At 37.1% G+C, this 60,833-nt stretch overlaps 4 protein-coding genes across 4 annotated transcripts; 1 reads left to right on the top strand and 3 right to left on the bottom strand.

Moving 5' to 3' along the window:
• Window positions 1-9,730: 9,730 nt before the first annotated feature.
• LOC145765480 (uncharacterized) lies at window positions 9,731-34,099 on the top strand. The gene is made up of 2 exons (XM_082577306.1): window positions 9,731-11,151; window positions 32,445-34,099. The coding sequence occupies exons 1-2, from the start codon at window positions 9,790-9,792 to the stop codon at window positions 32,613-32,615; spliced, it is 1,533 nt and encodes a 510-aa protein (XP_082433432.1). The 5' UTR covers window positions 9,731-9,789; the 3' UTR covers window positions 32,616-34,099.
• A 326-nt stretch (window positions 34,100-34,425) lies between these two features.
• LOC145765385 (uncharacterized) lies at window positions 34,426-46,073 on the bottom strand. The gene is made up of 16 exons (XM_082577201.1): window positions 45,967-46,073; window positions 44,336-44,443; window positions 43,991-44,100; window positions 43,455-43,601; window positions 43,069-43,108; window positions 42,076-42,559; window positions 41,715-41,769; window positions 41,133-41,260; window positions 40,163-40,281; window positions 37,611-37,647; window positions 37,186-37,349; window positions 36,838-36,921; window positions 36,258-36,335; window positions 36,049-36,182; window positions 35,170-35,300; window positions 34,426-34,805 (listed from the first exon to the last, which is right to left on the bottom strand). The coding sequence occupies exons 1-16, from the start codon at window positions 46,034-46,036 to the stop codon at window positions 34,721-34,723; spliced, it is 1,974 nt and encodes a 657-aa protein (XP_082433327.1). The 5' UTR covers window positions 46,037-46,073; the 3' UTR covers window positions 34,426-34,720.
• A 6,411-nt stretch (window positions 46,074-52,484) lies between these two features.
• Window positions 52,485-55,510, bottom strand: LOC145765087 (dual specificity protein phosphatase 23-like). Its single transcript, XM_082576832.1, has 4 exons — window positions 55,324-55,510; window positions 54,562-54,654; window positions 53,676-53,875; window positions 52,485-53,053 (listed from the first exon to the last, which is right to left on the bottom strand). The coding sequence occupies exons 1-4, from the start codon at window positions 55,508-55,510 to the stop codon at window positions 52,856-52,858; spliced, it is 678 nt and encodes a 225-aa protein (XP_082432958.1). The 3' UTR covers window positions 52,485-52,855.
• A 9-nt stretch (window positions 55,511-55,519) lies between these two features.
• LOC145765086 (COP9 signalosome complex subunit 4-like) lies at window positions 55,520-58,500 on the bottom strand. The gene has a single exon (XM_082576831.1). The coding sequence runs from the start codon at window positions 58,458-58,460 to the stop codon at window positions 57,231-57,233; it is 1,230 nt and encodes a 409-aa protein (XP_082432957.1). The 5' UTR covers window positions 58,461-58,500; the 3' UTR covers window positions 55,520-57,230.
• Between the last annotated feature and the right edge of the window lie 2,333 nt (window positions 58,501-60,833).

The following is a 60,833-nucleotide window of genomic DNA, read 5'->3' as shown; positions in this document are numbered from 1 at the left end:
CCCCGCTCGACAAATGAAATCGTGCACCCCAATATACAAATAAAACTTTAACATTGATACGATTGTTCGTAGCTCTACAAAATAAACGGGTTTGTGAACAATTTTTGCTTGGAAATTGTAGGTCAAGTAGTTCCACTAAAAATTAAAAACAAATTATGGTGGTGTAACGACCAAGTGTTCGTTTTGGACTTTCAGCTGAATGCTCTGGAATAGAATTCAATGAGTTGACAAATACCTATGATTGCGAGGTGTCGCTCAAGTTCTTTATGTATCGCAGAACGTCACAATAAAGCAAACTGGCAACCAAAATCTAAGCTTGTGAAACAAACAAAATGTTTTAAGCAACTAAGCAAGCAATGACTGAAGAGTGCCAATAGATAGCCTACATTTTTTATCCATATGCAAATTCTATATGTGAGCGAAATGTTTTAACAAAGGGTCTATTGCAGTGGTTCCCAACCTTTTTGTTATCATGGACCCCTTTAGACAAATTATTAAGTCTGCGGACCCCTACCTAAATTTTGCCTGAAACTCAAATAACATACTATTGTACTGTGTCATATTGCATTGCCGCTATGACTCCTGCGGCAAATATCAGCTTAAACAATTGCTCAAATAAGAAAATGAATGAATTGTTCAAGAAATGTCAGCAGTATTTGAATATTAAGGTGACCCAAAGTGCCATGCCGAAACTTTTTCAGCGTAAGCAAATTTAATGAGAATGCTATTGTTGCAGTTTATTCTCGCGTTCTTGAGCTTGACACATTTGCATTTAAAGAGAGAAATGGAAGTAAAAAGATCGCTTTTCGTTTTTTTCCAAAATTCATCAAGATAATCACGGACCCCCAAATGCTTTTTCACGAACCCCCAAGGGGTCCGTGGACCCCAGGTTGGGAACCACTGGTCTATTGGATTGCTTCTTCGGTCGGTCTTCTACAGCCCACTGGTGTACCGGTCTTCTACTGGTGTACCACTGGTGTACCGGTCCACTGGTCTTCTACGGTCCACTGGTGTATTGAATTGCTAAAACGGATTAACTTAATCCTTTGCTTTGCCAGTAAGACCTCTGCACACTAAGAGATTTAAAACATCTTGGATTAGTTTTTGCGATATGGTCAAATTTTTACTTTTCTATTATTTTCATGTATGTTTGTATTCAAATCCGGACTTATTCTATCAAGTAGAATGGCCGAATAGAAAGAAAGCCAACTTAAATATCTACTCTCAAACGTCCTTAACCTACTCTCGGTGGGTGTCGAACCGACATCCTTTGTGTTCAAATCAGATGTTTCCATCACTTGACCAGGCAATGTTTCTAGGTCTGAAGAAACCAAGTTCCTCAACAGGTTACACCAGGCCTGCACAACATAGCCTACGGCCCGAGGGCCACATACGGCCAGCAAAATCTTTTCATGCGGCATGCGAGATGGTTCAAATATAGTTTACACTTTACAGTTAGGCTACATTATGTGAATTCTAACCCTAACAATTTTTGGGTTATTAATTCAATTTAAATAAGTAAGGGATTAACTTTTTAAATACAACAATGAGATAGTGTGGTACGCTCCATTGGCGGTTAGGCTTCTTTATGAGCCATTGGTTTCATTTTTTCCTGTCAAAATAATATCTTTTATCCAACAACAATGTTGGTTTGCGGCACATGAAATATAGTTCTTCTTGTTGTGGCTATTGTGGTATGTTGTGGTAGTTGTGGTATGTGGCTGTTGTGGTATTCCACTGTCCCTAGTTGTGGCCCTTGTACCATTTTGAGTTGTGCAGGCCTGGATTACACCATAGTTCTGACGCCTTTGGCTATTTCAGAAAACAACAATCACGGAGTCCATTTCATAAAAAGAAGCATTGCCTAGTTGTATTTCGAGCAGATCACAGCTGAAGATAACCGGTAATTGCTAAAAAGAAGGCAGTGTTTTGATTAATTACAAATCACATTTTTGTTTCTCTTTCATTTCATACAAGATCAAACTTTCAATCAAATGCTGCGGTAACAAATTCATTAATAGGCAATAGCCTATTTATAAAAATCGATGTCAGTGCAATTTTCTATGTACTCTACGCGGAGATTTACACCTAACCTCTTTGGTAAGCAGTTTAGTTGACATGATGTAAATTTTCATTGCGCCATTCCGAAGGAGTAAACAAATATATTCAATTTTATTTCACTTTATTAAAATCTTTCCTGGTATCTATTTCTGGCGCCATTGCTAAATAAACACAATTTATTGGTGACATAAGCAGATTTAATGTGCTACTGCAGCATAATATAGCACTGTCACATTGAACTATCTCTTGCAAGGTCATTGTTACAACCCAGTGTTCTTTGTCAAAGAGAGCAGCTTAAAATCAATAAAATATAGCTAGATTTTACTTCGTCGTAAAACATTCAGTTCTTGTTTTAGAAACCCCTTGTTTATGGTGCAATATTCTCCAATATAGTTACACAACAACTGTAAAAGCAATTCATTTTAATTTCTTTAGTTTAAACCATCTAAATATATTAACGACTTAACTTGCTTTTCCTCTTAATGAAAGGAGTTTAATGAAGGTTTTGTTTTTACCATTATTGCGTGCTAAAAATAAAAATATTCAGACTATAGGGGTTTGTGCTTTTACTACAATTAAAAGAGCATGGCATACTATGTTTGTAAAAAATGTAATTAAATTGTAGTGATTTTTTTGTTTTCAATTTGTTTTGCTTGTAATGATAGAAACTCATTAAAACAGCAACAACTTTGCAAGAGGTAGGCCTAATGTTTAAGTGACTTGTTGTGACAACTTTGTTGGCGGTAGCGTTGACAGGGTGGGCCAGGGGTTACCTTTTGACCAGTGTTGTACGTTGACGCCGTCAAATTGACGCCGTCAAATTGACGGCGTCATTTGACGGCGTCAAGTTTTTGTTGACGCTGAGGCTAGCGCCGTCAGTTTATTTTTTAGTTGACGGAAGTGATAGCGCCGTCAATTATTTTGCCGATTTTAAGCGTCACGCGCTATGCGTCATTTTTTGTTTTCATGGAAAATCTCGTTTCACAATGTATTCTGGCCAGCGCGACTCATCCGAATTACCGGTTTTCGCGTTGGTTATAATCAGTGGCGTAGCCAAGGGGGGGGGGGGGGGGGGTTTGGGGGTTACAACCCCCCCCTTTGGCACGCGTGTGACGTCACGATATTGAGAATGATGGTTTCAGTCTAAAAAAAATTGCCTAATTTTAAACAAAATTGCATTAAAAGAGCGAGTTTTGCCAATACCAAACATTCAAACATCTCAGCCAGGAATTAGCAACAAGAAAACACAGAGACTTAGCTTTTTTTCCGAAAAATGCCGAAGAAAACATGATCTTATTCTTTTGCTATGCTACCGGACAGCACCATTTTACAGGAATATTTGTACCCACATTTTTGTTGAAAATGTTCTCAGAATGCACCAAATTCAAAGTAATTTTTCAAAATTTTCTGGGGGAGGCCCCCCAGACCCCCCGCCGTTGGGTGGTCAAAACCCCCCCCCCCCCCTTTCAAAATTCCTGGCTACGCTACTGGTTATAATGACTACCTGGAATACAAGTGGAAGAAGTTTGTCAAATGGTGATCACTTATATCGTGAGCAGTATCGAGAACCAGAGATCAGAGAAAGAAAGCGAAAAATCAATGAATGTCATCGCGGAGGTTGAAGATACTTTATTTCAAGAGCTCTATGCTCCTGAAAAGAGCGATGTTGGTGCAGTGGACCTCGCTAAAAGATTTGTATATGCTAAACCATCACAGCACGCTTATAACAGTGATACCTGTCCGAGTAAACGTTTCTAAAGCTTGTTTTTGAAATACAGCACACCAATACCATCCAGCGCTGCTGTGGAATGCATGGTTTCACTTGGAAAGGACATTATGCGTCCCAAACGCAGCAAATTGTCAGACAAACATTTTAAAATGCTTGTGTTTCGACAAGGAAATAACTAATAGGCTAAGCAGCTACTTACAATACAGTCTCAAAACATAATACCTGCTCTTTATTTATAGCTATTGTTAGCCTAAACTTGGTTGAAATACTTCCGTTTTGTGAGACCCTGGCTAAAATAGCGCTAGAAATTAGCGCTGACGGCGTCAATTTCTTTAAGAGCTTACGCAGTACTATACGCCGTGAACTTTTTAGACAATTTGCGCTGACGCTGACGCCGTCAATTTATTTCATTGACGCGTACAACACTGCTTTTGATCTGGACTAGGGATGACTTTAGGGGCCTGTAACCTTTCCAAGGGGCCCAGAGTTTGACGAAAATATCGCGTATTCTTTGGATATATACCGTAATGCCTTCGTTGCACTGTGTATCCAGGTTAAAGAGTGCGAGTCTGGATTAGAATTGTCCAAACTTTTTTAAAGCACCGACTATTTAAAACTGAACCCAGGGATATCTAGAGAAGGGGATATGAAGGCACGCAGCGGTTGCCTTGTCCTCATGAAACTACCAGAGCGGTAGTTTGTAGTGCTTTAAACATGTGGTTCTTTTTAAGATCGTAGAAAGTTTTGTAGTGCAGCTGGTACTATGAGCTACAGAAGACAGTTAGCAAATGTTACGTAGAGCATATTTAAAGAATACTTGTTTACAAAAACAGTTAAAAAGTTACCAGTAAGCTGTTTTTTTTTAACAAAGCCTTTGCAGTAGGCTAGATTTAAAGCAAGTATATGGGTAGTTGCAGTGGTGTACGCAGGATTTTATCAAGGGGGGGGCCATTGAGAGTAGCGTAGCCAGGAATTTTGAAAGGGGGGTTTTGACGACCGGCGGGCGAAGCCCGACGGCGTTTTCGCTTAAGACGACATCCAGCGGCGGGAGTCTGGGGGGCCTCCCACAGAAAATTTTGAAAAATTACTTTGAATTTGGTGCATTCTGAGAGCATTTTCAACAAAAATGCGGGTATGAATATTCCTGTAAAATGGTGCTGTCAGGTGGCATAGCAAAAGGATAAGATCATGTTTTCTTCGGCATTTTTCGGAAATAAAGCTAAGTCTCTATGTTTTCTTGTTGTTAATTCCTGGCTGAGATGTTTGAATGTTTGTTATTGGCAAAACTCGCTCTTTAATGCAGTTTTGTTTAAAATTAGGCAAGTTTTTTTTAGACTGAAACCATCATTCCCAAGCATAAAGAGACTGAAAGCATCTTTCTCAATATCGTGACGTCACACGCGTGCCAAAGTGGGGTTGTTTGCCAAAGTTGTTTGCCAAAGTTGCCAAGGTTGTTTGCCAAAGTGGCATAGCCAAAGTTTGGCTATGCCACTGGCCATTGATATCCCAGACGTCTTCATGATATCCCAGTATGGTTTTAGTTTAGACTTTATCCATTTCTCTCTCACTAATCACTATAATAGGCTTACAGAACACTATGCTACATTGGCATACCTGGGGTGGGGTAGGTGGATTGGGCCATGTATTTCGTATTGGCTTAGTCTATAAAACAACATTGTTACAGTAATTGCTTTGACAGAGCAATGCAAAACATATTAAATGCCTTAATCTACGTCGTTAACTACTAAAAAATTTTTAAGGGGGGGGGGGCATGGCCCAATGGCCCCCCCCCCTGCGTACGCCACTGGGTAGTTGAATTAACAAGCAACCATGAGCATGCGGTGAATATCCAGGCCTGATGCTAATAAAGCAATGCAAGTTATCATAACAAGATTTATTAAACTACTATCGGTGCCAATTGTCATTTTACGATAAACAGAGATTATTCACGATAAACAAAAGCCCTTCTATTGTCAGACGTAATAAAAGCCTTCGTATCCCCTTCTTTAGATATCCCTGACTGAACCTCTTTGATGTGTTGATGTGAACCTGTTTTTTCGGACCCCAATCACATTTTATGCTATTTTTCCACGTTTGCCATTTCAATGCAATAGTTACGGCCATCAAAAAGTACTTCCTGAACTGGAATTTTGTAACCACATTTGAACCACATTTGAAACACTTATGCTGGATAGTAAACAGTTGATGGGCTTGTGGATAGCAAAAGTTTCGATCAAGAAAAGTTGTATCAGTGATGGATATAGGACAAAAATAATGGACAAAAAATTAAGGACAAAAAAAAATTTTTTTTTTTTTGGACGCGTGAAGATGCAAATCTCCAAATCGAATTTACAAGGGAAAATAACGGAAACGTTTGGATGGGCCTTTAAAATGAAATTTTGAGAGTTCTAGTTTTTTTTAACAGTTTGGACACCGTTCTCCCATAAGTTTCTGTTGGTAAATAACAAGAAAAATTTGACAACAAAGGGTACTACCAGCATTGAGAGAGGAAGTTTAGCTGAATAGCCTACAGAAGGATTGCTGTGCGTAGAGTGGCGTCGAGGCCTTCCTTAAAAAGCGTTACGTCCCATTAGTTAAAAAGCGCTGAAATGTATGACATGTGCGATTGTGCGTATATTCTATGTCATGCGAAGTTGCAAAAGAAAATTGAAAATGGCCTAAAAGTAAGCTCGACACACTTTTCGTGTCTTGTTGGCATGAAGCAATACATTAGTTGGTAGCATAGGCGTAGCCAGGGGGGGGCGAACGGGCCATGGCCCCCCCCAAATTTTCAAAGTTTGTATTCCGAAGTTGAGCCCTTTGTTGAAAATATAATATAATTTGTATAAATTTATATTGTTTTCTAAGACATCTGGCTATTAACACACCCCAGGACTTGTTTTAGACACACAGAAAGACACCAATAAATTTTGTAAATCGTAAATCGCGCAAAGTTTACGCGATTTACGCTTCTTTTAACTAATCTGTGGAAGCAATTTCAGAATCGCTTACTCTGTAGGGTTTTTGTGTAGCTGAGTTTTTTGTGTTCTCTAATTTTAGCCGCAGTTTTTGCCTGTTTGTGTGTAGATAAGAGCTATATACCTTTAATAAGTTAATAGCTGGTTATCTGCTAATAAGTTTCATCAAATATTACCCTGAAAGTGTTTTCAGAAAGCGTTATAATCCATTATTTAAGTGTAATTTTGCAAAAATTTTCCGGGGGAGCATGCCCCCGTACCCCCCTAGAATACGCGTGCCTTTGGCACGATCTAACCCCCACCAGCTTTATTGCTTCCCTTGCTTAACCCACCAAGATGCGCCACTGCACATCAGGTGGCGATGTCTTAAATCAAACATTTTGTCGTTCTCTTCAATTCATCAAATATTTGGCCCCCCCCCAAAAAAATTTTCTGGCTACGCCACTGGTTGGTAGGCTACACACTCTAATCACGTGACTGGCACGTTATCTTTAGTCAAAAACTATTTTCTATATGAGCGAAGCTTACAAAGTAATAATGCTCTTTAGCTCAGGACAGAGAGAAGCAATGTTTTGAATAAGCAGGCAAAAGGCTCTCAAAAAATTCTCAAACATTTGTGAGGCCTGGAGAATCCTAGACAGATAAAAATGGGGAACCAGAGTACCAGACAAACATGGCTTTAAAAGACCTAGAAACAATTGTTCAATTTTCTATTTTCATAGAAGTCAATTTTCACCTTGAATGGAGAAAAGAAGAATCACATTAAAAAGCAAAAGACCGGTAACTGTGAAATCAAGTCTTTTGTGAAAGGAAGTAGGCTCTGCTGGAATAGCGTCTTACTTTGTAATCAAACAAACAGCACTACCAAGCAACGTTGGGGTGTGCCTGCGCTCTGCGCAGCTAGCGACAGTCAGGAAATTGAAGACAACAACTAGCAGAGCCGTTACTTTATCGATCTCTTTTGCGCAAACCCGCATCAGTATTGGAGGTTCAAAGCCTCTGCAGTCTGCATGCAAGTATGCAAAACTGCCAGGATTAAGTTGTCAAAGAGGTGTTCTCAGTCCGAAGAAGATTCTTAAATTAATCACTAAGTTTATTCAAAAATAGAAGCGAAATGGAGATTGCCAAATAAACAACATGTCGAAATAAACACCGTGGAAAAGCAAAACGTTTTCGTGTACAAAAATGAGTTTATTGAATGCGTCAAATGAATTAATACCCCTTTGCAAAATTCATGATTAGGAAACAAACAAACTGAGACTATCCCACACATCAAAGGTCCTGTGTTAATAGAACGAGCAGCGCTATCTGCACCAGGTACAGGCAGCACAACAGTTAGTTTCTTTACCAAACCACTCAACCAGATAGGTAGCCTACAGATTTTACTACAAAACCAGTTCAGTTAGTTTTCCCACCAAAGCAAATTGTGACAAATAGTGGTATTTTTATCAGGTCAGAGTTTTCGCTTCATCGTCGAAGTTCGTAGTAAATTTCCTTTTATGCTAACGTGTGGTTTGTGAAGTCGATCTAAGGAAACAGTGGCCCACACAAAGCGATAAGCCGTGAAGCACTGATGCAACATCATTGCAATCATTGTGCCACATAGACAGAACCAGGTTTTTTTTTAAGGTTTGGTTTGGGTGACCGCTAAGTAGTTTTAAGAGACCGCAAGTGTTTCATTTAAATACCAAAAAATAGCCATATTTGCTTAAGACATAGCGAGAAACAACCATTACTTTTCTACTGTAGTTGCAAGTCCAAATTTTGGGAAACCGCTAGAGAAATTTGGGGGACCGTTTCGGTCCCCCAAAACACCTTAAAAAAAACACTGGACAGAACTAAAATCATGTCTTGAAAAGGCCAAAGTAATGGCTTACTGACTGAAGGGGGTGTGAGCACATGCACAAATTCATGAAAGTTTGTTGACATGCGTAACATTTCATTCCCATCTCCAACTTTAGAGTGTTATGCCTTATGCCCCGACGAACTAACGCAAGGTGACGTCAGTTTATTTTTCATGAATTATATCACTGTTCCGTTGAAGTGATAGTTTTTCTAATTTCTCACACTGTAATCTACTAAGGCGATAGGTTCAAACTTAAAATCATACTGAAAGCTGTTGAGAATGAACTCTCTTTTAAAACGTTTTAAAAAAGTAACTGAGAGACAAAGATGTGAGTGCTCTGCTCTCATTCAAAACAAGGTCTTGTAACTATTGGTGACAGGCGTTTATTGGCTTTGGTCACTCCGTTGACGTTCGACCTAGCAAAGGAAATACGATAAGAAAATGAGCTTTTTCGTGTGGCTGACGTGGAGTAGGAAAGATTCTGTTGAGTAATAAACAAAGTAAAGCAAATATAAAGCAATTCTTCAAATGGCCAGATCCTAAACGAAAGGGCTTTTAAATTGACAATATGCCCTGGAGCGCTGTGTAAACGATACTGACTATCAGCTGGTTGATGGGAAGGTCGCTGGCCAGCTGATTTCTGCCCTCAATAACAGCGAGAGAGGAAGGCTTCACAACCAGAAAGAAAAAAAGGCTTTTAGCTTCAATGAGTTTCCTTCTTAACACAATGTTGTAAGATGCCATAGGGCAGATGATAATAAAGCTGTTGTGTAACGATCGGGTGACAGTGAGGTTAGTTTTTAAGCCAATGGAAATTAATGAATTGCTTCTGATAGCACAATAATGCATTTCCCTCTAATCACAGCTTGAATAGAGCTAGACACAACAGAGAATGTAGAAAAAGCTTTGAATACCAGTAACTTACTTAACAATCAAACTGTTAGTTCCCAGGTGTCGAACAGTCTCACTTCATAACGGACACAAAAATCTATCCTTGGGCAAAGGAAAGGGTAGAAACGCAAAAGAGCAGCAGTTAGCAAGGGCTTTTTGAACAAGGATCTTATCATAATCTATCACGTTTTAACCATTGATTTTCTTGCTTCTGTGTTCAGCGAATCGATTGTTATAGAAAGTGCTGTTATTTTTACATAAATCGACACAAATAGACGGTAGGTATGTTGCCACATCCGACCTCATCAAAGCAAAGCAATATGTCGACTTACCTTCATCGTCAGGTATTACATAAGCAGCCTGGGTCCCCTGATTCAGCAGTATCAGGAATGGGCTCAGATAGTGACTTAGATGAAGAATGTGTAAACGCATGCACAAATACACGAAAGTTTGTTGACATGCGTCACATTTCATCCCCGTCTCCAACTTTGGAGTGTTATGACTTATGCCCCGACGAAATGCCGAACAGTGACGTGTTTGAGCAAATCGCTAAACCAAAGCATGCCAAACAAGACGACAAAGATGTCTTTAAACGTCCAAAACCGCGCACGATATCCGAATCGAGTCGGGAGAGTATTGAGAGCATCCTTGCCGAAGTAAAATGTGAATCAGACATAAAAATAGAGCTTCCACCGCCTTCTGTAAGCAGCCAGAAGAAGCTTGCAGCTCGGCCAAACTACATCAGACGACCAATGAATGCATTTATGATTTGGTCGCAAATACAACGGCGAAAAATTATGGAAAAGACCCCCGAGTTACATAACGCTGAAATAAGCAGAAATTTGGGGCGAATATGGAGGGGCTTGCCTGCTGACATAAAAGAGCCCTACATGAAAGAAGCCGACAGACTGAGGCTCAAACACATGCAAGACTACCCTGATTATAAATATAAACCGAAAAAGAAACCTAAACTCGTCAAAAAGAATCTTTTGACAAAGGACCTAGTCGTCAAAACAGACAACGAAGATCAAAAGGCAAGCGTTGAAAAAGAAATGGTGATGCCAGTATCATCTCCTACGTGTAGTATTGACAGCAACAAACGCGAAGCAGAACCGATCAATCATAAACTAGCAAAGAAGCGAAAACTGACAAGTGATCAAACCGTCAACGCGCGATTTCCGTCATCCGAACCACGCATAATTACCGCCTTCAATCCAATCCAAGTGGCTGTGAGTTCAACATTACCTCAATCGTTAAACGGTGCTTTCGCGAACCTCAATACCATCTCGTCTCAATCTACCACCACTGCGGCGTCTAATCCTGTAATCAAACAGGAGAATGGTAGCTTTAATGACTACTCAGATCAGCAACGTATTGGTGTTGTAAAAGGCACCATGATTGAGACGAAGACAGAAGGAACCACACAGTATATTTTATTTGCTGAGAACACAAATTGCCATTCTACTCCTCGTGCTGTAATCACCCCAGTTTCAACCCAACAACCACAAAGTTCCACCATTCTTTCTCAGACCAAAACAAGCACAACAGTGAATATCGTCAATGGCCATGCCAGAAACGCCCATCAACCGAAACATAACATTGTACCATCAATTCACCAAGGGGAGCTATTGCAGATGCAAATGAAGGTAATTTCTTTACAAATTCTGTGATGTTGTTTCCTACTTTTTTCTCCTTGTCATGGTTTTGTAATTTTGTTGAATCAGCAATTTAGGAGGACATTGCGTGCTAGCATACATGTGAAGTACAACAACAAGCTATTTTAAGCCTATGTTTGACAACAGTAAGATGGTCGGAAAACACGGTTGTGTAATACATTACTTAGTTCATGTGACGTTGTACCTGGTTGCACAACTTTGTTCGTAACCAGTGAGAGGTTTAGAGGCGTGGTGTAAAAATATAACTTACACAGTTACTCATAATGGTTGAGTGATGGAAAAGTTTGTTTTTGATGGAAGTTTTAAGATCACAATAAATTAAACTCTATTGAAGCGTCATAAAAATACACGGTATTAATGTAAAGAAATTTTGATCTATTAACGGACCCTTCCGCTATCTTTAGTAACTTCCACGGTTGTACATAATACATCACAAGTATGTTCGTGCTCCCGAGCCAATGTGTAATTTGTTTTGAAGGTTTGTTCGCTTATCGGTCATGGCGTTTGGGTTGTGTTTTTATTTATAAAAAGGCTTACTGTGTTTGCAAGCGGTAAACGAAAGCCCGTTTGAAACGAAAGTAAATCGTTTTTCGTTCGAAACAAACTGCTTAAAAATTTCAATATACTGTACTTTGTAACTGTTGTTTCAAACAATCCTGGTTGAAGATTGAAAAAAATGTAAAAATGCGAGGAAGGAAATGTGGCTGATAGATTTTCTGTAATCTTGTTTGTTTTCAAAGCATGGTACACGGCTGACTTTCGTGTTTGTAGACCCGCAGTTGAACTTTACTTTGCACATTGCAGTGCCGCGGGCAAACGTTACTACTGGTTATAAATCGCTATTGACGCAGCAGTGACAAACCCAGACCTTCGCGGTTTCACCTCAATATTATTGACGTAATGACGTTCACTAATTGACGTAACGCGTTTCTTTACGTTCAAGTGAACGTATGAAAGATGTTCTGAAGATGCAACTTTTTCAACGTCAAATTTGAAGTGGCAAATATTTTGTTTGTTAAATGCTGGGGAAACTTTTAATTCTTTCAGTACTTTTGTACTGTTTTAGTTTGAATGGGTGCAAAGAGCACAACCTGACTCAGGTATGCGATTCTTTTCACCAGTGTCACCTAAGTAGTCTTTTACATTGTAGCTCCAAGTATGCTTGGAGGTGGGCATTGCCGAAACGTTTCCACCAGTTTTGATATTCTTATGCTTTCACAACGTTAAAAGACGTTGATGTGACGCTTGTGACTGGTTTGCATTTTTTCTGAAAGTCAGTTTGATGTAATTTTGGTGCTGTGGCTTCGATGTCGCCTTTCATGAGGCTAGGTTTTAGCTTCACCATCGAATATGTTTCACATATTCTCATTTAAACTGATATTTGTTTGTAATTTGACTCAAGTTTCATTTTCTCTTTTCCTTGTGCGTTACTTTCTTAGTCTAGCCTTCCTGCTATATATAACCACATCGTGTTTTATGCACATGTTTTTTCACGTCACATCATTTGAAACGCCAGACTCAAACTAAATTGTGAATTGAGAGCTTCGCTTTTTCAAAGGGCAATATAGCAAAGCCTTTCAATGATAGCTGATGTCCATGTCATATTGGGAAATTGCCCAAGTATTATGTGGAAGCTGTTTTTCATATCAAATAATCTGCCACCTGTTTCCATAAAATTCTGTGGAAGTAAGGATGGTGCACTTCAGCCATTCGGCGAACGGCGGCGCGCAGTAAGTTGACATCCCCTTCCTGAATAAAAAGAATGTTCACTTTACTTCGATTAAACGTTAGTTGATGTGATGTGTAGCTTACAGTTATAAAACTGGATGCCTTTAACAGAAAGGCTTCTTGCTGCATGCTCACAGTGTTGAATGGGCAGTAGCCTATTGTTGATGGTTAAAACAGGAATGGATACATTGAAAATCTTCTTGTTTTTCTCCTAAATTGACAAGCAGCTTTATCTGAAAACGATACAGCACTTTGGGCTGCTATTTCGTAGTTAACGCCGTGATAATATTGTTCAGATCAAATTACCAAATGTTGCCCTCTGCTAGAGTTAGGTCGTTGTGTCAGCAGATGTCAATGTGCTTTTGAGTGATGGTCTAATAATGAAAGCTTGCGATTGTTGCAAAACTGGTTGGAAAAAGATGTTTCTTGCAATGTATGTCTGTTTTTCTACGAAGACGGTAATTAAAGCTGTTTGAAAGCAAGCGCTGGTCAAATTACTCGAACAAATCACTTTTTACTTCTAGTGATTCTCATTTTACCACACTGACAACAACATGTACGGCAATCCTTCTAATCAGAAAGGAAAACTGACTAAAAGGGTTTTAGAGTCACTGTTTAAGTGCAGATCCCATAAAACTAAAGTGTTCCTTGGATAGAGGAAAACTGTCGTGTCAAGGACCGTTCAAGTAGCGTCTGTAGCACATTGTGTTTCGCGTAGGCCAACTGTATTAAAAGTGGTATCTCAATTGCCAAGACTATGATATAAAAGACGCCACTTTAACAATTTATGAAAGCAGGCTACTCAAACCATCTTTAGTCTTAATTCAAGTTTGGGTTGCTGTACAATTGTAACATTCATATGATAACTTAAAAATGTGTTAGCTGTCAAACACATTATTGTGTAACCACTGGTAAAGTGACTTACGACCAAATTTTGCATAAAAAGCCTCAAACGGTATGAATATGGGATTTTTTGGCTAAGCTACGATATGTTTCAATTGTTACCTTGGTCCTAGGAACTGGAAGCAGTAGTATTGTAATAATAAGTACAGCTATAACACGTTCTTTTTAAATTTGAATGGCAATATTTACATTTTCGCGTTAATAAAGAGCATGTCGACCTAGCAATAAATACATGACAATTCTCTCTTCACCTTACTTAATTTAGAAAATTTGTCACCACGAATTGGAAAGCTTGTTTTCAAAGATTTACGTTTCGTCTGAAACATGATATCAACCGTGTGAATGGAATTATTTTGTTTAAAAATTAACTTTTGTTATATCAATATTAACCACCATCAGTAAAATTGGGATGTTTATTACATCTGCCCAACAATGTACGACGTATCTGCAACATTACGTTTCCGTGATTGCCAATTTCTAGTATAAGAAAGGAGAAGCGCCAAAACGAGGTTAATCCTTGTCACCGTTGCATTCAACTTTTTAATTAAAAGAACGGTATTTTTATGTGTTTGTGTGCTCTTCTCGATCTAGTTTGCACAGTGATGCAAAGAAATTTTCTCATGGTTAACTCATGTCATGTCTGTGATTTCCATGGTGATTTCTCACACGAAGTCTCGCCTAACAATTTCAACTCCATTTATTCACCAAATGCAATTAATAAGACTCTGGTTCTTTTTTTGGTCATAAACTATGTTGTAAGCTGTAATGATAGAGTTAGTCAAAATCACAAGTTTTAAATGAGGGCGTAGCCTTAATGTAAAGTCTTCGATATTTAGTTCTGTGCCAGGGCAGTGTTTAAGGCTTGTTTTTTGTAGATATTGTATTCTTGCTGGCATAAGCATGTTCAACATATATCAACAATTGACATGTCTGTTGAGGTTGAAAGGACTTTATATCTTTCGCACAGTCTATCCTACTCTGCAATATCACTTTTGCAATCATCACTGCTCGAGCAGTTACATCAAATCGTGTACAACGCATAGCATTCGTAAAACTACAAGCTGTATAAGAAGGTTGCTTCAACTTGCCTGCTTTAAACAGAAATAAAATACCAGATTGGTTTTTAAAAACCCGTTTTTCAATTTTATGAGTTTTTTAATCTCTTCTGTTATTGTTTGAAATGTTAGTGCCTAATGTGTCTGCGATAAAACCTGTTGTAAAAGAGACGTGTTGGCGACACTTTGTAAAGGCTTTGAATAACCTTTACTGGTGACATTTCCACTAACTTTTCAGGTTCATAGTTCGCTCAAACTTTCGAAAATCTTACAAGTCGAAAGTTGTGAAGTATAAAAATGTCAATCATTTATTTGTAAAAAGTTCTTTTCTCTGTTTTCAGTTGTCAATTTTAGATGAACACCATATTGCATTTTCTCCAGTTCTCCTAACATTCAATTAATAACCAGTAGTTAACAAAATCAATAAAATAGTGCAAAATAACTCGTTGTTATTTTATTCTACATCAATGTTGTGCTTTGTAATTAAAGTATCAGTGGCACCGAGACATCAAAAAAACATCAAAAGGAAAATAGGTTTCCTACCAAAATTCTCATATCTGCTCGTTTCTGACGTCACTACACAAACTGCTGCTGTGACAAATTTTAATCGTTCCCTCAGTCTTAACCAGACAACAAAATTCGTCATTTTTACATTGATTAAACGTCTGCAGACGATTTTTGGTATCTGTCTTCTTTCCCAGATTATCACCAATCTGCTTGACTTGACTTGCCTATTAACAGTCACTACACTTTTATTAGATGCAATTTCAACGTTGCTAATCTCAATCGTAACCAAACTTGTCTTGGTGATGATTTCAAACTTGAGATTACCTTAACCTGAATCACCAGTCAAACTCAAGTGACCCGTACATCTTATAAACTCAGAATTGCTGCATACTACGAAAAATTTAATTGTAGTGCAGTGTGATGCTGACTACTGACGACATATTAAAAGGTCAACTTTTCGCACAGTCTTAAAACGGTTTTCTTGACGTAACCCTGTAGTGAATGCACGAGTGCAAGGCAAAAAATATCGAAAATGAGGTTTCGTAAGCAACGTCATAAATGTGTGCAAAACCACGATTGATCTCAGTAGCTAAATAAGAAATTTTGAATTGTATCTAAAAATTCCATGCGGTTGACTTCGATGTCAAAGGTGGTATTGTGTATGTATGTCTATAAAAAACATGTAAGAGATAATGACCTGGTTTACATTACCAGGAGGTACAGTATTAATTATAACCTCTCTGGGAATTTATATTCCAGAGGAGTTTTTCCTGTATTTCCATATACAGTACCGTTTATTGCAGGTCTCCTACATTTCTGAACTCCGAAGATGCTTATGCACAGCATGCAAGAGTTAAGAAATCTAGCATTTCGTTGTAATTTGCTGACTGGGTTGTCTTCACCAATTTCACTTCTAGCTCTGTTGTTGACTCATTCTTTATGTAAGCAGTCACGTGACCACGTGGTTCGTGACGTAAGCATGCATGTTGAACTTGTTATGAAACACAATCAAGTGGGTAAGTGTGGCGGGTTTTCAGTACTTCTGATTCAGCTATGGTTTTCTTAATATAAGGTTAATTTGGAAATTTTGTATGACAAAGTCTATAAGAGATTCGTGGATTCATGTATTAACCACAGCCAAAAACATTTTACGCTCAATTCACCTTTGTATTTTGGGCGAATATCCACTTAGCGAATTTTGTCTATTTTACGTCGTTACAACGTTCAGCAACTATAAAACAATCTTCACAAATGAAGCATTTACTTTCTAGATATCTACTTGTTTTTCAATACGCCGCTTCTCATCTAAAATAGTAGCTTCAAAGGCTTTTGTTTTATACTAATCGTTAATGCATGACGTGTATGCTGCTTGCTATTGTGGAAATTTATGCTTCTTCTTCAAGATGCCAGCATGATGAAAATTTAGCTGCTGCTTCTCGCTCAAGACACTGTTGTTCCCGTGTCACGTGGTTGCAATTACATCGAGTTCACTGACCTAGTATAATATATTGCGTTGCTCGTTTTAGAAGAGCGAATTCAGCTTGGAACAAGCAAACATACTAATGGAGTGAGTCAGAGCAGCTAACCTAGATATTTCGTTTTCCTGCAACATTCTGTGTTGCGCTTGTAGAAAACCTTTTTTTGGATCGTAGCTCAAGTTAAATTTAGAACATTTGTCATCTTCTTGTATCTGTCTTGATCTTTGAACATAGCCTTCTGTAGTTATTGCAGTATCTGCATTTTTTTATTATCTATCACCTACTGCATATCATTTGTCACTCACTTTTAATCTTTAGTATTTTCCGATCAATCTTCTGAGTGCTTGCAAACCATTTCTAAGTTTCTTGCGTTAGAATTGTAACTAGGCTAGAGAAGTTCCAGTTTAAACTAAAACAAGCCACTTCCAAGCTGGTGTGCTAAATCTCGTTCGGAGATTGGCAACCATTGCAAGTACACAATTCGTGCTTTCTGTTTTTAAGCTACGTTTTTACTGCATTGCTTGTTATAAGCAATAGTCTTATTCTTTTAAATTGCGCTGTCATTGATTTAATTTTACGCTTTTGATACACAAATTCAGTCATTGAGATGTGAAGGCTGTATTGCCCAGGAGTAGCATCACACAGGAACAGTAGACCAATATTGTAAAGATAAGACTGACTTTTTCATCAACATCAGATAACAAACAGCGGATTTCATAGTTTAAGAAACAGGTTGGAACACGTCTGTTATGGACCACACTTGAATATCATCTTTGCAAATACAGAAGGCTTGTTACAACACAAGTCAACATTTGTTTCACGAACAAGTTGCGACAATTTTGAAATGCAGGGTGCTTTCTCAGAAATTGCTTTGACCCTGGACTGGACTGCATTCTCAGCTAGTAAAATTAGTATTTTTTGCATTGATTCAATGTCTGTAAACAATTTAAAAGGTCCTGGTTTTGCTTTTTTGGTTGTATAAGTTTTTTCATCACAATTGTGGTCAATTACTGAAGATCAATTTGGTTAAAAAATGAAGTCGGGTAAAATAGATTTAAAAATGACTTATTTGCTGGCTGGGTTGAAGAAATCTCTTTTCGCAAAATTGAAGCCTGGTCGGTCTATGACCCGTGCATGATTTTTGAGTTGTTGCTCGGCTGGTCTTCCTGCTCAGTGATACTTAACACTAAACATTGTTTTCTTTATACGTCGCTTCAACATCCCATGACGTGGTTCAACAAGAGGACAGCTTTTTCAGTTGGGCGAAGACATAATTTTTTTTTGTCTGCAGCAGATATTGCTGTTGTGGATCATTAAAGCGTGCATTAACTGATTTAACCACAAGTTCATATGACATAGAGATAGTCACTTTAGCTTGTAGACGTAGATCGACGGATGAAAAACTGGACATGTCCAAGCAAGAAAAAGCTTCGTTTTGGCATTGCATGCAGACGTCAAATCAATGTCAAAAATAGACGAGTTAAGGTCAACATGGCTTTATTCCACGAAAAACAGACGCTTGCCAATTGGTATCAAGCTTGCTCCTGGTTTTAAAAAGTTTACTATGAAGAAAACTTTATATTTAGCGAATGCACTGGCGTCTGGTATATGAATATTTTATTAAACAAGCCGTTAAACAAGACAAGCTGTCAACCTAAGAGCAAAATCGATTATTTTTACATTGATTTAACGTTTGCAGACATGTGAAAACGACGGTTTTTCTTTCTTAAAAAATGATTGGCTTTTCATCGGTCTTTTTTGCACAAGCTGAAACCGACTTCTTTGGCATAGAGTCACACACTTCAATCGTTTTATTCAAGCAGTTCAGTTTTAAGGGCTACGAGGGGGGCTTCTTTAACACTTAAGTTTTCTTGAAAAAAAAATCAATTTTTTGAGGGCTCACAGCCCTCTTGTTACTTTTTGTCTATTTTCTTTGTTAGAAAAGGATTGTCCACTGTTGGCCTGTGTAGACTTAAAAATCTGGTGCAACAGATGGCTAAGTCTCAGCTTATGAAATCCATTTTTTTGCATTGTTGCAACGTCTATTCATGTAAAAGGGACGGATTTTGCCGGCTGTGACTTCCAGTTGGCTTTTCAGTTTGGCGTTGTTTTTTTTATACTGCTTCTTATCTAAATTCAACAAAGATAAACTTATCCTCAAAGCATTTCTTCAACTGGAAAAATGAGTCACGATCAAATAGGGCCAATGTTGATTAGCGTGTGTAACCAGCATACAACAGGAGGGATGATTCATCAACAATGATTAACCTGATCAATCGTAGGTCGTACAACTTTCAAGACCGGATGAAATTGCACCACGAAGTTGTTTTTTCTGCTAATTTGTCATTGTAAGATGTAAATATAGTAATTTCTTTGCTTGTGCGCTTAGCAAGCCTAACCATAAATACCTCATCAAAAATCTAAAGCGCACACACGATATTTTTAAAGTACTGGAAATCCAACTTTGAAAAATAAGCACTAGGTTGTTGTGTAGGCCGGGTTATTAGTTTGACAATGGAAACAGTTCTGGCTCAATACCTTTGCAGGTGCTAGCCAGACTCCAGTCTATGTATTGACAAAGTTAATTCAGAAACGACCAAATACCACCTGCGCGATTTCGTTACTGTAAAAATTGATTTCGTACTTCAACAGCTGTCTCGTTGTGAAATTATTTTAACGATTCAATGAAAGCAAATTTGCTCTCTTTACAATAAATTGACAGACCTTTTTGGGATTCTAGCCAATCTAGTTCACTGAAATGTCATTATAATTGAACGTAGTCTTTACCAGAAATACAGTAAGGCTTTGGTAGAGAGTTCACTTTGTCGTACAACAGACATGTGACACTGAGTATCGTCGATGGCTTTAACATAGTTTTTTGTTTACTCGAAAAAATAAATGACCATAACATAAATAAAAAAACATTGCGGCTACAAATACAGTAAATTTTGGTTTTAGAAATCAATTAACATGATGAACACAGGTACAGTATCACACGCTGTAATCTTTTGTCTTGCTACTAGGTTGAGTTGTATTTTTTCATGTTGAGTTCAAGGCAACGGTTTAAGACATGAAATGGCTGAACTGCTTTGCCGTTGTGTATGTTCCAGTATTGGCTTCACTTGTAATAAACGTCATCTTCTAAAACTGTTAAATCAATATAGAAAACGCTTATTTGCTGCCTGGAAGCACACGTGTTTTGGGTTTCCGTTTAAATGTCTTCCTCAAATCGATCGGGCAAACATTTGTGCTTGTTTAATAATAATATGTGGTATACTTTTTTTTTAATATTGAAAGCAGAAAGATTTGTCTTCCAAAAATTAATTTTGCAAGAAGTCGACAGGATTTTATAGAAAAGATGATTTTTCTCTAAATCGAACCAACTTAAGCCCAAAATTGCAGTTTTACAGCCAACAAACGTCGTATTTTTTTCATTATAATAATAAAACCGATTTCCTTATAATGTTTGCCTTTGTTGATCTTCCAGATAGGTGTGTTTGTTTTAGGAAATTCTTAAGCGTTCCCGGTACACTTCGAATCTGTTTGATTGTTTTGATAAAAAGTGTGTCATTCTATTTTGTGGTTTGTCTTCACAGAAAGCCTGAGGAGGTTGAAATTAACCAGATGTCCATGCTACTATATAAGGCGCTGTTACTAGCTAAGTGATTTTAAGGTTATGGGCACTTGCTATTGACTCCCAAGATCTTTAAAGATATGACATGGATGGGCTGGTGGTACTAAACTGAACCATTTTTTTGAAACAGAACACGCACTTAAACATTGAATGAAACTGTTCACCAGTGACTTAATTTAATAATAATATACGTTCTTTTGGTGTAAAATAAGCTAAATCACAACACCTACAGTACAACAAGGTGTCTTAAACACTTACTCTATCATGCAGGCCGCAATTTAAATGTGAATTTGAAGTCCCGTAGAAAAGGAAGTTTAATTATCATCAGGGTTGAGAAAAACCCGGGTTTTTTTAAAAAAGCCCAACCCGCCCGGGTTTTTTTAAAAAAACCCGGGTTTTTTTTGGTTTTATTGGGTTTTTTTAAAAAAGATGCAAAAAAGGGAAGATTCATGCTTATTTTACCTCAAAACTACTTTTTACGAATGAAGTGCCTTTCACTCACAGTACATGCTTGCATAACTCAATAAAATAATGCACTAGGGCTGTTGTTGCTTGAATGTTGCATCATCCATTAATTTCAAGATCAAGTTGGATGTTGCATCATCCAATGATTTCTATACCAAGTTGATGCTACCGTGGTAGAAAATAGAAATCACATTATTGCATCATTTGCTTTAGATTTGAAGGCAAGGAGCATTTATGCCATCATGTTTAAATATTTTTTATCATTTATATATATATATATTTTATATAGTAATGACTAATGGATGAGCAATTGCGTGGCCAATGGCCATTTAGGCAAATGCTCTGAAACAGTCATGCGTTAGGATCCAGAATCTGTAATTGGTAAATAACCTCCTAAATTGCATTTCACATCATATATACAGACTACAATATAGAGTAGTACTTTCACCAGTTTACCTATAAGGCCTTCTTGCATAAATGAGTTTTAGCGTAGTATACACAAAGTGGCATTACTTGATTTTTGTGCACTGTACAATATCCACTGCGTTTTCAGTTTATTCTTGGAAATTTACTGCACAATCACATCCTTAAGTCCTAATTTAAAGTTTGTTTTAAGTGCCTTGTAGTGTTTTTGTTCATTTTTTTAATTTACTATTAAAAACTGGACAAATATGATGCTCTGGGTTTTTTTATGGGTTTTTTTGGGTTTTTTTAAGTGGGTTTTTTTAAAAAAACCCACTCTATCATTTTAAAAAAACCCACCCGGGTTTTTTTGGGTCGGGTAAAATACCGACAACCCTGATTATCATAGATGAAATGTCTTTCATTCGCACGAGTTTGGTAGAAAGAAAGTTAATAAAATTATGGTTTCTCAGCAGTGGCGTGTAGCAAGAATTGACAGTGATGGACACGTGTTTTGCCCACGAGGCTGGGCTCATCAGTATAATTCATGACACACACTTCTCAACTGCTGCTGGCAAGTATGTGGCATAAATTAGTGGTGCGATACTAATGAGCCCAGCCTCATGGGCGAAACACGTGTCTATCGCTGTCAATTTTTACTACACTCAACTGCCGAGAAACACGTGTTTTTGGGAAAAGGCTTGATGGCTAGTATGGAGGCTACACCGGTATGGTTAGTGAAACACAATGCTCGCTGTTATATAGTGAGTAGTCAGCTAGTGCTGACGCCAGGAAGATCGCTTCTTCTCATAAGTATGGTTGCCTGGTAATAGGGTTTTCACAATTTTGCGTGCGGTAACAATTGAAAAAAACTTGTCATAATTTCTATGTCTGATAATGTCAACCCAATGAAATGGGCGTTATGTTTGATCCAAGGTTGACTCAATAAGTAACGCTAATTCTTAAGTAACCAAGCAACACACTCCGAACAGCGTGCGATCTCGGTGAATTCACAGCACGTGCTTGACATTCGACGGCTGGTTTCATTGTGAGTCATTGCTTGACTTTTAAACAGAATCAAGACATTCAAGTTGTATAGAAGCAAAGCCAATTTCCCACAACTTAAACAAATAATACATCTTTTAAATTGGGCATCTCGGAGATTATGTCTTTTCCTTTCAGTGGTCGCCAGCAGAAAAAAAATATCGTTTTAGTTAAGGTAACGTCATTAAACATCAACACGACAATCAAATCATCTTCCAACAGTCAGGACCTTTAACAGAAGCGTTCACACCAACCTAGTTTTTCTTCAAATTGGAAAATAGAAGCTGTCAGAAAAAGTTGACATTTTTCCTTGTTCAAAGTGAAGCAAAGCTGGCAATTTATTTGGCTTTGAAGAGGAAAACTGTGTAACGGAAATCGCGTGGGTTTTATTGTGACCTGTATAATCATCGCGTGTTTGTTAAAGTGGATTTCTTTTTGGGTCAGCTCAAGCGTAATGTAACCGTTTTTTTAGCGGAAAAAATAACCTTTGTGTTAATTGTGCCACTTTGAAGGAAATTGCTTCAAAAGTATATATTCTTTTAATGTGAAATCTGATATTACTAAATGTTCAATGGCGAAAAAGGCTATTTCAATACTTTAGCAATCTTTTCCGAAGGCAAGTTATTACTGAGACTTGTAGACATCATTATTCGTCGTTTTGGTTTCATTACCAAAAGCACTTTATTGTAGCCCGATAAATTTTCCTTGATTGTAGTGGGATGTTAGAAAAAAGACAGTCGGATATGTAAACTTAATACCTGGATTTAAGGAAAATAGTTATTCCGTCACTTTCGATTAGTTCATGATTCACTTTCCAAACTTAACAAGTTGGTAAAAAATTATACTGTATCACGCATTAGAAATAGGAGAAATATTTTCAGATTCACAGGTGGTGTGTTGTAATGGACAATCAGTTATAATCGTAAATCGTACCTGCTTCCTATTTTACCCTAACTTTTCAAAATGTCTCATTATGAGTTCCACTATCATATTATCATCAACAACAACAACCGGTTATGTCAGCAACTATCAGCGGATTTTCAGCAATTAAATTTGTGAACAAAAAAGGTAAACAAAATACAGCTACTAAAACAAAATTTAAAATTTTACCCTGATAAGTAGACTAGGCTTACTAGAAGGGAAATTGATTTCCGAAAAGATCGGAGTGGGAATTTCTCTAACGCACGAATCTCTTTAAAATAAAAATCAACCCTATGAAACTGCATTCTCGCCAGAGTCGCCACGCTGCAGCCTCGTGCCATAAACCCCAAGTTGTCAGTTGTGTTTATATGAAAATTCCAATGTTAATTTTGGATTTGTTAAGAACTTAATGTAAAACCATATTAAAATAACTACTGTATGTAGGCTACTTATAACACAGCTATTTATAGACCAATGAAATCAGCTGTTTATGAATCGGTTTAGTGCTTAGGCTTTAAACATGTGTTTTCAGTCACGTTTGAACATACAAAATTTGGTGAAATTGAAACTTGGATATCACTGCCAATGACAAAAAACGGTTTAGTATACAACCAACAGGCTGCTGCGAAATTCTAATACTTCAAAGTTGCTTGTAATTTCAGTTTGAAAAATGAAAACGCACGAAGCGTTTTCATTAAAAAGTCGGGTTGACAAGCTGTCTTTCACCGTTCTCTATATATCACAGGTGTGCGCTGAAAGGCGTCAGACAAGTTAAAAATTTCTCATATGGACTTCTTTTGTCGGACACAGCAATTGTGTTGGTTTTCATTTGCACATGACCAAATCGAATACCTTTGTCATGACAACTCTCTCCACGTGCTCTGAATGATGCAACCCTAAATCAGCGTCAAACTTTTTAAGTCAGGGAAGACATCAATAGTCGTGTCAGTTGCTGTGACGTGTGCTTGGAGAGTATTTTTATTTCCCAAGCGTTTTGTGTGTGACCATTCCATAAATTTGCTTCTTTCAAAACTAAATAGAGCAAAGCGTACTCAGTTTCTGTCATCTGCAATGGTTATTAACGATTTGAAAGTGCAATAATTGCTTTTTAGGTGGTGTTTTTATTCCGCTATCTTCTCAAATTGAAATGGAGTTCGAATTACTAAGAGATTACTTTGAAACTAGAGTTTTAACGCGATTTCACAGGGATTGTCTGCGCAGTGTGGCTTTTCTTTTTGTCTCCAATTCATTAATGGAAGAAACTATTTAGCGTTATCCAACAGAAAAATAGCTGAGAATAGACAATTATGTCTGGTGGCGTGACGTTTTTCTATGGGTTTCAATTCTGCGGTTAGAAGTATGGTGTAGGATTCGTACGGAAGAAAGCAATCAACTGAATAAAAGCAACCAGAATGTCATTGTGTACGGTTTATATAGCGTTTTTATAAGTGTTAAAACCGGGTACGATTATTCTTCACGAAAATCTTGAATAATTTATGGCTAGCCAACAGAAGATCATTGATAAGAAAACAAACCCACATGCCAATTTCACTGACCAGCTATTTTGCTATCTTGCCTTGAGCAAAAAAAAAGAACAAGGTTTCTGTACGGATGGGAGTTGAGGATTGGCAGCTTTGAGACAGAGCAAGCGCCGCTTGCCATATGGTTACCGCCGGTATTTTTTTTTTCTGAATTTTTTCTCTGTCATTCGGTCGCATCGGCCATCTGCCGTGCCAAGTTTCGACTTCATTCTTTTTTTCAACATATTGAAACCCGAGCTGTGGCTTACATGCCGGTAGCAGTGTCCTATTACCAAAGAATGCTTATCATCAAACTTTCGATGTTGTAAAAGACCTAACAATATCAAATGCTGAACCAAAGACTCCATTGCTTTTTCGCGTTCCCAACGGAAGTTACTTAACAGCAAACCAGTCGTTTTTTACAAGGTAAAAACGACTGATTTGCTGCCTGGGCAGTGGGCAATGTATTGTTGGACGGTGTTTTACAATCTGCAATAACCTACGGACATACTCCCCAGTCCCCACTCTAATAACAAAGCAAAGCCATGGTGATTGTAAGGACATAATTTATCAATACAAATGTCCACACAGTACAAGAGTTGACATTGACGCATGTTTCCTTTCTGCAGCAACATTTTAATTAGGCTACTCAGTTCAAAATGAGCGATAAAGGAAACCAACATGAGCTGTCCACGCCCATTCTCATACCCATGACTCAGAGTTTGCGTACTTTGAAACCACTGTCCAACCATGATAGCAACGTTTTGAGGACATTTCTGTATTTCCAATCTTATGTAACGCTGCAAAACGCAGTTGTGTAACACCCCGAATGGAGCTGTTCCAATTGTACTGAAAGTTGTAGAAGTCAAATTGATAATGTTCAAATGGCAACGATGTAGCAATCAAAACAGAATATTCTGTTTTGATTGCTGCACTGTTTCCATTTGGACATTATAGATAAAGAAAAACGCCTTTCATGAGAGTTCGCTCCAGGAGGGCTGGAATCAATGTGAAAATATAGTTTGAAAAGTTTGGAAAAAGTTATAAAGTTTGAAAATAAAACAAAAAGCAACAAAGTGATCAACATTTAATTGCATCAAGATTTCGCTTGAAATGTAAATGGTTTCTTAAAAACTTGGTTATTTTTTGCCGTGGGCAAAATTCGTCGTGGTAAGATAACTGCGCTTGTTTAAAACAATAACCAATTCTGCACATCAGTAATTTTCTACGTTGATTCCACATCTTCGCAAATATAAAAAGATGTTGACAAATGCAAAAAAAAAGGATTAGTTTGCTTGATAGGAACTTGTATATGTTCGCAGAATACTCACATTAATTTTCAGACAATATTTCTTTGAATGTCCACTACATAACACAACAACAAAGTGTCCATTATAATCAGAAGAGATAATCACCTTATTACGAAACGATTTTGTAGTATGCAAAACAACGATATCAAGCTTTTGTGTTATTTATGACAAGCATTTTATGGTTGGTGATAAAGCTTCAAGCAATGTTTGCTGACTGTAATTCTGTGACGTATACCTTGCAAGGTTGCACCATATCTTTTCCTACTCCACTACTGTAATTATCATAGAACATCCTTTTGTGTTTTGATTTGCGCAGTTTAAATTGAAGTGGTTTCCCTTTTTAGTCCAACTGACGCCATGGTTTAGAAAGGTCATAGCACCACACAAGCTTGACTGGTTTGCTGCGGTTTTCGAAATTGTCGGGCTGTGCACACTTGTTGAAGTAAAAGCGATGCAATTACAATGTATCACTTACTCCCTTTAACACTGGCAGAGCAGCTGCGAAAAGCAACATCAGCCATAGGACTTCACAAACGACTGCATTTCTATTATTGAAACGTCATTTACGGTAAATTGGCATGAATAACTTCCACTTTTTCGCTTTCCGAACTGCTAGATCTTGGCGTGCCTAGACTTGTCTTTCGACAATGACGTGCGAAAAACCACATATGGGGTAATGATGGTGCAACCATTGAAGGTGTGGGTCACGCAAATGATTCAGTTACTTTTGTATATTTTATGGGTGGAGTTACTAAAAGTTTGCTTTGTGTCACGATGGTGTTTGGGCGAAATATTAGGGATGCATTGACAGGTTATTCCCAGACAGCAAAACTCTGCAGACGTTGAATGCATGTAAAAATGACAGATTTTACTATCTGGGTTATTAGCTAAAGTTTTACCAATCTCCTTTAATGATCGGTTCCCCCTTAGGAGGAAAGGATGGCCACTTTATCATGTAGGGATTTTTGCAAAGGGTTAACAAATCTTTAACTAACTGACCAAGGAAGCCTTTTCTAGAGGGGGGCCTGAGGCGCCTGCTCATTTACTTCTACCATTCACTACTGTACAGTAGGCCTATTCCCATCATTACCAACTTTGCGTAGAGTTGGAAATAAGCTGTAAAAGTTTGCAATTGGTAATTCGACATTAACCAAAAGGAATGATTGGAAACTAAAAGTGAAGAGCGGGTGATATAAATTCTTCAATCAGATCTAGAATTGTGATTGCGGACAGACATTTTATGTTCGAGTCGATTTCGGTTTCCCTTGGGGTATTAATGTAGCGTGAAATTATTAGTTGGTGTGATCACATGAAATTTAACCTTTTCGAGTACTCATTGAATACAATCACTTATGAAAATATTTTCTTCAAAGATTTCATAAGATTGTAAACGTTAAATGCGGTTTTGTAATGAATTTCTGGTTTTGGTAAGACCACGAAGCTGGGGCGTGCGTTAGCAGATAAGGTTGTCAAGTGTCCATGAGTCACAATGAAAGAGAGAACGTGATCGCGGAAAAGAGTAAAAAGAAATAAAAAAGAGCACTCAAGGATCATTGTAAATTGGAGAAAAAAACTCCATATCGTCGATGAGCAAAAAACAGCTGATCGTGTCATTGCTGCTGCAAACCTCGTCTGCAAAAAGTCGGCAATTAATGTTTTGTTTCTGCTTCAGCGTTTGGCACTTAAGATTGTTTTACTTAAATACTAATGAAGATGAATGTTGTTGTACCATTTATAGCTTTCAAAATGTATCTTTCTAAATAAAAGTTGCACTTAAATGCAAAGGTTTTTTTGTTAAATACAGCCTATGAGATGACATGATCAATAACATCAATCCATTACTTTTACTTGGATTTTCAATTCGTCACTTCTTTTATTTATAAAAGAAACTGCGTTGATTTTCCCTCAACAAAAAAATGTTTTCTCACATCAACATTGAATATTTACGAGTGCTCCTTTCTGTATGTTGTACTACAGCTTATGGCAGTAATTAAACTCGGTTTGAAAGGGAACGCTGCCGTAAAGCAGAGCTGGTATTTTTTAGCTATGTATATTAAATTACAGTCACCTTATTTTATATGTGTACGGTGCAGCATGGCTAACTGGACAAGCAGCCAAAAAGTATAAGAATTAAAATTAAACATGTGTTGACGCAATTACAATAGAATCCGGATTGATTTTGAGAAGTCAAAATAGCTTTCACTCAAAGGTCAAGTGTAATGTTTTTGCAAATTCAGCACATTTGAATGTTGCTCATTTTGTGAAGAAAGCTGCTTGGTGTTTCAGGCTTCAAGAACGTGTTTTTATAGTTTTCGTTCTGGGGTGTTGTTACAGTTCGTTGTGACGTTAAAATTTCCGTTTCCTGAATTGCCCTTAAACCATTCACCAGCTGGTATAGAAGCATAAACAAACGTTGGTGCGATGGTGTCTATTCTATTGATTGATTAACACGGCCTTTGGCTGTGTAGTTCTCCACAAGGTCTTTGTTTGTGTGGTAACCTAGTCTTAGGCTACAATTAAGCCAAGCCATTAACACCTTGTAGTGATGAACTAGCTGAATGATAAAGTTTTTCTTAAGATTTCGAGCTTGAGGGACTTTGGAACAAATTATGTCTTGATCGGCTTTATCTAAATGCCCTAAAATGTCTATGATGGTTTAAAGCAGGGTTCTTAACCTTTTGCCTTGTCGGCACCACCTTGAAATTACCAACCACTTCTCGCACCCCCCCCCTCCTAGGATTAGCTGAAAAGTAATAGTCGCCTCAGGTTTGAAATTTTTATTGAAACCTGGTAAAACAACTTTGCTTCTTACGTCATATTATAACAAACGTTGATAATTCAGCATCCCTGTACCGCCTCGACACTGGTCTCGCACCCCTTACTTAGTGGTACGTGCACCCCTGGTTTAAAGTGTTTGATTCAGTTTCAGTTGATAATAATGCAGCCTACGCAATCACAAAAATTCCGAATTCAATATCACCACTGCATTTGAGCTGCGAAAATTACACTTTGGTGCTTAGGTTTAAAGAGCGTGAGAATCGCGAACAGAAGGAAGTTTTAACATAAAAGTGTAACAATTGTGCTTTTTAATTTAATGAAAAAAAGGCTTATTGTGAACTCAACCTCTGCTTGTTCGCGATATGCTGCAGTGAGGAAGCTTTCTACGGCTTTTCTAAGCAGGACAGGGGCAAGGCACCAGGTCGGGCTTCCAAGAGAAGGTTTCCAAATCGACATTGGGTCTTGCAACATTTGTTTTGAAATTGAGAAAACAAGTGAAAAATTTAACAGAAAATTAAATAACTTCTTCTAAATCTAAACTTCCCTGAGTATTGGGCGGGTTTGTATCACACAAGCCCAGATGCTATGCACTGCAAAGTATGCAGTTTGTATGGCTTTATGTGAGTCATTGCCCAAAAAAGCCCTGGCAAACTTTGCGAGTCATTGCCGCCGAGAAAGCATTAATGCTTCTATTTAAATCACTCACAAACGTTGATTTTGTTTTGGGACGATAGCTCAGCAGCTTAGTTATTCACATGTAAATGCATCCATGTTTGAATTTTATACTGTACAGTGTACAGTCACCAATCAGCCGTTCACAAAAACAACTTTATTGTGATGTTGCTTCCAGCCTCCAGATCGATCGTTTTGTTATCATTCTTTGTATTCTTGGTAATATTCGACAAAAACAAAAGTTGCATTTTTCATTTTTATTGTAAGTTGTAGAATTGAGTTATTCTGTGGATTTATTTTTAACTTTGTGAGTCTTACCGTTGTTTTTGTTTACTGTCTTATGCCATACAGGGTATATGCCAACTGTTACATACAATGCCAGTGAATGTGTTTAATTGTCATTTCATGGTATTTGCATTGGTTTGCTGAAGATAATGAAATAACCCTGAAACTTGCTATGGTTGATGGGGTTATGTACAGTATTGGCACGATAGTGCGTTCTTCATTTAATTTTAACTGGATTTGCATAAAACCTACTGTTGATGTTGACGTTTCAAACTAGGGTTGCCAAACAATAACGGCAAGCCAACGTTTAGTGCCCTTTTGGTATTATGCCAAGAGATGATGACGTAAGTAGTTTTATTTAGTCGTTTTTCTTTAAAGTGTGTTTAACTGTAAGGTTAAAGATTTATGCAGTACAAATGGCTCTATGTCATACATCAAAAGATCCAATTGTCCGACATTAAAAGCGGCGTACGTCGGTTTCTGGCAAGCACAGAGCATCCGTCCCATCCGGGGGCGCCGGAACGACTTTTGACTGGGAGGCAGGATTATGAAAAAAGGGCACTTTTGTTTACTGAAAGGCCTACTTTTTTAAATGTTTTAAGATAAGATTTAGCGATAATGCTCATCTATCAGCTCACTATTGAGTAATGAGAGCCTACAAGTGTCCGGTATACAAAGAAGGGCATCATGCTATATGTTATAATGATGTAACCTACTGTGTTGCAGAATTTTGTGCCGTGAATATTATTTTGAGGCAAAAATGAAAGATTATAATTAGTCTAAAAGCGAATGGCAGAAATTGCTAGATTGCAAAATGTGCAGTAGCTTACCTAACCTTAAAAGGGCACCATCGCCCCCCCTACCCCTCCATCTACAGAAAAATTGAGGGCAGGGGGGGCATCTGCCCCCCTCCGCTTCCGGCACCCCTGGTCCCATCCAGGATAAGACTTAAATTTCTAAAAACCACACAAAATATAAATCGTAAGCATGTTGATTGAACTGGTAGTGGAGTTTGAAACATAAGGCCTCATTTTGAAGAAGTACAATAATGAATATTGAACAGTGTCTTTCTGTTGAACGTAATTTCAAATGACACAAAAGTGCACTAAAAATAAATACTTTCATTTGAACCAATGCCATAGGCTATAGATTATATCAGCAATGTACGATTGCACACTAAAAATTACAAAGTGACAATAAATATTTTACGACTTGTCTGTATTTCGTGCATAGCACAAAATAGCATTTTCTCATAAAGATCGTTCTAAATGCCAATTTCTATCTTTTTGTTGGACTCAGGTGCAAATGAGTCTGAGAAAACATTTACATAAAAGCTAGGCAATTATTAACAATGGGACGTATGGTAGCCTATAGATAGGACTTGCTCAAGTAAGCTTCATACTTCAGGGATGTCTGTACAAGCTGTGAGTGGGCTACCTAAGGTTGAATAAAAGGTTAAATATTACGTTTGCTTATTGAAGTATTAAGTTTAAAAAGACGCTTTCTAACGTTGTTTCAATCCTTGCTTTTAACTACATTGGAAATCCATTTTTTTTAACAAGCCAAATATGTTTTGTCCAATATCTTAAACTCAAATCCGAGCAGGTCAATTGCTCAACTATGATTTGTTTGTAATTTGCATTTGTGATGAGTTGTCGTGTTTCTGCGGTCCGTCGAAGGCGAAAAACCTACTGCATAGCCGAAAAATCGATGGCCAGTTATGAGAAAATGATTGCAATTCATCGATTTGAGTTTTATAAAAACAAGCTGCTGTGAGCTGATCAAACTGCACGTAGTTTGAAAGTTCCCAAAGCTTTGTAAACGTCATACGAAAAAATGAACTTTTGTGTAATGCATGTTTTACGAATACTGCATTGCGAATCTTGTTTTGTCGATTTGGACATCATAGGCACTGTTTGCAACGATTTGGACATCATTACCACACATGATATATGTAGTAAGGAAAAATTAGCATTTATAGTGTGCCCGTTAGTTGGATTATTAGGTAATAGTACTTTTAGTGAGGTTTGTTCCTATTCGATTTCAGCAATTGATTTGGACTTTCAACCAACTGACAGTTGAATTTCGTTTCAATTTTTTTTGATAAGATGAAATGTTTTCAAAATTTTGTTAAATGGAAAAAAGGCTAATCCATGAATTCATGTTCTTGGTAACTTTTTTTGGAGGCTTCAATGGATTTTACGACATTTGTCATCTCAGAAACAATTTATGTAACCACTTTGTTGAACTATTGACCTCTAATGATGGCGAAATGAAGTCTTTTCTCTTTAAAGTGAATATATTCTCTTTAAAGTTTAAACCATTACTAGATGTGGCGATTGCTTTTTCTGATGAAATTATGTTCGTCTTATGAAGGAACCTCACATTACAAATGAGCTGCATTTCTTTCTTGGTAATTAAACCTTTGATGCTAATGTGTGTTTTTCTTGACGAATGTCGTGTTTTCGTTGCGGTTGCCAGAAAATTATAGTTCTTTTGTCTAGACGCTTGTCTGGTTTTAATGTGATAATCACTTTCTCAACACTTCCTGTTTATTTCAGAACGACTTCAGTATCGACCTTAGTCAAATCACGTTGGGAGGCGGCATAGGTCTGGCTGACCCTGACATACGAAAGTCCCACTTCGAGTTACCGGATTCGAACATGGACGAAATTTTTCAGTTGATTGAAGAATCTGGGCGATCGTGGCTCGACAGCGATATTTTGCGGTGAAGATATTCACAAACCGTCTGCCACTAGCGCGGAAGTTTAAGTGATCGTAAAAATCAAGCCGTCGACGTTGCTGTTTCTCGAAGCGGAGAGATATCCAAGAGATGTTTACTATCAGGCGGGCAGTGCCACGCTGTTCAAGAGACGTTGTACAGTTGTGTTGTTTTGCTGTTCGAGTGTACTGTACATGAATACCTCAGTTAAAAAGACTGTTGTCGAGTGTCTTTTGCAAAGCGTACCTACATCAGCATGACCAAACATAAACATCGTGAAGCAGTTTTACATTTTCCAAGAAATCAACACGACAAAACTGAGGTCCAAAATTGTTGAGAGTGCTTGGACTGTCAAACGTGGTACAAAAACTTACAACAACGATTCTTACACGTCTTAAACATAAAGCTATCATTCCAGAACCTTGATTTAAAGATCATGAAACTGATTTTGAAACGTTCATCTCATATCAACGTGACATTTGTGCTTTACCAGTGATCCTGTTCCGCTTGCTCTATATGCAATAAATCGAAGTAATCAAAGAATTTATTGGAGTAGAACCTATTTTTGAACGACACATCATCATTGAACAACAGTAGATTGTGGTGTTTGCTGTGGACTTTATTATTTTGTCGATTCCAAAAGAAAAATCGAGTGCCGTGTATAATTACCTATGACAAATTCAATTGCCTTTTGATGTGAAGTATATAAACCACTTATCGCATTATATCAAAATGTCGCCTTACTAGATAAATTATCTATACTTAAAACCAGTCGTAATCGATAAGCCTATTATGACATTGCTGATATATCTGCGGAATGAGTAATGGCAAGATGTTGTTTTGTGTGTATGTGCTTGTCTTCGTAACCCAAATGAATAATAGGCGAGATTTTGTACATAACTTTGCTGTGAACTGCTGTATCATGTAGTTGCTATATTTGTAGGTCGATGTGCTTTTGCCACTCTTGGTCAAGCTTGAAATGTTGTAAAACTGTGTCTTATCTTTCGTTGTTCTTTACTTCCGGTAAGCGCAACACCCATGCCAGCAAATTATTCGCTTTTTTACATTGATTCAACGCTTGCAGAAACAGTAATCAATGTAAAAAATGACTGATTTGTTAGGAGGGTAATTCTTTTCAAGTTGATTTCAGTCACGAAAGTTAACCTCCTGTGCTTGCTGGAACTTTTCATTTTTTTTTTTATTTCAGCTTTATTTAATTTATTGAAAGGGCAAATACTGTACCAAAATTTTTCTTTTAAATGTTAACGTCTTTCTAATTAATTGCAACGCTGGAATGGTAAAGTTATAAAAAAAATCATAACACGTGCCGCGTGAGAATTTCACAAGCGATATGTGCCATTCTTTGATGTCGTGATGTTCCTTTTTGTTTTGTAAATATCATTCGTGTTTTGATCTCTGCTGGTTAGAGACTAGTCAGTGTCGTCGTTTTTTGCAAGGTCGCTGAAAATAAACGTTTGTAAAAATTCTGATAAATTTCTATCTTCTCTCAAGTGATGACTAGCTGCAACTTATGACGGATAAAACCGATTGAGACTAACCTAGAGAAACCCCATGTTTTGATCAATTTTAAGGACAAGTGTCAAGTAGTAGACTTGTTTCTGTAAGGTCAGGGATTCGTACTTTTCGAGTTTTGGAACCCCATGATTAACTTTTTTTTTAATCGTGATCGACATCTGCAGAACGGACACCAGGTAGAACTGACATTAAAAGCAGTCTGTGCTGTGGACACGAAGATTGGTTTCCTTGCCCCCCTGAGAATGCTACACAAGTTGCTTTGTCAACACTTTTACGAATTGCAGTCAACTGTGTATATTTCACAATAAATAACTTTCAAAATTTAACAAAGGGCGTGAATAATAATCAAATAACACGTGTGCAGTACAGCACGACACAACAGCGCTCGGAACTATCCCAATCATTAGCCTATCTTTCTGACACAACCACTGAACGAGCACAAAAAGTGCAAATCACGTGATAAAATAAGGGTAAGAGAATATGTTTAGTACGATTGGAAAATGTTTGTCACCGAGGGCCAATTTGTGAAAAAAAACGTACATTCCGGAAGCAGTCTTATTCTCTTTCTGAATTCTGCATTTATTTTGCACTGAGTTCGAGAGAGGCCTTTAATCCGGCCATGAGTGAAAGGTCTCGAGGTAGCTCTTTGTTCTTTAACATATTTCTAGAAATGTAAGAAGTCTTGTCATTTTCTAAAAACTATTATTCGACAGCTTTCCGTTTGTTTGTTCGCTGCTTTGTCACTAACAGACTTAGAAATGCAGAGTTTTCAATGATCCGTTTTCTAGAAAGCTCCAATGCCGACAGCTTTTCATTTTCGTTTCAACATACCCTTTGCCAAAACACACAGAGAGAATGGTGCTATCGAGCTGACAAAGCAAAGTCGTCTTTCGACGGGACACGCTGCCAAACAGCGAGACATCCGTAATAAACATCACGTTTTCCACGCAACTCGCACCAACTACGCGTACAGAGCAAGATTTTTTATCTTAACAAAACCCATGATGAAGATATTTGTCAAAGATTACCTGTATTTGTCCTTGAGCATTATTGAATCACGATTCGAAAACCGGTATTGGTCAAGGATCATAGACCACTGCCCTACCCCGTAGCGTCGTAGCCCTTTTATTAAGCTGGATACTTCCCAATCACGCCAGGGCTGCAAAAACAAGGAGTGAGCTTTGCAGTAAATGCAGTAATCGCAGGAGTTGTCTCATTACAGCAGTACCTTTTGGGAGTCTATGCAAAGTTTTAAGAGCTCCGTAATTATAGATTTTACGCCACAAATGTATACATTTATGCACATAGTATAAGCAAATGCAAATAGATACCTTATGCATACCTCTCTAACCCAATTGTATATATATATAAAAATGCTTCAATGTTTATTAATAAGCAACAATATTCATATATAAATATTTATTTCACAAGTTTTACTCAGGGACACTCTTAGACGTTAGAGGGGTCTGCAGATGTGACAGTCACTTGAAAGTGCTTAAAACAACAAAAAAAGGAACCACTATCCCTTAGAAGGATCATGTGCTGTGATACTCCAGTATGCAAGACATATAAGGGTCTACCACTGTGCCAGGCCGTCTGCGTTGACACAGAACTTGGATTTCATGTCGTCTCGGCTATAAAACCGAAATACTTAAAGTGGAGTTTTAGAGCAAAACGAGTTGAAAGATTGAACATAAATTATTATTTTTTGATACTGTGTAAGCTATAAAAGTGATTGTATGCACAACAAAAAATATTTTGATATGACTACAACAGGTCTGAGCAACATAACACACTACATATTGATGATTACAAGAAAATGAAAACCTATTTCCAAGTTGACCATCAACCGCAAGCAAGCCAACCAAGGCATTTAAAAATAAAACAACTAAAGGCAGTGTGGCCACCTTCTTTTTATGCTTTCGTTCTGTTGTCTTCTTGTTAAGCATTGGTTTCTTTGCAGAAGAGGTGTTTTGCAAGGTGGCCGATGTGTCCCAAGTCAACATCTGGCCGTCTGCCTCCCACAACCTCCTTTTTCTTCCTGAAGAAAAATTAACAAAGTTGTAAAAGATTGTGGGTATCTGTGCTTTTGAAAAGTAATTACAGCACTGCTCACTTTTCCTCAAGCGTTGAGACAGGCTGGACGACAGGGTTGAAGGAGATTCTTTTTTGTTTGATCTTGTCCCATTGGCCCCTGTTCAAAATAGAAAAAGCGTTTGCAATGACTGAACAACAACAAACGAGTTGCACAAATGAGACTATTGTCGTGCTTTTGATCTCATGCCTAGTTTTGCACCACAACATCATCCCATTGCAGCTTAGATTAAACAAGAAATGACCAAATCAGCCTCATACTCTAAAAACTACTATGTAAACTTACTTTTGAGTAAAGAAAATAACTAAACTAAGGATTCAATCGACTGACAAAAGCAGCGGTTGAGAACTATGTGGCATGAATTAGTGGTGCGATACTGATGAGCCCAGCCTCATGGGCGAAACACGTGTCTATCGCTGTCAATTCTCGCTACACTCGACTGCCGAAAAACACAAGGCAGCATATTCGACTTTCAGCGTTTTATAATGAGAAGGAAAGTTTCAGTGCAGCTCAGTACATTCTGTTTCTCCAAACGTATTCTTTCAATCACAATCTAAGATTCTAAGTAGGAATGAGATTCAGAGGCATTTGGCATGCTTACTAGGAAATGTAGAAGGAAGAGCTGATTCATCAGTATTTTGAGTGTCTCTTTTTCCACTAACGACAGACTGTTCCTCTTCGCTATCTGATGAAAAGAACAAGAAGAAGGAAACTTAATGATCACAAAGGACACGGAAATCGACAATGGCGTTAACATACTTTTAAATCCAAAAATACAATTGCAATGTCAACCAGTTGAGAAAATACTGGAAGTGCGGTGAATTTATCAAAGACAAATGTAACTGTTTTGTGCTTTTTTTTTAGTTAAATTCTCTCTAGTTTGATAAAATTTGAGTCTATCCACCTACAATTTACAAATTCGCCATTTGTACAACCAACAGCACAGTACCTCTGTGATCACTGATTGGAGATGGTTCAGAAGTCTGACGAGAAATGAGCTGATGAAACGAAGGCAAAGTGTTTCTCGTTTTACTTCTCGTCATTGGGGAAGAGGTTTTTAAGGGCTGTGGCACCGGGGCCTCTCTTTCGGCATCATCAGTCCCCACAGAGTCGCTATAAATCATGAAAATGAATTAATTTCAAACTGGCATTAGGTTATAAGTAAGTTGTATATCGACTTGAGCTGTGAGATTGTACTTTTAGGGCAGCGAATCAGGCAACACTGCCCAACTACTACAACCAGTGTACTGTCCCAGTGTTAGGGTGTAATTTTTAATGTGTAACGCTTAATGTAACTATAAGAACGCAAATGGCCAGCTTGGTGAACTTTAAACCTTCTTCAACCAAGCAAATACAAGAAAAGTTTATACTTACTTAGTTCGTTCCAACCTTGAGTTGTCATGAGAGGGTTCTGAAAATAAGATCTGGTTAAAATAACCAACAAGAAACTATGTTGAATAAAGATAGGAAGAGCAATAGATTGAGTTTCGCTTTTGAAAGCATGATCGTTGCGTACTTCACATATGTAGATACTAACGACCTGTTGTAAACTCAAACAGGTCGTTAGATCTACATTGTCAATGAAGATAGAAAGGTATTCGCTGGTGCCTACAATATGCACACTTCAGTAGACCATTGTTTTAAGGACCGTGGGCATTTTGTCCTTAAAGCAACTTTTCTCGCCCGGTTGAATCCACCTCTCCAATCGAGAACATTGTCAGTCCACTCTATTCTTTTTCACATAAATCTCCTTTGATGGTAGCCAAAATGAAGCTTATTGAAGTTCGCCAGCATACCATTTCCGGATCCCGATCTTATTTCTCACCCATTTATTTGTGCGTCTACCATTCGCACCATGTTCAGTGTTCACAGTAGATAACACAATTTTGTGTCAGCATAGTAAATGTCATTCTAGGGTATATTTTGGGTGCTGAATTCAAAAATCACATCAGATTTTTTGTATCACATCAGGATTTTATGATATCTGAATGTTATTTTGGTAAAAATTGGTAAAATCGACTCCTGGTCTATATTGGTAGACTATGGCGTTTCATGGAATTTGAACCCTTTTTTGTCTGCGATATAGTCTAAATTCATCACGATAAAGTCTAAAGTCTACACAAGAGATACAAACATAATATTAATGAAAACATTGAGGTATTTCAAGACCTGTTTTATTTTTAATTTTATTGAAGTCTGATAACTTGAACCCAATTCTTCAAAGCTTATCTGCTAACACTAAACGTTCAACGTCCTTTTTTGTTACAAGAGTATGCTACCGTACATTGTTATTTTTTTTTCGTGTTAAAAAGGAGGTTTGGTAGCTGTGCAAATCCCCAATGCATATTTTAAACCTTTTGGTTTTGACATCTTTTCGTTTTGTTGGTGCTACAGTTGTGTGTTTGTAATGTCATTCGCTATATGTTTGCGCCAGCAAAGAAAAATAAAATTGAAGAAATTAAATAAAATAGACACTTAAAAATAGGTTCAATTCTACAGAAAAAAGGAAATTCACATGCACATTTGGGAAACGTTACTCTGGGACAAACTTTCGCTTGCATGATTTTCGTGAATGTTGTGAGTGGATTTAGGATTTCCATTTATCTATCGTCTTAGGTTTTCCACACAAGCTTTACATGCAGCATGTGTGGAGCCCATGATTTGTCCTGATCACCCAGGCGAATTTTAAAGTATGCAAGATATGCTTGTTTCACAAAACTTGTTATGGTTTGCCTTTGGTTAGGAACAGTATAACTGCCACATATGTAACAAAAATCATCAGGGTCATTTTCACACTTTCTCCTTGAAGATGCCATCCTGCTACTTATTCACACCACAAACAGAATTAACACCTTGCTAATATGAAAAAATCTGAATACATGAAAATTTAAATAAGAATGAGTTATAGACAAGTTTCACATTTAAATCTCCACGTTCAGCGAAAAAGATTAACCCGATGTTACTTATATCAAAAAGTGGAGTGGTACTAAACATTCAGGCGAAAGTGAATGTAACCCTACCTGTAAGGGGTAGTTTATGGACAGTTCTCAGAAGGTACATAAGTTGGATGGTCTACCATAGACAGATAGTCCACTAGCCAGATGGCCTAGGTGACTTTTTTGACCAGTGGACCATATAGCTAGGGGGCCTTCTGACTAGTGTACCTTCTGAAGATAGGTCGGTCATTCCAATGGTCATGGTGTCATCATACATCTCCAAATGTTACAAAATAAAATCATTTCCATGATTATGACAAATTTTCCAACACTATTGGCTAATAAGGTCTTTATAAAACGGTAACAGTAAGAGAAAATTCGGCCAAAAAGCCAATATTATGAGAAAAAATATCATGCAAAAATCTCAAAAACCTGATGTGATTGGTAAAATCTGATGTGATTTTTGAAATCAGCAGCCTCAATATACCCCAAATCACATCTTACATTGCAGACACAAATTTTTTTTACCTTTTTTGTTGGCCTGTGTAATCTATTTACAAATCTATCGCAAATCTATTTACAACTTTTTATGTAGATGTCAATCTTCCAAAAATTGTTACATAAATGTTATCTGCAATTCTGACGCTCTAGTCAAATCGTCGTATTTCAAATGTGCAATTCGCAGCTTACTCGTTAACAATTCTCCGCAACAGCATTACCTGTTAACCGAGTTATTGTGATTATTCTTGTATTTTTGTTTTTGTCTTTTTGCATGTATGGTAATTAAAATGGACTTATTGGTCTGATGCTAATAAAATGATAATAAAAAAAAAAAAAGTGTGAAAATCGATTGTGCTTTTCAGTCAGCAACCGTTGCCGTTTTTGGTGACGTTGAAACAACTTTAAAATGGCGAGATTTACCGCCTGGGTAGTTTATATTATTACTTGTGTTAAATGAATAATTTTATGTAACAGACCATGCAATGTCACCTGCATCAAAAGGATTCTTCTCCAAGTAATTCTTGAATGCGGTGACTTGTTTCTCAGCAATGACAGAAATCTTGTCCTGATCAACGCTGATGAGCTTGTTTTCACGCAACGTACGCCACCTAACGGATGTAAATAAAAATGTTTTTGCGATTAAGAAACGGGATTTGTAAAGCCGGCTATCGGAATATGAATTTGTTAGAATTGCAAAACAAAATCCTTATTTTATCCAAAATATATTACTACAATAGTCCACGCTTATGAAGCCCACCTCGTGACCGGAGCCAAATAAATCTTCTTCAGTACAGTCGTTATAATTACAAACATACTACTTGCATTACTCAAGTTTAATTTAGCCTATGGGAACGTTCAAATATTACGTAACGCTTTTTTCCGAATTTTTGACCTCCCCCTCCCCCATGTAACGCCAACGTAACGCTTTTTTCAATCCCCCCCTCCCCCATGTAACGCTTTTTCACTACGAATTCAGCACAAAAAACTACCATTCCGTACTCGAAAGCGTTACGTAACGTTTTGCTTGAACCCCTTCCCCCCCGATGTGACGCTAACGTAACGCTTTGTATAACCTCCCCTCCCCCTCGAAGGCGTTACGTAATATTTGAACGTTCCCTATGTGGTCATTCGTGTGTATTTCGAACAAAAAAACATACAAATGTCTTGAGCGAATTGTTAAAAAAAAAAAAAAAAAAAAAAATTCCTATGATGAATTGAAGACAGTGTACTAGCTTTTTACGGATACTCAGCTCTAGTTGGTGCTCTTAAATAATTTAGTGCAAATTTTTTGTAAAAAACGGAAAAGGAAAGTTTAAAGTTTTGATTATTTATCAAAAAAATAAATAAACTGCTCATAAACTTAGCAATAAGCGAGACAGAGAAATCCGTCATTTTTACATTAATTTAACGTCTGCAGACGCTGTCTGCAAACAAACCATTTTGCTGTCTGGAAACAAACCTGTCTTTCAAATGCATTGGTTTGCGATAAGCAGGAAAATCGTAACTCTCATGAATTTTTTTCCATTCAGAGAGTCCATATTTTTTGACTCCATGAATTAGCATTGCGTCAGATTCAGCACGAAAGGGCTGTAAAAAAATAAGTATATAGCTGCTGATTTAGAGTATAGCTTATTTGTCGCACAAAATTTATCATTCTATTTCGGTTTGACACAGCTTCATGCTTTTCCTTGGCATCTAGGCAACTCAGCATTCGCAAACGGACGCGGAACAGCCAACGTCAATAAAATGAAAAAAAAATTGTCCATACAGAGAACAACTTTGAAAAGGAACATAACGCTAACAGCTGCTTCAGTGTTGGGGATCTCGCCAGCATTGCAAACGTTAAGAACCATAACGATGCACAAGTGTTTCAGTGGTAGGCTATCTCGTCACTACTGTGAACTATACAGAATGCAGGGAGTGTCGTGTGCTTATCCTGGCACTGATATTCAGGCAGAAGTTCACTTTTATACTTAATATCTACCGTGGTACGTAAAATTCATTAACCACAAGTTTGTTAGTTGATCGTAGGAGTACTTACCCGTCTTTTCCGCACCTTGGTGCTATTTAGTTCAACTTCGACAGCATCAAAAGGTCTGCAAAACAATGATGTACGAGTTTTATTACTTGAGAAAGGGACTCATAAAGTTTTGAATAACAAACTGTGGTTACTGAGGTGTAAGATGGAGATTGTAAAAATGATAACGTTATATCCCATGCACTCGATATAGTGATAATATTTCACCCAATTCACTGCAGTTCAAAGCCAGCAAAAAATCTGTAAATTTCTGTTTTTTTTTTTAGTTTTAGCTGTCGCTTCTTTCCAGTGTTCATTGCAGCACGGGGGACAGAGAATTCAAACAAACTAAACTGAATAAAAAATTGTCGATAATAATACTTACTTGGTGTTGTGTTGCTCATTGTTTCTGATATTTGACTTTGGAGAAGGAGATAAATTTATCGTTGGCTCATTTTCATAACAATCACGCGTAGATTCGTTGTTAATCGCGGCTTGTGGCGCGGAAGCACTATTTGTCACATTCGTAGTAGATAGCTCAGTATTTTTGCCAGCAGCTGATAATGAAGAGACACCTTGTATTTCTATACTGTCTGCTTCTTTCTCAGCCAATGAGTAAGGTGTATCAATCTGTTGAAAAGACTTAGGATCTTCACCAGTGACATGTTCTTCACAATTGTTTATGTTTACTTCAACAGCTGCGTTATCAGATTCTGAAGCAGTTTCTGAAACCACCGAAGACTGTTCATAAATAACAGAGGCTGAGTCTTGACTTTCGATTTCCACGTCAATGGAATCTACACTGGCAACATCTCCGTCATCATCTTCCTTGTGAGCTTCAGCGTCAGAAGTATCGTCTGAAGAAGTGTCTTAACAAATGCAAAAAAGTAGTTGTTGGTTGATTAATTAAAAAACGAACTTGTTTTACAAATAGTTAAGTGGCCTACACGTCGTTAAAGTTTCATAGCATTAATAAATTTTCAATCAGAAACTGTGCAACTGCCACGTATTTTTTATGGAAAGATTAGCTACAAGTTACAAACAAAATGATTTATAGATGAGTTATGTTTTCTATGAGTAAATCGAACTCTGATAATGTTATGAAACATTACAATGAAAAGATTGAATAAAAACATTAACCGCAGACAGAAGTGTCTTGTTTCAGTAGATTCATCATTCAAGATTCATCAGTGCAATGACAACTAGAAATGTTCAATCTTTAATCTCTCTCCATCACTCCAGTACTCCACTGAGGAATCTTGAAAGGTCGAAGTCAAAAACAGTTCCCACAAATGTCACACTAACACGATGTTCTTAAAAATGTTTCACAGAAACTACGTGAGTTATTGTATTCATCATTCTTAGATTAATTTCTTACCCAAACGCTCATTTAATTTTTTTTCATATTCTTTGAAAACCTGAAAGAGAGTACGAGATAAAAAAAATTGAACAGTTAAACAATGACAACCAAATACCATGAAAATTTATTACAGTACATATGATAAAATTCAAGTTTAATTTAAAAAAATTGTAGAAGTGAAAACACACAAACTGAAGTCACGGTTCAGCAAACATCTTAAAAGTTATGCTATTCTCCTTTTTGATGATCAGATGCAATTGCATTGAACTACTGAAGATGGAAATAGTATTGTTGTGGAAGCATGAGTTTAATTTCCTGGCTTTTGGATTCCACTCATTTTAGTTTTAAGAAAACGGCTACTTTCGCAGTATGGTGCGTTTTAAGGTCAAAACTGTTAAACTCACAGTAACAACAAAAGGAGGTTTGAGCTGTTCACGAAACTTTGCAATTAAAACTGCAGTACTTGACTTCAAGTTTTGAAGAGACTCAGTTGCGACAGAATCATTCTGTTGTTCATCCAAAGCAACCAACTGAAATAACTCCACTACGTCCTAAAAAATACATTCAATGTCAATGAGCTTATGCTATTCTCAAGCTAGACTACTATGGCATAAAATCACACTAATATTGCAGCAGAACTCGTCTATAGTGACATTTGAAGGGATCTGCGAAAATGTGTCACCATAGTGAAATGTCACTATAGCAGAATTCTACCTGTAGTTTAAATGCAAGACTTTACAGCAGATTTCATTGCAGCGATATGTCACTATAGCCAAATTCTACTGCATTAGTATGTTGCTTAACTTTGCTTAATGACACTTCAGTTGAAGTTCAGTAGCTATATTTTCATTTGCAAAACAATTGCATTAGCTGATAGTAATGAACACATTGGTAATTAACTTTGGAGGCACACATAGGTCTTCACGTTAAATCATCTCACTTCATAGTAATGGTCAACAAGTTGCTTAAGGTCAGTTGTGTTTGCAAATCCATCAAGAGACTTTATCAATGAAGGCAAGTCTTCAAAAATCATTCGAATAATTTTTACATCTGAAAAAACAATTACACATATTAATCATAGAATACAATATAGAACAAAAGGGGTATTTAGCAAAAATATATTTATTCATGCTTGTTTATGTAGATTTTACAACAAACTAAAGAAAATCACTTCTTTATTAACATATTCCACTTGCAAGTAATGTTAGCACATACTAAAAAATCTGCAGACAAGTTAGTGAACATCCAAAAGTTTATAAGATGATGGCAATTAGATCATTCCTACCAGCAGTTTGTGCTTTTATTACAGAGCACATTATAGTGTGGAGGACTTGGCGAATCAACACATCTCTGTATTTGCAAGTCTTGAATGGTCCAACAGGAAAAAATATTTCTAAAAACAACAGATAAACTTAAGTTGTATTGTATTATGTTTGATTGTTTACATCAGTTCTTTTGGCAGTCTGATGGAATGCAAAACTAATTTACTTCCGACTTGTTTGTTTATCATCATCATCCGACGAGCCATCTTGCTTTAACTTTAAGTAGAAATATGAAATTATTAAATACAGTAGTACTCGACTAGATGACTGGAAAGTCCCTTTGCTGCCTCTTTATCATTGCATGCCAATTCATTCTGATGTTTTTCATGCTACATATTATTGGTGTTCATTTAATGGTGAACACAAAACTGTTTCTTGTTTTGATTGCGTTCATTAACTGTGAATACTTTTGTCCAAGATTTAATAATTAATAACCCTCTTTGCAAATCAACGCATGGTAAAAATCTGCATTAACACTTTTTTCCTGATTCAATTCATTTGTCTTTTTTTCAACTACTTTGCCATTTACTCAGGCAGTTGGGGATATCAATGGCGGATCCGGTAGGGGTTAATTGCCCCTTCTAAAACACACAAAAGTCATTTTATTCAAGATTGAATCTTTATCCTCGAACTGGGAAAGCTTCTTGTAGAGCTTAATCCTGGCAGTTTCGCATATGTGTAGATGCTTTGAATCACTAACGCAGGCCCGGACACCGTCACCGAGCTTGACAGAATGAAGTTTTCAATTGTTGAAGTCTTGTCAGACAGTAAGCAAGTCCTTAAGCTTTCCTATTGCCAATTTATAACATTTCTTTATTAAATGCAACACCCCTGTCCCCTATTCCTTCCAGTGCTATGGTTGAGAGATATCTCTCCATTGAAAAAAACGTGCTGAATCCAAATCGCAAAGGACTTAGCAACTCGCATTTTGAGATGCTCGTGTACTTGAAAGATGCGTAACAATAAATTTTACCTAAAATGTATTTTCTATAAGACATTGAAATGACAATGATGTATATATATAACGTTTTAACATCACAAAGTGCTTCTTGTGTCAGTTTAAATTAAGACAAAAGTAGCAAGAGAAGGAGCAATAACGTGCCATTTTTTATCAATTAGTAACGGGTAGCGCATGCTACTTTAGCCGAGTAGCAGTAGCATCTGATACTTTTAAAGTAGCAGATGCTTACCTCTGGCCACAATCTGGTATGAAGATTATGTTGAATAAGTGTATTTCAGTTAAAATTTCATTTTTACTCACAAAATTTCAATTTATACCGATACATGTTTTCGATGTTACCGGTATTTATGTTTATTGTGATACATATCAAAGCAACACTAGCCTACATAAACCACATCATAGCTAGTATTTTATTACCGTATGGCGTATGTTGGAGATATTCTGATCTATAGGCTATAACGCACATTCAACAGAGCTAAAAAATGATTAAATTACATTGCTTGTATTCTTCTGATGAGTGAGTTTTTACAATAAATTGGTTTTAAAATGCAGAAATAGCTTGTAACTCAAAATAAATTGACATGAAGAAGTACTTCTCTAAATGTACATGTTGAATTATGATGGACAGCTTACCTGGGCAAGTCTTTGTTCTCACGAACAGTTGCAATGAATAATCACATACAAAGTCCTTTTCCAAGTTCATTATGTTATTAAGAATACTCTATTTGTGGAAGAAATAACGTTCAATGAATTTAAAACATTGCCTATCACATAAAAAATCAAAGGAATAACGAAACTAGTTTTCTCCTTTGCTACTGGAAAATAAAAGGAAGTGGCTATTTTTCCACACTTAATGACATGGTTACAATCAGGTGTTGCCAGAGTTAAGATTAACATTAGGAAGGGCTAGGAATAAGATTAGGGTTTTGATCTTTGCCCAGGACTAAAAAGATTTACAAAATACAAGTTTTTGTTTTCAGCAGCTTTAAATTTTTCTCAAATTAGGGCAGATTTCCTTATCTGGCAACACTATTGAGGCTATTATTACACTATATAGTGTAAACATAGCCACAGCCAAAATAAAAACAACTGCATTTGCAAATTGCATTGCTGAATAGGGTTGCCAGAGGTTAATATAAAAAAGAGCCCAAGCTTATGCAAAAAGTAGCCCAATTTTTTTTGGGGTTCTAAAATAGAGCCCAAATTGGAGCCCAAGCAAAGAAATAGGCTACGGTATTATACAAAATTCTTCAAGAACGCTTGATCATCAGTCCCAAATTATAAGTGTTTTTCCAGTTCTTCACATCTTTCAGACAGATTGGCAACCATGCATTCACTCAACTGTTTGTTAAAATAACTACAAACAAGTACCGGTTCCACACCAAGCAACACAAAAAATGATTTAATTGCTTTTCGTGATGAGCTAACGCATCAAGAGTGTTCCCCTCAAGACCATTAACAGTTTTGCTAACCCACCTTGATCGATTAACGTAGAAACTATCTTTTTTTTACTCATATAAATTGTTAAAAAAAATTTCACTAGCCTTTCTTTTCTCATCTTTCTACATTTGTAAAAACTTTATTAAGGTGTTGCGACCATGCCATAACTGATTGTCCTGCTTTGGCGTCATGCACGTTATAGCGTCCGTGTTTTGTTGCTTCTACCTTTTTCTAGACCCTTGCAATGTTTGAAATATATTGTTTTTCGTTGTGATCGTCAGAAATAAAAACAAGCTGAACTGATGTCCACTAGAGATGCAGCGAACCCAAAATTTTTATCCGCACACCGCACCGCAACTGACTCATCTATCCGCGCACCGCACCGCACACCGCAATTTATCTGGAACTTTGACACTGCACCGCACCGCACACCGCAAATTACAAAATTAAAAAAAAATATTTTAACGAGTTATTGTTTAGAAAGTCAATTGTAGGAAAAAGCATCCATGGCATATAACTGGTAACCTAGTACCAATACAGTTGTGCACTAATTGGCCAGGCTAACCAGATCATATTCTCTTATCAGCAATGCATCTAAGTTCTAAGACATAATACAAACTAAGACAAATAGAATGTTCCTGGATCCAGTATCAGGACTTTTGAACACTTTTTGTAAGCAATAATGCAATTATAATGCCAGTGGCTATATGAACTACACACACAAGAGTAAAACTTATAGCCTGAACTCACTGGGCTAACTGATATAGTAAATAATGCGGTAGTTGCGCTAGGCCTATAGCCTGGTAACTGAGCTTATCAGCTAGGCTACTAACCAAAAACATTCGTACAGCTTCCCTGACAAGCAAGCCCTAAAACCCTGTCAACTGCAAGCCATTTGCAATTTGCATTTGCATAGCTTTCCATCTTAGGGTTTCCGAAGGGAAAAATAACTGATCCGTGTTTCCAATTTAAATTTGAAGTTTCATAGCTGATTCTTGAAAAGTTGAAAGTTTACGTTTACGAAAGTTTAATTTCTTGAAAGTTTACGTTTACGAAAAATTAATTTCTTGAAAGTTTACGCGGCAAGCGGCGCGGCGCGGCTTTGTCATTTCAACCTTCCACGCGGCGCGGCGCGGCACGCGGCGAAAAAGTCAAAAGCGGCCGCGTACGCGGCGCGGCGCGGCGCGGCTTGCATCACTAATGTCCACTGCATTTTCATGAAAACCTGGATCACTTAAGTTGCCAGGATTGCCAGATATTAAAGCCTAAACATGCACATTTTTGAAAATTAGCATTTTTATACGGACCAAATTGGTAACCCTGCCTGACCGAGGCCTCCAAATGAATTAGGTAAAAATCTTAAACATGATACAATTTTTACATAAAAAGTTATATTATATTTGTAAAAAAAGTAGCCCAATTGGGCGCCAACCAAAAAATCGCGCCCAACGCGGAATTTTGGCGCCTGGAGAAATCAAAAGTAGCCCAATTGGGCGTAAAAGCGCCCAATCTGGCAATTCTATTGCTGAATGTTTAGCGCGCAGTTCGGTGCTTTTGTATAGAAAAAATTCCGCAAGGTAACGCTAAAGGGTGCAGTATGTGTGGCCAACAAAAGGGTGCATAGAATGTTCGTTTTCGTAGTACGAAACTAGTTCCATAGCTTCTGGAAATTTGACATGAGTAGGCTAGGGATGTAAAAAACGTTTTTGTTAGTCTTTGTTTTTTTTTATGCCATTTCCAATCGTTTCATACATTTTTGTAAGCAACAGCTGATTTTATTGTCATAATAAAGTACTGCACAAGAAACTGGGAAATTATAGCCTATGCGCTGCTGAACATTACAAATTATTTAACTGATAAGTTAAAAGTATGGCCGCATGTGGTATTGTTCGGATCAGGGGTAGGCTACCAGACTAGATATCCTTGGTTCAGGTGATGATTCCTGTCCCATTGATGACCATGTTAACCGCATCCTCCTTCCAGGGGTGGAGTGACGCGGTTGTTTAGGGCCTACTTATTTTAGTGTGTTTAATTTTTTTTACTGTTTAGAAAAGAAAAAAGTTGCTACAGAAGCACAAATCATGCAAGGCCGTATTATTAGCAATCTTATCTGACTATTGGAAAAATATGGAAAACCATAAATGACATCATCAAGTACAAACATAAGCACACAGCTCACATACCAGAAGAAATAATTAGCACTGACAATGAAAAAATATCTGACCCTGCACAAATAAGTAACTGTTTTAATGATTATTTCACAGAAATTGGTCCTTCCATGGCATCTAAAATCCCTCTACCGTCTCCTGGCTCATTATTGAAATTGCAAAGTGTCCCATTCTCCTTTTTCCTAAAACCTGTCAATCAAGAAGAAGTATTAAAACATCTTAATAATCTTTCTGTCTCTAAAAGTACAGGACATGATGGAATACCTATAAGATTTGTCAAACTATCCTCACCAATAATCGCCCCTTTCCTCACCAACTTATTCAATGAGTGTATCGATAAAGGTGTATATCCTGATGTACTAAAGGTCGCTCAAGTTACCCCAATCTTCAAAAGTGGCTCCAGGAAAAATTGTTCCAACTATAGGCCCATATCACTATTGTCCCCCTTCACCAAAATATTCGAAAAATGCCTGTATGAACAAATGTACAATTATCTAACAAAAAAAGACCTGATCACACCACATCAGTATGGATTTAGACCAGGGATTCCTAAACATACCGGGATGCGAAACTTACGGATTATCCGCTTAGGATCGTAACAACAGTAGTGCTATCATCATGTCGCGCAGTGCGCGCGTGGCGGTGACATGTGGTTTTGTCAATAGTAAGCAGATGCTAGACAGCAGTTCACGTTTCGTTGTTCTTATTCACTGCTGTACTGGAAAATTACAAGAATAAATTAAAAGCCACAGCAGATTAGGTAGAACAAGCCAGTTAGTACCTGACCAGCACAAAATCAATACCCTAGCAGGTAGGAGGCTGTAGGCTACTGGCAAGACTACTCATTGCAATTTTAGGAACTGTGAATGAACCGACGGAAATCTGAATGCTGCAAAGATCTCATCAAAAGCGAGGATGTCTCTTCATTTCCTGATTGTGAGTCAGAAGATCACTCCAAATTATTCAAAATGGCAGACCGAGGGGGTTGTCAGTGCCTTCTGAATTCTGTTTTGCAGTAACCACGCTAGCTGTACAATGTCATACTGCTATCATATCGGATGAAGGTGCCAAATCTAAAATGATGTCAGTTTCTAATCAGCGCTCTGCATATATAGCAGCGGTGAAAAATGTTGCGCACGAGTCTGTCCATTATTGTGCTATGCTGCGCCAGAACTGCGTAGGAGGACATTGTAATTTTGAACTTATTTTGGAGATAGTTTTTAACTGTTTTTCCAAAAACGAACTCAAACGGCTCAACGCACCAAAACATGAAACACCAGTAATGATGTCTAGAAAGCTTCGAAAAATTACGAGTGCCAGCTCCAACAAAACTGCAGCTTAAACCTCTACGTTTTCGTATTCGATTTGTTATTATGTGTTTTTAATATTCTAAGAAGTAGTTTTTCACCTTTATTTGACTTTTGAATTATTGTTTTTATAATAGTTTTTTGATGTAAAAAATTGTAATCAACCAATAGTGCTTCCAGTCTATGTAATACCAATAGGCTACTAGTGTTTCTAGAATGTTTGAAACAGAAACTGCAGTAAGTTCTGCATCAAATATATGCTTAAAAACAGCTGCAGCGCTGTTTAGCGTTAGCCCTACTGTTGTTAAGCGGACAAACGGAGTTTCGCATCCCGGTTTGTTTAGGAATCCCTGATTTAGACCACAACATTCCACTTCGTTAGCTGTGTCAAACGTTTGTGATAACATCTTAACTAACCTAGATAATAAAGATACAACTTGCTCTGTATTTCTTGATTTAGCTAAAGCCTTCGACACAGTTGATCACACTATTCTCGTACAGAAACTGCAAACATACGGTTTTCGGGGCCTTCCATTACAATTGTTAAAAAGCTATATCAGCAATCGTCTACAGCACACGGTCGTCAATGGAATCTCTTCAAACTCAAGACAGGTTACCTGCGGTGTGCCCCAAGGATCGACATTGGGACCCTTTCTTTTCTTACTGTATATAAATGACTTACCAAATTCAACAAACATGAATGTTAAACTATTTGCTGACGACACCAATCTTACGATGAGTGACAAATGTGAAATAAATTTGCAGAACAATGTGAATGCCGAAATGCAAAAAGTTTACAACTGGTTGAAGCTTAATAGATTATCATTAAATTTCTCAAAAACTGAATACATGCTAATAACAAATAAAAAACACATAAAACATTTTAACATTAACATTGGTAACACAAGCATTCAACAAAAAGATCAAATAAAATACCGTGGCGTTTACATGGATAACAAATTAATATGGAAATATCACATAGATAAAATTTGCGGAAAAGTAGCAAAAGGTTCATGGGCGTTGCTTAAACTCAGAAATTATGTCAACACAGACACTTTAAAAGATGTGTATCACGCTTTGATTTACTGTCATTTGCAATATTGTATTTCAAGCTGGGGAAAGGCCTGTGACAGTGCACTGGATCCATTAATAAAATTACAAAAAAGGTTATAAGAATAATTACGAAACAAAATTACTATGCTCACACTAATTTTTTATTTTTCAAAATGAACATCTTGAAACTAAAAGACATACATAACATTGAAATAAAAAAACATATGTACAAAGTTCATATGAATGAGTATCCGTCTACGTATTGTGATTTATTTACAAATGCTTCATCTATTCATCAGCATAACACAAGATATCAAACAGGCAACAATTATTTTATAAACAGATCAAACACAGAATTTGGCAAGAAGTCCATGCAGGTATTGGGACCAATGCTCTGGTCAGAGGTTCCAAGCAGGCTAAAAAACTTATCATTTCATTGTTTCAAAAAAGAGATCAAAACGTTAATTTTACAAAGCTACAGTGCATCGTAAGTGATATGTTATGGAAACCAACTTGTCAGTTGCTTCGGAAACTTTATTATTCTCTGCTTGCTTCATGGAATTTTGTGTTTTGGCCTCCGTTATCATCAATATGTTTTTTTTTTGTGCGTATGCTGTTGTTGAAGCGCGGGAACGTTTCAATTATTATTTTTCTCTTGTAAGCTTATTTTAAATGGCAAAATCGTAATTTCCGTAGGGTGGCAATTGACTAGTAGACCGTATGGTCGTCTCGTTGTCTCCCTGTCGGTATGGGAACTTGTGTACTGTGTATATTGCATATTTCAAACATGTACCTATGTTCCTGACAAATAAAACATTGATTGATTGAAAATTATAGATATCTAAACGATTTATTGAATCGAAGCGAAATTACAATGACAGGCCTAACTTACTTGACGTTTCTTGTCAACAATCTCTGAAATAGGCCTCGCGTACAATTCCAGGTGACCAGAATAGGTTTTAATCGCCAGCTTACATTTTGATTTATCATCCATACAGCTTCAACTTTTTTCAGAAAATCTAAGTCAAGCAGTCTACAGTACAGTGGAATTCGTCAGTGCGCCTTATTACTCTCTCTTAGTCTCATCCCCTTGAGGTGACGAATTCTACTGCAAATGAAGAAAATTCTACAGCAGCACTGTATTTCTAATTGTCAACCCCAGATACCAGTCGACGTACAAATGTATGGCATTTTTTAATAACATTGAAGGTGTTGGCACAGTGAAAAACTAAAGGCAAGGTAGATTTATAAATAAGAAAATGATATCAAAAACGTTTGTGCAAGACGGTCGCATGGTTTGAGCAGTAGCCTACAGGTATAAAAAAGCTCGCATGAGCACGACTCGGTAAATTGCATAGGTTATCAAATACGTTAACAAAAGTTGAAATGTAGGCATAAAGTAAAAAATACTATAATCTTCAAAGCAATAAAAACTTTAGTGCAAACGTGCAAAAATAATAATAATTTCATAGCAATAGAAAAGTATTTTTTCAACGCTGTTCAACCATCAATATCTCACAAATACTGATCAACCAATATATTGGGTTGAAAATGTCAGTATTTCCCACTTCTCATGTGTTGGTGAAACTGCTCAATGACACGTTCCTGCTCTGGGGATTCTACAGATCCAGGTCGTAGCTTCCGGATCTCTTTGAGAGCGTTTTTTGCAGCAATCCTCTTTGTCTTGACCAGGTAGCAAGCCAACATTGTTCCAGATCTACCTTGACCATTAGCACAATGCACAGCAACGGCCTAAAAGTAGATATCTTTTTGAACTAGTGCATAGCCGGATGACCAGTAAAAATAAAAATCGGGTGAAAATTGAATAAGACTGTTAATTAGTTAAATAACATGATGCGTTCTGCTGGTGCAAATTAAGCTGAACTATCCCAACATGTAAAAGCAGATTGTCACTTTATACAATATACATCTTGTGATAGTTCAGCTTAATTTGCACCAGCAAAACGCATCATGTTATTTAAAGAACTAGGGGTTGCCCTACCTCGTATGCCTGTTCAGACACAATGTTAGGGGCTAACCTTCACTTTGTTGACTTTCGCCAACAATCAAGCGGCCAATAAAGAAGAGAGCTCCGGAGCTGGAGCAGATTTATTTTTATGTCGGATCGTTATTAAGTTACTTCTACGTTACGTACGAATACGTTATTATATTTTTTTGACAAAAAGTTTTTTTGAAGCGTTTTGCGTTTTTCGAGCTTGCCAATAAACAGCAAGTTTGCAGCTCTACTAAAAATGTTACCCAAGTCCAGGGTTTCTGAGTTAAAACGCATAATAATCTAATTTCAATGCTTGTGAAACTCCTTCGAAGAGTAGGTATTAACTGAAGTTCCAAAGTGTAACAACAAGAAACGCACCTCTTTTCTATCATTGGCGTCTTCCACTATTTTAATAAACTGTCGAATTTGGTTCACTGTCGGAGCACAGTAGTCGTCTATTCTGATTTTCAATCTATTCAACTTGGGAAGCTGCACACAGTCCAAAGCGCCTTGAGGCTTCTGCTTCATCAACGACACTAAATGTCGGATTCCGTTTTCAAATAAATACTTGTAGTGACCTAATCGAAAGAAAAACAAACGGATTTGTAAAAAAACAAAGAGACAATAAATGGAATCAAGTCAACATCAACCTAGGAAAATTACGATGCTTCGAACAAATTGCAAAAAGCAACTCATGGGAAATTGTTATGTTGCCTGGGATGGTAGAAGGCAAATAAACAAAAGGATGACAAAAATGACATATCATAGACTTTAAAAATAAACTTTGACAATGTCAAGGACGCTGCACGGCTGAAACGCATGCTGGAATTGCTAATAAAAATAAAAGACAGATCACAATGAAGGGAGTTCATAAGGGAGATCACAGCGGATCAATCTGTTAAAGTGGCATGGCCTGAAAAACCGAAGCCCGTAATTATATAGCTGGACACATCAACTCAACAACCTCCTGGCTACAGCATTTTGAGGCATTCGTTTTTCAAAGTTGAGACATCTGCAGAAGACTTTAAGAGTTATGGTTACGGTTGTTCTCTGTTTTCATTAAACACAGCCAAAATATATAAAAAGATGTTAAACCAGTGAAATGCGCTGCTTATCTGCAACCTCGAAAGTCGAACCAACGCTGTTTCACCTTTTGGCATCTTCGTTCACAAACTCGGGCACCCAACCAATTGAGCTATAGGGCGGACTGTTCTCAAACGACAAAAAATAAATGGACCAAAGAAAGAATTTTGACAGCACATACTTTGGTTAGAGGGGGTGGCACAAGCGGCTAGCCATCCTTTATCGATCCACGAAAAGTTGGGAGGAGGTTCAGCAGTGGAGCGACGAGGAGCACCTTAAAAAACAAAGAAGAATCAGGATAAAGGCATAGCTTACTTATGTTTTCATGTTTGTTACTTATACAGCATCACGATTCACGATCACACGAAATTAGAGTTAAGCTACGCATTTGTCACATCTGTTTAAATCATTCTGCTACCAAAAATAGAAGATTCTTGATGTGAATAAATATCATTAAGCAATGAACAAAAATTTCAAAATCAGCACCTAGTCAAGGGCAACCACCAGTGGTTTTTGAGCTGTATGTTTCAAAACCTATCCAGCGAGTATTTTACTAGGTCAAGCCCTTTATTTACATCAATTGAATGTATGCAGAAGTTGAATGAAGGTTAAAAAAGAACTGATTTGCTGAATTGGGTAGTGATCGATTCACTCCGCTCTGTTCTTGAACTCTCAACGAAGACAAGCCAGTTGGTTGGCTTAAAAGCAATGCATGAATTGGCTTCACAGGGCATGCTAATAATCGTGTAAGTTTTTACATTTGTAAGTGCAAGGACACCAGAAAGTATATGAAAGCTGTAAGATATCAAACGTCGGCTGCATGCAATTTCACAAAGCATTACCTGTGTGATAAAAGTTTAAACAAGTTGGACAACATGGTGACAATCATGGGCCAGGCGATAACCACCTAAAGTACATTAGTATACTGTAATCAATTGCTTACCGATCGTTGTAAAAGGTCTTGGGATAGTATTTCCGAAAATAAATGGTTTGGACTCATTAGACCTTTCATCAGCTTTGGTAAAACTTCTATTAAAAGTAACGTCAGTAAATTGCCGAGTTTGTCGTCTTGTTGAAGGAAAACTTGTAATTGCTCGTCCGTCCATACTTAGCTTACTACTGTTGAGCATAAAGCAGCATCTAAAGAAATCTGTTGATATAATTCTAAACAAAGGGTGAAATTATAATAAATCTCAAGTACAAATACTTAAGAAGTACTTGTACTACCCAAGCATTCAAAACTTGAACAGTATTAAGTACAACTGTTTGAAACGTGCGCATGTTAAAGTACAACAGTCTTAAACAAGCACAACTCAATGAAAAACTGATAGATTTATATCAATTGTCGGTATTCACTTAATACCAAAGTAGCGAAATTTAAGTATTAAAGAAAGATAAGATAGAAAAGAATTTCCAAGAATTACATTTCAATATGTACAAACATTTCACTAATCTTGAACTCTTGTTTAGAAGCTTAAGATAATTTTAAATGCTATCTTTATTTCTTCAAAAGGCGTTGGCTTTTAAGATGCATGGAAAGAGGAAATAGGGACACCCAAAAAAGAGGGAAAAATTGAAGCAGACAAGGTCAGACTGAACGAAGATGCATTTTTGAAAAGGTTGAGAGATAGAAAATATGGGGGAAAAAACGCTGCAAAAAAATCGACTACCCTCACCAGTGGAAGCAAAACCGAATTGGCACGATGATAAATATGCGTGGACTGTGTTGTAACCAGCCCATTACATGCACAATTAGATGGAAATGACATATGTTCTCTCAATAAGGAATTTAATCCTTATAATATTGAGGAAACAGGAGAGAGAGTGATCTTCATCACGTTTAATAAAATATTATCAACACATGGCATAAAAAAATGTTGAATGAAAAAAGCTGTCTTAAAAAATGGCCAAGCAAGAAAACATGAAATTAAAAAACATCAAACTGTAGTCTTTTAAACCAGAAAGGGAGTTGCCAATGGCACCACTATTTTGAAGTAAAATTATACAGTACATGGATGTACTTGTAGCAAAAAACACCAACACACTTTAAGAATGTTAAGCATAGCAAAGTTTAGTAACAATTTATCAGTGTTTTACAATGTTTCACCAAATCAAAATTTGAAAATTATCGTCAGAAGAAAAAAGATTGATTGGGCTAATATCTTTATCTGACATCACACTATGCACATTATTTCCACAAACAAAAGCACAGGCTAAAACAATTTTAGGTGGAATTTATAAATAATGGACTAATGGTGCCATGTTTTTCTCATGGAATGAAGAAGTAAATTTACGTAAATGCAGAAATTTTTTTTGTTAATCTTTAAATTAAATAAACAAGCTGAATATTTTCCTCTAAGAAATATCACCTTTTCCAAACAGTTAAACTTTATACAAGCATATACCGTACTAAAAATTTGCAATGTGAGTTACAAATTTAGAATACAAATTTAGTACAATTTGCTGGTGTGTGAAATTACATTGTGTGAAACTACCACAAAAGCAGAAACACCACTAGTTGTAGCATAAGACAAGCTGGGGCAACAAAATCAGTGCTACATAAAGTTGTCAGGAAATTTAAAGACAACGGTATGACAAAAATATTTATGTTTTGTGGTCCCTGCTATACCAGCATGAGACACACAGTATCCATCAACTAACATTATTGAACAGCGAGCTTTGAAGTCTGCAGAAATGAGAAAGTTTTCATGATAAACAACAACTTCTGTAGAAACTTCATCAATTAATATCTAGCTCACTTGTCATGCAATTATTCGCAACTTTACAATATAAAATTTTCCAAAAGAAAGCAATTACTGCCAATCAAGTCAACAATTTGCACATGCTAATTTAGTGACTTGCAGATAAGATGCAGTCCATCCTGTTCATAGTCCACTCAGGATGTGCCGCATATACTTTATCAACAATAGAGTTCACTTCCAAACAGGTTGATTGAATCTGTACATCCCAAGTGGGTAAAGTTTCACGATTTTCAAAGTACACAATTTCTTCTATTTGATCAATGTACCCTTTCATTCTGCCTTCACAAATCATCTGTGATGCGATTTTTTCTGCCATTTGGTAAGGCACCTCAAGCAAAGCACCTAATTCACTGAAGTGAATGTTATTGTACAGTTTACTTGCTGATAACAGGTTGTGTTCAGTCACAGCCCTAGTTAGAATGTTGGATCCATCAGCAGTTGAAGCTTTTTGGTGAGCCATTAGTTGCTTAGCAAATTCATGCATTTCTTCCGAACGAATAATTCTATCTAAATACATTTTTTCAAGAATCCCAAATGACGGAAGTAGTTGGCATCTTTCATCTTTGAATAACGTAGCCAACATCCTTGATCTTTGCTGTCCTGCAGGGGCCAAAATTGCACAGTTCAAAGCTTTTTCTAATGCTTTGGCACGTTCATTTTCATGGATAGCGGTTTTGTATGATAATTCATTGTATCGCTGTGCAGCCTCAATGAATTTTCGTCGATAATCAAGCACTCTCGCATAACAAACTTTGTAATGAATTTGTAATTCGTGATCATTGCTTTCGTTTTGAAGAAGTGATGCACGATTTATATACAACTCAGCCTGAACTGAATCATCATCTTCTAAATACAAACGAGCTATGGTAAGATAAGTTTTCAATTTGTAATCTAAACTATATTGCTTTTGGCCTGACTCTATTTGAATACCCACGAGCATTTGGGCAGCCTCCCTCCAATTTTCTTCCCGTTCATATAGGCTGGCCAAATGTTGTCGTATCAAAGCAACTTGTTCTTCAAATGATATCACTCTAGGTTGGATACGACTTAATGCAAATAGACAGATGTCTTTGCAAGATTCGTTGTCAATTTGTGGGAGACGTTCACAAAAGTCTGATAGTAGCTGACGAGAAACCATTTGACTAACATTTTCATTCATCATTGCATCTAAGAATGCCTTTGAAGCAATTGCCATTTCATCCTTGTCCAATTTAAAACACCGATCCAAAATATCCTGGTACCTTTCAGTTAGGTCTTTATGGGAGCTACTGGCAGCATGCCCAATTACACTGAGATCTGCTTTGATGTTACGTGCCATATCACAGATGCTTAAAAAGTTGAAAGGTATTGAATAGTAGATAATGGTCTGTAATGAAAAAATAGTACTTAAAATGCCATGAAGCAATATGTAAACATGTCTCTTCTTCAATAATAAGATGTGACTATTATTGTATAGTTTAAAAACTAACAAAAACTTTTTCCAGACAAAAACAACCAACTAGATTTTTACAAATTAATATTTAACAATCAAAGGTTATAACTGCTAAGTTATCCATAACTATAGATGTTATGAAATTGGTAGAGCAACCACCAAATCACTCAAGCATGAAGCAAAGTAATGATCAAGAGTAACATGACAATTGACGTTAAAACTGGCGTGTCAATCGTAAAACTTAATTTGTCCGACGAGATAGCTGCTCAGACCAGACACGTTTGTCCGCTGTGAACAAAAATCGAATTTCCAGGCCTGTAACCTATTTCGTCCCCTGAAAAGATCGAGAGAAATTATGAAATGTTTATGTCAACTCTGATCAGCAACTTCGGCTCTGTTGTATTTTTTTTTTATCTTATCAGGGTATGAAATAGGGGTACGAAGTGTTCAGGGGACGAAATAGGTTGCACTCACACATTTTCATCATAATGTATATACACGATTTTGACAAGAAAATTAACGGATTTGTTGAGTAGGATCCTGATGGCAATATGTTTTTATCGTTTTGCTGTCAAGGGTTGACAATGTGAATAAAAGTTTGGTGGTATGTTACAATCACAAAAATGTCATCTTATCTGTTGGCTACTTGACATGCATAGTTCAATTCAGTTTTATTTTCAATTCAAACCTGTTGGTCATGACTTGTATTTTGTGAGCAGAATAATTGTTTGATTAGAGTTCAAAACAGGCCATTTTACTAAAGCATGTTGCAACAAAATTTAATAACAATAACTCGACGAGATAAGCAAAGAGGTCGGTCTCAAAATGAATTTGACAAAAAAACAAGTTATGTTCAATCACCATGTCAAAGGAAACCAAAACATTACATTAGATGGGGCCAATCTCCAAAACGTAAACAAATACACATATCTTGGCCAAATAGTAACCACATCACCTGATAAAGAAGAAGAAATTAAAAGAAGAATTACACTTCGTTAGCAGGCATTTGGAAGAGCGAGCTCAATATTTAAAAGTAAATTACCGATCTCAATGAAAAGAAAAGTATATAATCAATGCATTCTCCCAACAATTACATACGGAGCAGAAACATGGAACTTAATAAAAGCACTAACACTCAAACTACGCACTGCGCAAAGATCACATGAAAAAGTACTCTTAGGCATTACATGGAAAGACAGGAAATCAGCCAAATGAATACGACTACAAACACAAATCAAAGATATCATTTAAACAATAAAAAGTTTAAAGTGGAATTGGGCAGGACATAGCATGCGAACAACTGACAACAGATGGACAAGAAGAGCTACTGACTGGATACCGCTTGATAATAAACGCAAAAGAGGAAAACAGAAAACAAGATGGCGAGACAAACTCTACCAATTCGACAAACACTGGACACAAATGTGTAAAGACAAACAAAATTATAAAGATATGGGGAAGGCCTTCATCCTGCAGTGGAACAACGATGGCTGACAATGAATGAATGAATGAAACATTTTTTTAAAATATCCATCATCTAGAAAGCAAAAAGTCTTCCCTCAAGTTCCCTTAACTTGAGAATTCCTCCCCAGAAGTCAGAACTACTCAATGTTGCCACTCTCTTGTTATGGAAAAGTACTAGATTTGACTGAAAAAAATACTAGATTCACAAAAAAAACACTAGTTTGATAAAGACAGGATCATTTACATGCATAATGTACAAAAATGACAGCCAATGGCGTTAATAGTGAGTGTTAAAAGTCCTTAAAAGTTCAAAATAGAAATAAATTTCCTTAAAATAAGGAAACTTTCTTGAATGTGAGAGCACTGAAGGTGATACAAATTTCAGATGTGTGACGTGTCTGTAATAGAGTCATAAGGAATGCCATGTGAATCGCTTCTTTGTTTTACATTAATGTTGAGGTATCTTTTGTGCGGAGCTTTGTCTATAACATCTTTGATCAAGCTCTTTGTTGGTTTCCATAAACAGCAGGCTTTTCCACTAAATAAACTGGTGCCTCGTCTTCTACCATTACCGTATAATCCACAGCCGAAATGTAAGCGGCTAAGCGTACCGTAAGGTGGGGCTACTTTGAACACTTTTCACAGTTATTTGCGTGTATTTTTTTAAGTGTTTATGCTAAATATTTTGAAATTAGTCATCATTGGGAGTAACCGGACAAAAAACTCACTACAAACACATTGATGCAGCCAAACAAAACAATAGGTGGGGCTACTTTGAACACTATCCAAAGTTAT

Source organism: Aplidium turbinatum, chromosome 2, assembly GCF_918807975.1.
Source record: "Aplidium turbinatum chromosome 2, kaAplTurb1.1, whole genome shotgun sequence".
NCBI classification, from domain to species: domain Eukaryota; kingdom Metazoa; phylum Chordata; class Ascidiacea; order Aplousobranchia; family Polyclinidae; genus Aplidium; species Aplidium turbinatum.
Note: the sequence above shows the minus strand (reverse complement) of the source record. Positions and strands in the feature narration are given on the sequence as shown.

Bases quoted from the DNA above. Each gene is read 5' to 3' on its own strand.
- LOC145765480 (XM_082577306.1), top strand. From the start codon at position 9,790: ATGTTGCCACATCCGACCTCATCAAAGCAAAGCAATATGTCGACTTAC. The intron at 11,152-32,444 runs GTAATTTCTTTA...TGTTTATTTCAG, and splicing joins TATTGCAGATGCAAATGAAG to AACGACTTCAGTATCGACCT.
- LOC145765385 (XM_082577201.1), bottom strand. From the start codon at position 46,036: ATGAACTTGGAAAAGGACTTTGTATGTGATTATTCATTGCAACTGTTC. The intron at 44,444-45,966 runs GTAAGCTGTCCA...TGTTGTTTTTAG, and splicing joins GAGAACAAAGACTTGCCCAG to AAATATTTTTTCCTGTTGGA. The intron at 42,560-43,068 runs GTAAGAAATTAA...GCATTTGTTAAG, and splicing joins AAAATTAAATGAGCGTTTGG to ACACTTCTTCAGACGATACT.
- LOC145765087 (XM_082576832.1), bottom strand. From the start codon at position 55,510: ATGCTCAACAGTAGTAAGCTAAGTATGGACGGACGAGCAATTACAAGT. The intron at 54,655-55,323 runs GTAAGCAATTGA...TTGTTTTTTAAG, and splicing joins AAGACCTTTTACAACGATCG to GTGCTCCTCGTCGCTCCACT. The intron at 53,876-54,561 runs GTATGTGCTGTC...TCTTTCGATTAG, and splicing joins TGCCACCCCCTCTAACCAAA to GTCACTACAAGTATTTATTT.
- LOC145765086 (XM_082576831.1), bottom strand. From the start codon at position 58,460: ATGGCACGTAACATCAAAGCAGATCTCAGTGTAATTGGGCATGCTGCC.